Consider the following 72,089-nt stretch of genomic DNA (forward strand, 5'->3'; position numbering starts at 1 on the left):
AATGTGAGTGTGAATGTTTGTCTGTCTCTATGTGTCAGCCCTGTGATAGTCTGGTGACCTGTCCAGGGTGTATCCGCATCTCGCCCAATGTCAGCTGGGATAGGCTCCAGCCCCCCCACGACCCTCAAGAGGATAAGCAGTTAGAAAATGGATGGATGGATGAAATTTAGTGGGAAAATTCTCATGAGATTCACTCAGCACATTCAAGCTCCAAGGAGAATGATCTCTTTTGATTTTTAAAGACCCTGGGATCTTTATTCTAGAGCCACCTTTAGCAAAACACAATGTTTGTCCGGTCCGACTCTTCCATAACTGTTAGTGTACATACACACAAGAACAGACAGAGGCACACACATGCACACACAGATGGACACCTCCTGGACTTAATCTAGTGGTGGCTAAACTCCAGCCTCAATCAAACAGTCCATTTAAATCGCAGACCTTTCTCCACTCCATGGATAATTACCCCCATTATTCTATTGATGAAGTGGCACCTGAAAAATCCCTTTAATGTTTTACCCTCTTTGTATTTTGCAGCAGCAACACGCCTCCTGTGCTGCATAAAGCAAAAAGTTCTTTAAAAAAAAAGGTTGTAATGACTGTGTGGGCGCTGGTTCAACCTCCAGAAAAACCAAATGTCCACCTGTGTCAAGCTGTGCTAAAGGAACACTAAACTCCACCTGCTGCGGCTCTGTTGCATGTGTCTTTTGAAAGCACAAAGTCCTCATCCTCTCTTGTACCTTCTGTGACCATCGATATAAAGCACAGAAAGAAATATGAAGTTATTCCTCAAACATTAGAGAAGTATAGGTCTTGTTATTCATTCATGCCAGCTCCTCTTTCACTGCCCTTCCCCACAGAGGTTTCAGTGGCACGGCAGCCGTCCTCATTTGTTTTGCAAACTAATTCAGGGCTATCAGCAGCCAGACCGATTAATTAGGCAATCGGTCGGGAGCGGAGGGAGTTTGTCACAGCGAGGTCACTGCATGAGGTGTCCATTATTCCCATCTCCCACTGAGGTGTATGTAAACCTCCCACTGCTGGCCTTTATCAGGGAAAACAATACTAACTCACAGCAGAAATGTCTTAACATTACTGTGCATTTATGGACTTTAGTGCAGGTGTTATCCATAATGGTTCCAGGTTCTCACTTTTAAGCAGCTGGAACCAGAAATTGTGGCTTTTTTTTTTTTTTTTTTTTTTTGATACTGTAAGTTACTGAAACAATCCACTATCCACATTCACACTGTTAAAATAGCTGATTATTTTCTGTCCTGACTTGTTGGTCCGTAAACAAATGTTTCAGCACTTAGGAATACTTATTCACAGAATCCTCTGATGCACATGCAAAGCAAAAGGCAAACACAGTCAGTTTAACATGCAGATAGAAAACCTGTTTTAAGACATTTGTGACAGGTGGGGTTAAGGGGTTAACAACAGGAAGTTGCTTGTTGTGGTTTGGCCGCCTGATTCAGCCCTCTTACCAACATGGTCAGCAGTTGCAGCAGCAGCTGTGCAACACTTTTCATGGTGGAAATCCAGGTACTTTAAAAACGGTAGTGCCGATTGCTGCAATTTGCATTACAATCCTTCTTACAGTCTTAACCAGTGCTGGACGTTGCACATTGGTTGCGCACTGGACGTTGCACCCTAACAAGCTTCCCCTGGAAGTCAAGTCAATTTTTGCTTAGAAATGATTGAAAAAAGACACTCCTTATAACCCCTGAACTAGTCTGAGCATCATCACATCTTTAAGTTTTCTTTAGTATTAAAGTCATCTAGTGATAGTTGTCTTTACATCAATGGGTACATTGCAAACAGGAACTGCTAATGGACAATGTGGCATACTTTTAAAAGGTATACTCTGCAGGATCAGACTGTTCTTACACATTGCTCAAGCGTTTCCATCCAAAAAGTAATGCACCAAAATTCATACATATCTCAGTAATAAGTAATTTAATTCATGTCATGTAATTTCTGCATACTACTTTTTTTGGAGGGCCGCGATCATGTGACTAATGTGCTGATGGGACAAAAGAAGTAATACCGAGCAATCCAGCAGGGAGGCAGGTTGGGGTGGTGGATGCAGTGTTAATTTTGACAGCTATTTTAGATTCAGAATGCTTATTAGTTTTAGTCACATTCATAGTTTTAGTCAACGAAAATTCACGACATTTTAGCCAACTTTTAGTCATTATGTATTCTATGGGTTTTTTTTAATCTTTAAACTAATCCATTTAGGCTAATTCATGTATTAGAATCACGGTCACAGGTTGTATTAAAATATCATTTAGACAAATTTTTTTCTACAACTACAAATTATTTATGCGCACTTTCATTTCTCCAGCAGTTTTTGGCAGGTTTTGAACGGTGACTGAAGAGCACACACTTACTGTTCATCATTTTGAAAAGCTAAGCATCTTTATTTATGGTCTCAAAAACTTTGACACCACAAATAACTAATCTGAGACAACTATGATCTGTAACCAGGTTCATTGTAAACTCTGACTTATTGATCTCACTGTTAAGAAGCAGAAAAATATCCCAATCAAAGCTTAAATTCTTTCTTCATCTGCAACATGTTCATCTGGAGGTTTAAACTCATGTCCTCATACATAGACGGTCATTAAACTTTATCTCTGTCAGCAAAAACTCAGCTGAGTTCAGACTGTTTACACCACAGTTACACTCACAGATAACTGAGCTTTTTACCTGCCTGTCAGACAGCATCAACCCATAAACCTTCTTCAGTCCGGACTGAGTGGTACTACGGGGATCAGCTGTGAAGTCTGGCGGCCGGTGGCTGCTTGCTCCGCTGCCACCACAGCAACTAACAAACTCCACAAATCCATTCAACAGCTCCACCATCCACAGTCAGACACACATGGCTGATTATTTACTGCTGAATTACAGCTAATAACTCGCAACAACGGCTGATGCTGCTCCGGTGTGGGCTAACGAAACATCCTGGTGCAGACTATTTACTGGAGTTTCCCAGTCTGTTGCTCACGTGGCATTTAAAGGTAATTACAAGCATGACCGTTCTCAGCTTTCAATGCCCAATAGTCCACCTCGAACATTTTTATCAGGTCTCATCTTGTCAACAAATGAAGCATAGATTTCGTCTTTTTATTAAGATCTATTTTTAAGCTCGTCATTGTTTTGTTTTCATCATGGAAAAAAGACCATGGACAAAAAATATTGTCAGTTTTTGTTAGCGGAGTTAATACTGGGGGGTTGGGTCAGAAAAAACAGGACTCTCCCCAGGAGACCAGAGTCTGGAATTGTGTTAATTTGAGTGAACTTTGAGTCATTTGAGTTACAGTGTCACCATGACGTAACATCATTCGTGGGGCACAGATTCGTAGGACATCATACAAACCATTTACCAGCAAAAGTAAAATCCAACCCCAGATGATGATGTTGTTGTTGTTGTTGTTGTTGTTGTTGTTGTTGTTGTTGTTGTTGTTGTTTGGTGTTGTTGTTGTTTGGTGTTTTGCCTCTCTCTCTTTGCATTTTTTTTTGGTGCTGTGTCTCTTGGATACCTGCTGCTTATGGTCTGGCCACGACTTCACCTGCAGGGGTACTCGTCCATAAACATCCTGTACATAGACAAGAAGAAAATACAGATAAAGGGCAGAATATCTGCAGAAAAATACGCCGTCACACCCTTAGTGGGTCATACGTGATAACTGAGGGGGACTACTTCTGTATGAGTGTACACATTGTTTTGTTTTTTAAAGGAAAATTATGTTAAAAACACAATCTGTTAAAAAAAAGTTTGCTGTTTTAGATTAGTAGTATGTTAATGTATTGCTCAGGGGATTGACTTGTCAAGTGTTTTCTTCTATGATGATGGCAGGCCTCATCCATAAACACAGATAAATATTGAAATACACTTTGTTTCTGTAATTGGTCAGTGGTGATGTATGATTTTATGTGTTCCTGTGTGTACTTTTACTATAATAAAGCATTATTACAAAATGGTTTTTAATCAGTGGCATTCCTATGATATTCCTAGCATAAAATGTAGGCACCCAATACAGACAAAGAACAGTACAGAGGTGTTTTTAAGCTCCAGTGGTTGACTTCAATGGTTTTGAAATGACAGGCCACACTATAAATGAATCTGCTGCTCTCTTGTGGCTTAAAATATGAACTACAGATACTTTTGAAAGCAGCTAGATCATTTATTTAATCAGTACATGTAATATGAAAACAATTCAAGCATTTCAAACTGAGCATTAAATAAAAAACACAAATGGTGAATCCAGACCTCCAGCAGCAAAATCTGAAGTATGCCAGACTGATGAATCCTTTGCAGTCATTTCTCATGACCAAGTGACCACACTGAAATCAAAATGCAAAGGAAAAACGAGAAAATCAAAAAACATCCCTTACAACACATTTAAATGATGTAACATGTAGTAAAGGCATGGATCTATGCACATAGTAAATTTAAGAAGTCAAGCTGCTGAACAAGCTGCTGCCTCATAGCTCATCAAGCCTGGATTCCCCCAAAATCATATCATATAACTTGTAATATTGTCATGATCAAATAACTTGTAATGCTGCTGTTACACATGTGGGTGCAATAACTGGCCCATTTTTTTGTTTTTCAGTTAAAATCGACGTATCGTTCGTTGACTTTGAGGTGGTCTCTCATCTTCTCTTTACTTAAATCTGCGTTCACAGTGTTGCCTCTCCCTCTTTTGAGGTCTCAGCTATATGCAAGTTTCATTCAGAGGTTTAAAATCAAATTTAAAGTCTCACTTCCAACCTGTTGTTTTCAGGGCTAATTTTCAGGGTCAATTGACGCTCATTCGGAGGTAGTCGGTGGAGTGAAAAGCCCACTGTCATAAAAGTGGGGAGAGAAGTTCAAACCCTGATTCCCTTCTCACCTCTGGAGAGGGGTTTCAAAAGTAGGCCATCTGACAGATTTAAGCTTAAAGGCATCACGTAATCTTATCTTTACGTCAGACCTTTTAGTCACCTGAGCGTAAGTGTAACCTCAGCTGTCTAGAATTCCGCCTCCTGTTAGAGTCCTCCATAGAGACAGGGCTGTTAAAACCAGGGCCTTTGCACTTCAGCATGACCTGCCTGGTGAGCTAAAGACCAGTCATTTCGAGTCAAACTGGAAATAATGTCCCAACTAGTATTGATTGACGAGACGGTGAGACTAAACCCTGTCATTAGCCAGTGGAGGTGATTTTTGGGACATTGTCAGACCAAGTGTTTGGAGTCAGAAATATTCTCTCTGGTGCAAACGCTGGCACACTTTGAAAGAAAAGGAAACAGATGCATCTTTTTTTTTTCTTCTAGTGAGGGACAGGCATATTGGAAAAACCATCCAGGAAAAAATAAGATCCATGTTGGACCACAACAATGTGTTTGTCGATAAAAATGTTCTAACTGTGAGCTACAGATGACTTCAGATCCATTCTGATCTTTTGTCTGGGTGAAAGTCAGATTAAACAACCTTCAAGTTCTCTAACAGTATTGTGGGTTTTTACATTTTTCAGTTGAACTTTCAGCTCCCTAATAAAAGAAGGCATCTCTAATTCCATCTGAGGAAGGATAGAGCTGCATGATATTTGGGGAAATACACAGTGATGACTGTCAGCCAGCAAACTCCGCCATGCACCCTGAAGTCTCTGTCTGTGGTACTGTGAAAGTACCACAAAGCAACACATCAGTGGAATTTAAAGTCTATGACAACACATCTGAAGAGGTGATGGGGGAATCCTCAGCAGCATTACCAACTAAAACTGTCCAGTCCTCACATAGCCACCCTGCCTTGTCACCATGTGGCCGCTACAAATTCAGCTCAGTCCACCAATGCTGCTAGTAGCAGCATTCAAATGAGAAAATGAGCTCTACTGGCAGTAATCCACAGTTTTTTGGTCACCTTTACCTTATTGTTTAGACACAAGGAAAGTCCAGCTCATTCAACTTCAATCTTCAATGTTAATCCTTTCCCCAGTCGCCAGAAAATAAAATATTGGCATTGACATTTCAGCGAACCATGGATACATTACATAATTATGTGGCGGCTATGTTAAAATGTTTATTTTTCTTGGCGCTATCCCTGCTGGAAAAACAGTGAAAGGTTGCCAAAAAACAACCACCATTGGTAAGCCTAAAAAAACTCTGTAAAAACAGTGAAATATAACCAGGTTTGTTGTTTGTGGGTCTCAAACAGTGGTGTGCAGCTTTGCAGCAATTGGCAGGCATCTCGTGTAGGTGTCAAGCCATCCACTCTCCCCTCCACCTCCTGATGACAAAGACAGCTCACAGCCAGACCACATCTCAAAATTAAGTCAATTCCCTACGAATAAAACTAGGTAAAATTCTCATGTATTAAGCAAAACCTTTATTATAGAAAAAGCAAAAGCCATCATCATAAAAGTTGATACATTCAATTAATACAAAACTTCTTATAAAATAAGCAAAATCCTTAACTAAAAAAAGAATACACAAAATCCTTTTAATACAAATCAATTCAATTCCTCAAGCACAAAATAAAACAAAATTCTTATGGAATAAGCAAAATCCTTCATTACAAAATTAAACAAAATTCTTGAGACAGAAGAAAAATCCTTAATTACAAATGAAATGCTCATGACATTAAGAAATCCCTTAAGTACAGAAGTAAATGAAATTCTTATGAAATAGCAAACTCCTAAACAAGCATATTCCTCAAAAGGACAGTTCACCCCAAAACTACAATATTGCTAGTTCACCTAGCACCACTGAGCTAGCTAACGTTACAGCTCAGGCAAGGATGATGCAAATATTGTTTACATCTCTTGCTGTCATGATGCTCTCATTAATGGGTAGTTACGTGCTTCCTTCTGCACAGTGGTAAGGTTGGCGGGTGTTGTTCTTTAGAAAGAAAATAGTTCCTACATGAAACTGCTTACAAGGTCTGTGGATGATCTTGAGTACCTGGGTCATGATTTCTGAAAAGAGACATTGCTGTCCAGTTTGTCCAATTAATTTTTTATGGTGCTTTGAGCACCGCAAACCAAGAGCCATCTATTTCCATCATATTGGAGAGAGGACAGACATCTCTACGGCTGATATATCTCCAACACTCAGCAACTCACACCAAAATAATCTAGACTGATTAACAGCGGTACAGGTAAGAGGAAAATATTGATTTTTAGGGTAAAATGCCCCTTTAATTACAAAAATATGCAAATTCCTTAAGCACAAAAAATAAGCAACATTGTTATGGAGTAAGCAAAATCCTTAATTATAAAAATGAGCAAATCTGTTAATTACAAAATCAAGCAAGATTCTTATGAAATACATACAATTCTGAAAGACATGTATGCCACATTCAGATATTAAGAAATTACAGCTATAGCTATTTGCTATGTACAGATGGAGTGGAGTAATGGCATCCTGACCAGAGAATGAATTCAAGCCCTTCATCATTATGTGTGTTGTCTGAGCTTCTCTGTCTTTTGTTTTGGTGGCCGGGCTGGCCACGTGTGCATGAGTGTCCCTTTCTTCATGTCCCATTGGGTAGTTGGGGCTACTCTGCACTGTGCTCATACTGCGCTTACCGCTGATAATGTATGTTATAGAGAGAATATATGCCAATGTTACACATTCATTTTGATTTAATACATAACATTCAGCCAATATTGTTCTTGATCGGCCCGGGTTGGTTTATCTATATCTGCTTGGTGCAGGTATTTGGTTTCAAGTCTAGTTTCCAACAGTGTTTGTGAGGCGTTTGTCAAAGATTTACGTGTTCAATAGGAACCAATGGGCTTGGAGCTAAGAGTCAGACAGGAAGTCAGAAAGTATAAAGAGACTAACACCTTGACGGTTTGGTCTTTCCATGATAAGAGTAAGGGCTCATTTAGGCTTAACGTTAAATATATATAGACACAATTGGAGTCTTCTGTCTGTACTCTGTGCTCGTATCTTTCGTATTTCTGCATGTTTTCTAAGAGCTTACGAATACAGATGAAACTGAGCTGTATTATCACCTGAAATTTTGGGGGCAGTGTAGTCAAGTGAGACACAGCCATAGGATATACAAAGACATTTTAAATGGCAGTGTGGAATGAACTGCTAATACAGTGAAAATAATTCTCCGTCTGCATGTCACAATGTAATAAATGGTCTCACAGTAACGCTGCCTCCGTTGAAAGTTGCATTATTACAACTTCCTATGCCATCGTCATGTTGTTTGAAACTTTTGACCCTCTAGTGGATGTTCCTATACCAACATGAAGGAATGTAAAATGTGGGCAGTGATGGTTACGTTTGAAATGAACTTTCTATTTTTGTACCTAAAGACAGTATAAATGAGCCTTAAGAGAAATTCCAGCCTTTTTTAAGGGAACATGCACATACAACTGAGCTGATGGTGGGTTGTGTGTCAGCTGATAAATTCAACTGTGTATGAGATGAGCTCCCTGGAGGTGCAACTCAGCTCCCTGTGCACCTTTCTCTTAAATCAGCCCTCCTTCAGCTGCAGAACCACCCTGGTTACAATAATCCAGCTCAATGTTCTCTTGTGTGGCCGCCCTCTGCCTCCTGCTGGCCTGGAGAGACATGACAGCACACAGATTTGACTTTCTGCATCACTCGTCCCTTCGGTTCAGTAAACACAGACTGGGTGGTTCATTTCAGTCAGTCCTATAAACAATGGCCATGTGTCAGTACCTTACAATAGATACAAATGGCAGCGTTCACCAACACCATAGTCAGCAACAGGACGACCGCTCTGATGATAAAAGGTGTTGGATCTGATACTGAAACACAAGGACAGTCATCACATCACATTACAGATGAGAATAACAGCTTACACACAAACTGTGGTGACCTGAAATCTCAAATTTTACACTAAATATTTAGTTAATATTAAATGTATTTAATATCTTCATTGACTTTGTTCATACGTAACTATTATCCTGCTGGTCAAGATCCTCCTGATAGTTCTCCTTTTTATGCCTCCGCACAGGCATAATTTTTTCTGGTGGTCCATCTATACGTGTATATTCTCGTGAACACAGTATCTTAAGAACGCATGGAGGGAATTTGTTCAAATTTTGCACAAACGTCCACTTGAATGCCAGGAAACTTTATTAGATTTGGTGGTCAAAGATCAAGGTCACTATGGCCCTGTTTGTCTCATTCTTGTGAACATCTCACGAAGGCCTTGAGGGAATATCCTCAAATTTTGGCACAAACATCCACTTGGACTGATGGATGAATTGATAAGCATTTGGTAGTCAAAGATCTGTCTCACTCTTGTAAACGCTGTATCTCAAGACGATCTTTCCTCAAATGTGGCACAGACATCTACTTGGCCTCAAGGATGAACTGACTGTCACTCTCATGAATGCAATATATGAAGAATGCCTTTAAAGAAAGGAATCAAACATCCACTTGGACTCAAACAAAATTTCACACAAATATCCAATAGAATCATATAATGAAGTAATGACATTTCATATCAAAAAGGTCAAAAGTCAGTGTCACTGAGACATCATAATGTTATACAAAAACACTTTTCTGGCCATTATTCAACATAAGTTAGAAACAGAACAGGAGACATTTGGTCAGATGTTAAATTGGTCACACTAATCTTGGGTTTCCACCTTGAAACTGTGCTGAGTGTATAGATCTACTGTAATGTCAGATTAAATGTAGCTTCTTCGCAGCAACATCCGTTTCTGAAGCATTGTTAACTGTCTATGAGTCTGTAACTGCAACTTCACTGGTTAGCGGAGGCATACAACCCCAAGGCGGTAATTCTAGTTTCTTGTTAAAGTCATTTTTTGTGGAGTTTATATTCATCTGATAAAGGCACCGAGGATGAGATGAGTACTCTGTTGTACAGGTTGAAATGAAACCGCCATGACTTTTAGTGAGACTTCTATGTGTGGACCAAAATGTTGTGACAACAACTAGAATATCTGGATCTCTTTTGAACCTCACTCATTACCTCTCCATTGAAAGCACCTTTTAGTGTGACCAATCACAGAAACACCACCACGTCAATCAGGGACAGGGGTAATAGAGCATAGACCGGGCCCCTAGGAAGTGCGCCGGGTTTTCAAACCAATTTTCATAATGGCCAATTTGTCACATGATCCCCTGTGGAAAAAAAACCTTTTCCCATTGTACAAGGCAAAAGAGACATCTGTAAATCAGTGGATTAATTTCTTTGACCGCCACAACCGCCACAAAATAACTTGTTTCACTATCAGAATTTGATCAAACTGGTCCAATAACATTTGGAAGAGCCGCACCATTGAATCGTGTTATTCCTATTCAAGTTAGCAGAGCGCTAAACTGGTAATACCTGGCTTGACCAGCAGTTGACCTTTTTTGGCTTCATGTACAGCTGAGCAACATTTATTCACCTCAGTCACTGTATTCAGTTCTCTTTAAACATCCATGATGTAGACAATCTTCCATTCTCACTCTCTTCACCCTGAAGATCACCAGCTCCTCTGCTGTCCTGAACACTTCTACTTCAAACTGTTCACCAACATGGCTGTTGAGGTCTTACCCAAATGTCAATAATCACATAGGGTAAATATGTTTGTGAAGTTAGGTTGTTGGGGCTCAGGAGGTGGAGCTGTTTGTCCACTAATCACAGGGTTAGTGGTTTGAGCCTTCTGGTCACACGTTGACGTGTCATTGGGCAAGAAACTAAACCCCCAAACTGCCCCAGCAGCCTGCATGGTAGCACGCTGCCATCAGTGTGTGAATGCAAATGGAAGCCAAACTGTAAGGTGCTTTAAATAAAATTGCTATATGCAGTCCAATAACTAAGCAATAGCTAACAAACATCAAGTTAGCAGCATAACATGCATTGGACACTGTTGTCAGCTAATCATTTTCAGACAGTTTGGAAGGACTCACTTTTTCAAACCTGCATGTAAACAGTCAGTAACATTTCAGTTTCCCTGTAGCTTACCTGAGATGGTGAGAGAGAGCAACTGGCTTTCAAATAAGATGTCATGAGACAAAACATAGACACAGCTGTAGTTTCCTTGGTGGGCAGACTCTGCAGAAGGGAACAGGAAATGGCTAGAGTGATTGACAGCTGGCTGGGTGTAGTTGCGTGTTGAGTTGGAAGAAGTGAAAGTAAGCAGGAAGGAGCCTCCAGGGTACTCTGGCTGGATGGAGCAGCTGATGGTGAAATCTGAGCCCCTAAACACCTGAAACCCCTGCTGCTGGGCCTGGGAGATGCCATCCATGTTGGACGACACAGAGATGTTAGGCTGCAACAGCAGGTCTGTGAACACAGAGAGATGATGAGAGGTCACATTCAGCCTCTGTTCACCAAATGGCACCTGAAAAAGGAAGTGATTTCACAGATCTGACAAAAAGACAGGACACACTTGGAGGAACCTGTTTGTCTGTCTGTCTGGTAAAGCTTAGCAATCTTTAGTGGGTTTGAAGCTTCAAGAAACAAGCCGATTTCTCATTACTTTTAGGAAGTCATGGTCCTGGAGTAAAGCATTTTTACTATCGGAACTGTTATTTTGTTCATGTGATGGCTGATAAAACAGATTTATCAAAAAATGTGCTACTTCTGCTCTGATGCCACCACCTCTCGCGTAGCTTATCAGCACTGAAGGCTGCCCTGCCACAGAGATGAATGCAGCCTCGAGCAACATCAGAGCTAATCTGATGTTGCAAAAAACAGAGTCTTAGGTGTATAAGTATGAGAACTGCAAGGAGAGGACAACAGAGTGACACAGCGCCTGAATGCAGGTGACAGAAGTGACGAATTTATCATGAACTATTATATATAACTAACACAGTTGATTACTGACAATACAGACATTTCATACACCAGACGTGTGCAACACAGACTTGATAATGCACATTCAGTCCATGATGGACATTCATATGAGTCAGCATCACATTTATTATTGTTAGGAAAGGTTTGCCATCTGCTAGTCTAATTTATGCAATGTAAAATATCATAGCCTAATGCTAATAACATTAGCATGTTGTATCTGTGGGGAAAACATGTCAAGCAAAAGACAGTTGTTTTGTCTGTGAACCTTGTGAGTTTAAATAGAGCCAAATTAGTACCTTTTTTTTTATTTACGATATTGTTGCTATTAAGGCATGTTTTATGTGTGATTTAGGTGTGTTAGTTGAATCATCAAACTGTAGTGCACTTCAGAAAACTCAACACTGGCACAGAAACCCCATCACCGACTAACGTTTTGGAGGTGTAATTACAGAGCAACGCATATACACAAGTATAAATGCTCACAAAGGCATAGGCCACTTGTGTAGGCTACGGCGTCAACTCTGCATAGATGCTGCATGTGCTCCTCGGGTGGTCCCAAATTCTAAATTGTGAAATAACTCATCTGACATTGGTGTGTTCATGAGCTTTAAGTTGCAATATGTAAACAACAAGGACATTACAAAGAATATTTGTCGCATTTTATATAGTGTGCATGACCTGACATGACTCTGACCAAATTTGGGTAGGTGAGGAGAAGCAGTTGGTCCCAGAACTGGTTATCAGAATTATAGAAAACAGCAGCTTAAGTGACAGGAAACACTTTTTAATGTGAGTATTGTTTGTCAGACACTATAAATTGTCAAGATGTACCAATTCTTGGCTTTCTCATAAGTAAACCCTAATATGTCCAATCCTATGTGTTTTGAATCTCTTAATTCCACAACATTCATTGGTCAGAACATGGTGATACTCGATTGAAGCTTTAAATTACAAAGTAATATACCACTGTGCTGTACCAGCACATCCCCTAAAACTAGGCCTACTAAAATACCTGAATAATACTAATGTAAGTTTTAAACTAATCTAGGTTGCTCTGTGTGGTTGCTCCATGTTGGCATTGTGGAGTTTGTGCTGTGCTTAATTTTGACACATATTTTCATTTTTGCTGCAAATGTATGTCATTTCCAAAAATCAGTTTGTGGTCTCCTGGATTGTAATAATCAGTATCATGATCTGCCCTGAAAAAAACATATGGTCAGTCCCTATCCTGAATAACTTAACAGTTCAATACCAAAGCACTGACTGTCACTGTGACGGAGGAAAAAACACACTGGAAACAAGACTGTCATGAATAATGTTACAGATGATGTCACTGATGGGATTACCTGAGCAGGTGAGATTCAGGTTTAGGAGAGAGTAATTTATTGTTGTACAGTCTCTTCGAGGAGATCCAAACGAAACACAGTCAGCGTGTATTCTCGTCCCAGATGTGATGTGTAACCTCTCTCTATGTCCTACAGAAACAGCAGAACCACAGTACAGCGCTCTGCAGGCAAAGTCTGCTTCCTTCAGGGTCCAGCCAAGGTCACTCACTTGTTTCCAGTCTCCCTGTTTCACCTTCAGGTAACCTGCACAGCGACTGTCTCCTCCCACCAACCTGACAGGATCTGAACAGAATCAAGAGACTCATCAGTCACAAAATAAAGTGAGTTTCATTTGAATAGAAATTAACCACATCAAAAAGCCCTTTTACACTGCCTCATCAACGTGGAAATTTCATGTTGTTAGGCCGCCTCACCATTCTGTATAAAAGGTACAATCGAAGAATGGGGGGACAGAGTTGTCTGGCCTCTGAGCCGGGAACAGAGGTAGTAAAAGTGTCAAAATGATGTCTGTATAAACGGGACATCGTCAGGACAGGAGCATGGGCAGAAAGGGTGTGATGTTTTGAAGACGTATTTTGTGTGTGACCCACCGCGGGAGATTTAAAAAGTAGCTGTTAGCTGCTAGCTGTTAGCAATGAGCGGCAAACTAAAAGAAGGAGAACAACAGCCAAAAATGTCAGCAAATTAGGAAAACATGAGGTCTGGGGGCTCTTTACCCTCAGATCAGCCGCCATATAACAGAGATGGTAAATGGCTGTTATGATGCCAACGTTGTTTGCTCTGTGTAAAAATGCAAAGGCGTCATGAAGAAGGGACTTTGTAGCGTCCCTAAAGTGCGATCCCTGTGTAAAAGGGCTTCTACCTAAGCAGGTGAGTCCAACAGCGTTGCCAGGTGAGCAGGTGTTTCTAGCTGGGCCTGAGCTTCCACAGTCCAGAAGAACAGACTCATGACCCCCACACTGGAACTCTTTGGTCCACATTGGATCCTCCTCTTCTCCATAGAGCGCCCCCTGGAAGAATAAAGGAGACCCACAGCCAAGCTCCCTACAGACCACCTCTGCATCCTGCTGGTCAAAGTCAGCTTCACACACTGAGGACCACTGCTGGTTAGACTTCACCTCCAGTCTGCCTGAGCACAGACTAGGCCCATTCACCAGCCTGACAGAATCTGAAAAAGAAAAAGAAAAAAACACCAGACACAAAATAAAAAGATTGTGGCCAGAGCCTGCTGCCAGATAACTCTGCCTGACTGAGATAAGGACAGTTGATTGTTTTAACCCTTGTGCTGCTTCCCCAGACATTTTTAAAAAAAAGCTTTTATATTTTTTTTATGACTACTGCTTGTTTTTAGTAAATAGTATTTTAGTGGTTAAGCTTATTGTCTTTTAGAGTCTTATCTACAACACCAGTGAGTTTTTAGAACTGTAACTATTTTAATTTTTGTAATGAATTATTTTTCTAACTTGAACTAGACTCCTCAGTTATTTCAGTTTTGCTCGCCACCTGATTTAAAAATCTACTAGGCAGTTCATACAACTCTGTCAAGGCTGTCAGAGAAATCCTGCTACCATTCTAGCTAGTGCATGTGAGACATACTGTCATAAATTATGTCATGGATGATGTCTCTGATGGGCTTACCTGAGCAGGTGAGATGTACAAAGTGGTAAGTAGAATTTGAAATTGCACACTCCCTGAGAGGAGATCCTGACTGAACACAGTCAGGATCGATGACCCACACAGATCTTTCTGAGTACGCCTTTCCCCGTCCTACAGAAACAGCAGAGCCACAGTTCAGGTCTTTGCAGGCAAAATCTGCTTCCCTCAGGGTCAAGTCATCCACTCGTCTCCAGACTCCATCATGCTTCACCTTAAGGTCACCTTCACAGTGACTGTCTCCTCCATCCAACCTGACAGGATCTAAACAAAAACAAGAATCTCAACAGTAACAGAATATAGCAAGTTTCATTTCAACAGAAATGAACCAAATCAAAGCTCGCACTCTTCTTCTACCTAAGCAGGTGAGTCCAACAGCGTTGCCAGGTGAGCAGGTGTTTCTAGCTGGGCCTGAGCTTCCACAGTCCAGAAGAACAGACTCATGACCGCCACACTGGAACTCTTTGGTCCACACTGGAGCCTCTACCTCTCCATAGAGCGCCCCCTGGAAGAATAAAGGAGACCCACAGCCAAGTTCCCTACAGACCACCTCTGCATCCTGCTGGTCAAAGTCAGCTTCACACACTGAGGACCACCGCTGATTAGACTTCACCTCCACTCTGCCTGAGCACAGATGAGACCCATTCACCAGCCTGACAGAATCTGCAGAGATAATAGGAGATAAAATAGAGAGATAAAAAAACACCATACACAAAATAAAAAGATTTCATAAAACAACAATTCAGTGAATCAAACTTGACTCAGCACATGAGACTTGACATGAGATTATCATTAACATCAGAACACGTCTGAGCCTTGGCAGACCAAGCCATCGATCTGCCATGAGTGGCCATTAGTGAGCATCTAATCTTGGTGTGTCCCGCACCTTTTGGCACTAATCAGCCCTTGTCAACTTTTTTGGCCGATAATGCATGTTGAATCGGAGAAGGCAGAACCCATCACTCTGGTTGACATCTCAGTTCAGAGCATGAGAAGAATAACAGAGATCAAAACAAACCTGTTATATTAGGTAAGACTATGTTTTTATCCATTGAGCTCTTCAGCATCAGCAATGGTTTGTAACAGTTTATCGTTTGCTAGCACACAGTAAATATCCTTTGCTCTTTCAACATCAGGTTGTGTTGTCACTGTGCTAACTGGCTTATGAGCATCTTGAATCCATTCTGTCGGTCTAACGGTTTCCCTTCTTATGACTAATACAGATTACCGCTGCCTGCTGCTATTGAGAGTTATTTCCTCTCATGCAAGCAAGGAACACATGCACTAGTTGGCCATTGGCTTTAGTCTTTGCAGTGTTTTCATTTGCAACTTTTTGGCCACTAGTTCTTTGATGTCAGTTTGGTGTGTCTGGGCCTTAACACCACAGACTACAGCTATTTTACAATTAATGTGAAGATGGCACCAAAGATAGCTGTCATATCTCAAGCTCTGTTTTTTTTTTGCTCTATTTTCTTATTCATTTTTTACTTTTTCACAACATACACACAGCACAAGTGAGTCCTTTCATAATTTTGCACATCAGATGGTTGGTGGAAAGCACTTTATAACCATAACCAATGAACAATAGGGAACATCCCAGGCTTGGATTACCTGTTGCCTTACCTGGAACACGGAGGAGACAAAGGAACCAAGGGTCAGGGATCAGTCTGAGAAAACCACTCTTCTATTCTTCTACTAAATGTTCAATCACTGGATAATAAGCGTGGTGTGCTAAGGAGCAGGATGGCTTTTATATATATTTTGGTTCATCCTCCAGCAGTCATAACAGCCACGAGACAATGCACGTAATGATGTAGTGCGCTAGTATATAAAGTATCCTATGCTAGTGATGTAGGTGAGGTGTCATGTGACATTAATAATTTTTGGACTTTTTGTTTGTTTTTACCTACATTCTAAGTTTATTTTGAAAAGAGACTGTATACATTTAACGAGTGGAAACTGTGCACATCGTGTGAAACCAGAAAAGTGTGAAAAATGTATTTCAAAAAGACCCCATGCACATAACAAACATAAATTGATGCACAGTCTGAAAGAGACACTGGAGGGGTACTGGAGCGTCAGTATTTGATGAGTTGGGAGTCAGAATGTGTTGGCCCACCTGAGCAGTTGAGATCCAGGAAGGAGGAAGAGAGCAATGATGTTGCACAATCACTCAGAGCAAAACCAGAATGAACACAGGCAGAGCCGATCCCCCACACAATATCCGTTGAGGACTCTTCTCGCGATCTCACAGAAACAGCAGAGCCACAGTCCATCTCACTACACATAATATCTGCTTCCTTAAGGGTCCAGTAAAAGTGAACTTGAGTGTCACTCACTGGTCTCCATTCACCCTTATGTTTGACCTCCAGCATTCCTGCACAGTGACTCTTTCCTCCCACCAACCTGACAGACTCTAACCAAAAACAAGACAGTCATCAGTAAAAAAAAAAGTGGCTTTAATCAAGAAAATCTTAAACTTGTTTTACTTTTACTTTTCTGTTTACCTGTTGAGTTGTGATTTTCTTTAGCCTGGAGTCCTGAGGAGAAAATCAGATGATAAACATAAAGTAGCATTTTCTTTGGAGCACAGCCATGGACAGAACAAACACTCTCAGGTTGTTTTGAAAAGAATTTTCAAGCAGCTTTGAAACACCTCAGGAAATTTACTCTGGAGTCATTTTTACTGGTTTACTATAGGTGAGATGAACCTGTGACTATTCAGAGCACATCTCAGTTTATATACGTAGAGTTAAAGGAATAGTCAACACTTTGTTTATCATAAAACCAACTCATAAAGCATTAGTAAGTTAGCAGGCAAGCTGTGTTTGTTTACTTGAAAGTTCACGTTTTTGAGGTGACAAGAGGAGATATGGTAGTTAGTCTCTCAAGAAAACTTTGCCACTGTGACAACATTTTGGATTTGTAGCCAATGACAGCAGTGTCCAAACTGGATGCAAGCGCCATTTTGAGCTTAATTTTTGTTGGACACAGTGTTTCTTTTTATTTCTGTCACTCGCCTTTATAGCAATGCAGTTAATAAGGAACAGCTGTCTCATGAAGTTACAATGAGGAATTATCTATATGAAACTTCCTGATTTTACTACAGAAACTTAATAAGGTGGCAGCTGGCTAGAGGGAGATCGCCAGGGAGCAGAAAGTTTCTGGTAAGGTAAATGACTATTGCTAATACAAAGCTAGGCTACTTGATGTTAAATTGTATGTCCTTTGCAGTAAATATGAAAATATAAAACATTTATTTTTTTGTTCTAAAAGTAAGGTTACAAATGTAGGAAGATGGCAAGTAGGCTAGTAGACAAGCAGGTTGATCTGGAGTGCATAGCTAATAGCTATGTGTTTTTTTACAGACATAACAGAAGAAGATATTTATGAATTTAAAGTGGACAGGGATGCTATGAGATAGTCAGACCCTTGTTTTCTGTTGGAACACAATGTCATCATGTTCCACTCCAGGGCCACTGCTGAGTCAGGTGGAAGGTTAACTACTGCGAAATATTTATGTGAGTTACTAATGACTTACTTTGTCACTTTTTGACGTATCCACCCAACACCTGTGATATCTGCTAGTAAGCTTACCTGAACCCATCCGACCCAGGGTTGTAGGTTGACCCACACATCACTAGTTGACCAGGTTTTGGCCAGCCTATCACAGTTCCTGTGCCTCAGAACACCTCTGTCCAACTATCCCTTCCCTTGGGTGACCTCTCTGCACTTCCTACTACACAACACTCATAACCATATATATTAAACACATTAGCAGCAGCTCCTGGTTGTCTTGTATCTCTCTGTCATCCCCCTTTCCTTTGTTAAATTGATCCTTTAAAGATGCAGTTAAATTCTCTGAGCTGCATTTTGTGGAACACTCTAACTTTAATTTGATAAGAAGCTGCTAACTTATCATAGGTCAAAGGACTGTGGTGTCTGTCACCATGACAACCAGGGCAGGCCGAGCTATTACTATCAGATGAATGCTGTCATTGTCTAATTATTTCTGACAGATGTGTTAACATCAGCAGAGCATCATTCAGAGGAACCTGAATTACAGCTGCAACTAGCAATTACATTCACCCTTGATTTAGCTACCATTTATGTTTTTCAAGTAATAAATCACTGAGTCTATAAAACATCAGTAAAGAGTGAAATATTTGCAGTCCATGTTATCAGAGTCCAAGGTGACATCTTTGAAATGTCTTGTTCTATCGGACCAACAGTCCAAAGATAGAGATATTCAATTGATATGAATCTCTGCAGACAGCTCAGAGCTGTCGATTCCTTTTAAATTCCTTCTTACTTCTGAATTGCTGCGTGTGCGTGTGTGTGTGTGTCGTCCCATGGATTTCAATGCACTCTATTTTCTTGTACTGTTTCAGTCTGTCTTTTTATATGTCTCTTTGTAATATTTTAATTTTTCTTTTGTTATTTCTTCTTTTGCCTGCCTCAGGGACTGCAGATGGAAACTAGCTAAAAAGCTATAATCTGGTGCAGTGCATCTTTACTCTGTTGAGTTCAATGTTCTCTGTACATGGTCCCTGATTTAAAAAAAAAAAAAAAAAAAAAAAAAAAGAATCCAAACATCATCCCTAAAACTTGCACGAAAATGATCATCGGAAATGTGTTTCAGTATGTTGTCTCTTTGTGAGGTTTGTACTTGAACCCACTGGTCTATCTGAGATCATTTCTGAATGTAAATGCATCGACTGGATGTTTCAGGAACAATAAATGTGTAAAAATACAATCATATCTGAAAGATTACAACTCTAATGTTACCAAATTTTCAATGTCCATTCTTGCTTTTTGTCTTTTCTTCCTGCAAGGCTTTGATATGATGTACAGTATGTGCATGGGTGATGGTGCTGTGTGTGAGCAGTGTGGTCTCTGATTTACTCAAAGATCAATATTTGAATAATCACACATCATCTTTAAAGTCCTACCTGAGCTCCACAGCAACAGCAGCAGCATCAACACGTGATCCATGTCCAGATACAGTCTTTCTGCCCATCTGTCCGTCTGCCTGTTAGTCTGCTCTCTGCTCTCTCCTCTGACAATCACATGAGCTCATCCTCAGTGTCTATTTGAATACAGGAAAAGGTGGAGCCCATGACTATATTACACCAGTTTTAGCTTCACTAGCTCCGGATTTATGTCAGGTCAAATTTTAATGGGCTTCTGATGACTTACAAAACTGTAAATGGGAACACCCCCTCACACCTATCTGACCTCCTTAAACCTTCACTCCTTTGGACTTTCCTTTCCTTTGGACTAATCTCCCTGCGGACATCAGAAAGTCTTTAAATTGAAACTTAAAAACAAGTGTTAATATTGGCAGCTATTTTTGATTTAGTCTTAGACTTTAGACAAAAAAAATCCTTTTTAGTTTTAGTGTCATTTTTAGCCTTCATAGTTTTAGTATAGTTTCAGTCAACGAAAACTCAAATCTTTTTGAGTCTTTTTAAGGTGCCCATAACTGCAGCATGGATGTACTAAAGCAGCAAGATGATAACAGTAAATATTTGTTGTGCTGTGCTGTTGGTCAAATGATAGATATGAGCTGATAGATATCTTAACTGACAGCCACTGACGGTGACAGCAGGAAATGGTGGTCATCGTCATATGTGTGAGGAGTGTATGACAGATGGTATGATAAATAAATTACAGGCCTAAGCATGCAAAAGTATACTTGTTCTGGCTGAACATCACTTTTAGTCTTTTTTTTTTTCTCTTTAAATTAATTTTATTATGCTGATACAGGTATTAGAAATAGGAATAAAGGCAACAGGTTGTATTAAATCTTGAAATTTCATTTAGACTTATTTTTCCTACACATTTACAAAATTGCAATTCTCCAGCAGAGTTTTTGACAGGTTTAAAGGATGATTTATGAGCACACACTTACTGATCATCATTTCAAAAGCCCAAAATCCTAAACTTTGAGACCAGTAATAACTAACTTGAGACAACTAGACAGCTTACTTTGTACTTGAGTACACTGTAAACTCTGACTTATCAATCTCACTTTTAAGAAACGGAAAAATGACCCCTCACAGAGTCGGTGGTTAATACTGGATTTGTAGCTCTGTCAGAGAAAACTCCACCACCATTTTGTGTTATTTTCAGTTTTGTGCATCTGTTTGTGGGTTGTCATTTTGAGCCTTTTTCTGGTTGTGTTCATTTTAGTGACATCTGCAGGTAAAGGCCAGGGAGGCCCCTGATAGGCCCATTCCGTTATCCAGCCACAATTAAAGATGAAATTTACACTCTGTGCATTTCTGGGGAACACTTTCACATTTGTAAACTTTAATTTGATAAGACGTTGCTAACAAATAACAGGATATAAGACTGAGCTGTTTCTAAGTAATGCTATTAGTGTGTAAATATTTCTGATAGATGTATTAACATCAGCAGAGACAGAGAGTCATTCAGAGGAGGCTGAATTATTGCTGAAATCAACAACTGAGTCTATAAAACATCAGTAAACAGTAAAAAAAATTTGTGGTACAGTTTATCAGAGATGAAGGTGACATCCTTAAATGTTTTGCGCTGTCAGACCAAAAGTTCAAATCCCAAATATGTCCAGCTGATGTGAATGTCTGGAGGAAGCTCAGAGGTGTGGATCCTTTTGGATTTCTTCTCATTTCTGAATCCAAAAATTGTCCCCAAAACGTTTTGCAGAAAATGATCATCAGAATGTGCGTTAACATTTTAGTCTTTCAGTGTGTCCTCTCTTGGAGTGTGAGATGGATCGGCGGTTTGGCGCAGCATCTGCAGTGATGCCGGCAATGTGCCGGATTGTTGTGTAGAGAGAGCTGACCCGGAAGGCAAAACTTTTGATTTACTGGTCCAACTACGTCCCAACCCTCGCCAATGGTCATGAGCTCTGGGTAATGATGGAAAGCATGAGTTTGCAGATTCTAGCTGCCAAAATGAGTTTCCTCACCAGGGTGGTTGGGCTCAGCCTTAGAGATCTCGGACATCCAGAGGGAGCTCGGAGTAGAGCCGCTGCTCCTTTGCGTCAAATGGGGTCAGCTGAGGTGGTATGGGCATCTGATCAGGATGCTTCCTGGGCGCCTCCCATTGGAGTAGTTCCTGGCACGTCCCACTGGCAGGAGGCCCTGGGGCAGACCCAGAACACGCTGGAGGGATTATATATCTCATCTGGCCTGGGAACGCCTCAGGGTCCCCCAGGAGGAGCTGGAAAGTGTTGCTGGGGAGAGGGGGTATGGTTATTTTGCTTGGCCTGTTGCCCCCATGATCCGACTTCGGTTGAGCGGATGGATGGATGGATGGATGGATGGATGGATGGATGGATGGATGGATGGAGTGTGTCGTCTCCCTGTTAACTGCAGTCTGTTTGTAACTGCTAGTTGTTTGCACGTTTATTTACGAAACAAACAAGAGCTTCAACACAAAACAACTTCTAATGAACAATACTAAGAAATAAACAATAAAAAGATAAATGCAAACAACACCATTAGAGCATTCTTAAACTTTTATATTTGCATTCCTCCCACTTCGTATTGCAACTGCAGCTCCAACCAACACTGCCTGAAGTGACTCTGGCCAGAGCAGTATTGTGATCTATTTTGGTGTAAAACAGTTAAACAGATCATTAATTCATTCATACTTTTATCGATGTTTATTGCATTTCAAGGACTCGTTCTGTTCTCAACTGTGAGTTGTGATGCTTTTTATGTTTAAAATCTCATTCCTGGTTGGGAAGTCACATTTTCTGTGTATGTGCTGCACTCTGCTGGCGTGTAGTGCACATGACAGAAGTACAGTATTACTGATTTATAATTTAATCAATCACATGAAACAACATATTTAAAAAAGAACAGAATAAATATTGAAAATAGACCATATGTATGCATATAGAAAAGAGCTGTATTTGATTATACATTTTATTGCAATTATTTTACTTGTTGTATAGCACATTATAAGCACCTATAGAAATATTTGTGAAACCATACTAAACACTATTAATATGCTTCAATAAACTCACAGATACTTAACTTTAAAGCAAGACAAGATTGACATCACACTTTATATCATTCTATAAATATACTACTAATATAGTTTGCCACTTACAACTCAACTTCCTGTGGTCTTCAGTTTTCATCAGGCTACAACAGCTTCATACTATGACCAGACCGCTTTTTTTTTAAACATGACTCAGCATGTAGCCTCGCCCCCAGGCTCTTATAATCAGTCACCTCCAGTCACAAGCAGCCACACACACTACAGCCGTCCACGGGGAGCACAGAGCACAGAGCTGCAGCTACACAAGTGTTTGCGGAGATATACAGTGACAAGAGCACAATGATGAGGATCAGCCTGCAAACTCTGACAACATGTGAGTACATTCTGACATCAGTGCATGTTGTTTGATGTGGTAACTACCCTGAAAATCTAATGTATGTGTTCAGTGTCTTGAGCAAGTCGTGATATGAGGATGATCATATTTTACTATGTTAAAAGTTGACAAGCCACCTCTACTACCATGTGAACTCTGTTTAATATTCAGGCTCCAGTGTAAAAATGTCTGATCTGATATGGCTCTAAACCCGTGGAACAAAAAATATGTCCGTATTTTATTTAAGTGGATGTTTGGGTGAGATAATTTCCTGTTTACACTACGTCAGACTTATTTCAAGACATTTTCACAATTCAAGTCGCAGCATCTCTTGAGAACAGCCTGTTTCACTGGTTGTAAGATGCCATAACAAGTTATTTTTTAAGTGGAAAAAAGGCTGTCACTAATGGGGGTTCCCATATAATCTAACAGGTGAGAAAGTACATTAGATATTTCCACTCTTCATAACTAAACAACTTTGTGATGATTAAACAATTCTGTGTAGGAGGCACTTAAGCTCACATGAAGGAAATATTTTTTTATCCTCGACTCTGTGAGGAAACACTGCTGTTTTGAAATCTGTGGGTAGTAATGCAGGTCTTACATCACAAGATAATGTGTTATCAGTTAGAGTATTCCTGACTTTCTGTCACGGGATGACACTGACAAAACGTCACTTATTTCCAGTAGAGTTGTGATGTGACTGTCTCTTATCTTTCTATATAAAAACAAAGACTACATTTAAAACACCAGTGACTAACCAGAGTACTTAGCAGACGGGAAATCTTAAGTGCATCATACCTGGTCTCTGCCCGACTTCCTGTTTGTTAAAACACAGATGACAAAACTCAGGTCTCCTTCTAAAGAACTACACAGCCCTGTTCCAAAGAACAGTTCTGCCATGACTGTGATGTGAGCCTCTAAAGTTGTTAAGTTGAATGTTGGAGAAGCTGTGTTTCAAAATCCCAGCGGCTGAAATACCTAAACACAATGCACTGTTAAAGGACAAGGCTGGCATTGTGCTATATTTTTTATTATGGTCAGCAACTCCCCCATAAAAGATCTGTTAAAGAAATCTTTATAAAAACTCACAAATATATAATTTTATTTTCTTAAAGGTTCAGTAATTTTCTAAACAGCTGGTCACTGTAGTTTTTAACAAACAGAACTCAAAAAGGAAGAAATTCTACATTTGCTGGGGATTATTTTCAGCAGTGGATTAATACACATTTAGTGGTCTGGTGGGTGTTTACGGCAGCAGAATCAGCTCACTGGTGTTTTTGTCTTTTCCTGGGATTTGCTGACAATAAGAAAAAGATAGAAACATTAAATTTGTTTTACTGTATGCCATGTATACATGATTATACTAGGAATATTAATTCATTTTCCATAACAGCATATCCTGTTGGGGGTCTCAGAGGGGTTGGAGCCTATCCCAGCTGACACTGGGCGAGAGGCTCTAAATTGGCCATAGTAGTAAATATACGTGAAGGGTTGTCTGCATGTGTCAGCGCTGTGATCATCACCAGTTAACCTGCATGTCTTTGGATTGTGGGAGGAAGCCGGAGTACCTGGAGAAAACCCTCGCTGACATGGGAGGAACATGCAAACTCCACACAAAAAAAAAACACCCTGGGTTAGAATCAGGAACCCTCTTGCTGTGAGGCGACAATACTAACCACTGCACCACCATGCTGCCCACTGTTGGGACTGTTTTCAGCAGTGCATTAATACATATTTGGTAGTCTTATGAGTGTTTACATCGACATAATCATTTTTGTCTTTTCATGGGATTTGTTGACAATAAGAAAAATATAAAGAAAATTAAATATGGATGGATGGATGGATGGATGGATGGATGGATGGATGGATGGATGGATGGATGGATGGATGGATACAGCATTGTTTGTGTACCATAAGATTCTAAAGCTAAACCTTGTGCTTTTTTTCCCAAACCTAACCACTTGCTTTTGTTGCCTAAACCTAACCATGTGTGTTTGTTGTTGAAGGAAACCAATGTAGTGTGTTTATTTTGAAAGAGACTGTATGTAAACGGTAAATTTCCTGTGAAAACAGAAGTGTATCTTGAAAGAAGACAATGCATGTAACAGGCAGAACTTGTCAGAGTGTCCCAGAACGTCAACAGTCACGTCATACGTGGACGTGGAAAGTCCATGCACGTCAATATGTGACGAGGTCGGAGTGAGAATGTGTCGAGTTGGGGGACTCATATTGACGGCATCATCAGGATTAGAACTGAATGTGTAAAATACATTGATTTAGATAGTAATCATTCCACTGTGGTGTCCTCACAGACTGTGCGGCCATAACAACAACAAGAATAGCTGGTGTTTCTTATACATGTTGAAATATGTTGCTGCAGAGATGTCATTCATACAATCTTTTTCCTTAAATTGCAGGTCTACTGTTGTGCAGTGCAGTAACAGCACAGTCAGCAAATTCAACCGTCCCAACATTTTCTCCATCATCCTCCCCGACAAATAACCCCCCTCCCACCACTCCACCGAGCCTTGGGACCACACTGACCACCGTCATTTCCTCACCCACAACTGTGAATTCATCAACTACGCAACCTGCCGCAGCAACTGAAAATTCCACTAATACAACTTCTTCCATCAACGGTACAGCTTCCACTCCACCGACTGTCACCGCTGAGATAAACAACACTCCAAGCTCGACAACGCCATTAACAGTACAAACCTTGCCCACGTCCTCTTCATCTTCTTCCTCATCCCCATCACCTCCATCTACCACAAATAGCACCCAGGAGACTAGCACCAATAGCACCGGCCCTGGCACTGGCACCACCGGCCCTGGCACTGGCACCACCGGCCCTGGCACCGGCACCACCGGCCCTGGCACCGGCACCACCGGCCCTGGCACCGGCACCACCGGCCCTGGCACCGGCACCACCGGCCCTGGCACTGGCACCACCAGCACCAGCACCACCCGCCCTGGCACCACCGGCCGCACTACACAACTCACCAGCACCACCGCCAAACCCCAACCCCCCATCACAACTAGTAGTACCACCACCACCACCACCACCACCACCACCAAAACCACCACACTGGTAGACGAAGGACACAAGTCCGAGGCTCTGAGCTCAGGTACGCAGCAACGAAAAGTTCTTTGTTTTTATATTTGCTCTAACTGTGTAAAAACAATGTAAAATATGTTGTGCAACATATTCTCATTCAATATTTATTTCAAACTCTGTAATCGCCCTCTTTTAAGTTACATTTTTATACTAAAACAAATCTATAGAAAGAAGACAGCCATGCTAGCAGCTGTGTAGAGCTACACTGGCAGTGTGGTAGTTTGAGCTAAATGCTCACATCAACATTAACTTCTGGGGACCATGAGGGTCTGTACTAGATTTCGAGATAATTCATCCAATATTTAAGATATTTCAGTAACAGCAAAAGATGTCACTCACCCGGTGGCACGAGAGGAAAAGTCAAAGGATCATCAACATTGTCAGGATTCACTGTGTGGGGATCATGAATGTCTACATCAAATTTTGTGCCAAGCCATTAAGCACATATAGGCTACACCCTAAGTTGTGTTTCCATAAACATATTTTTATGCACATTTTGAAGTATCAGATTAGAAAAGCTGTATGGAAACAGCAAAATTCAATACAACTTCCTCAACTGCTCCAAAATTCTTTCAACAGCTGCTTAAGGTGGGTTTTGCCTTTGTTGAAAAGGAGTTGATGGAGTATGAAAACGCCTCTGCTAAGTTTTGATGGAGCGAAAATTGAAGTCACATGACTATTGACGCATTTCTGCTGTTGATGTCTTCCCGTATTAGAATCAGTGCATTTGTTTTTCTCCATCTCCGAACAACATAAAACATGGTCAGTACTAGCTTTCATTAAAGAACTTTTAAAACTTGCAAAATTGAAACAAATTTCTGAAGACCTCTCAGTATTTCTCCCATAGATGGGTTAGGTGGCCAAGGCGATTTGTTCTGTTTCTGGTTCGCAACTTCAGACAAAACTACACTTTGCAAAGCAGTTTATTTGCTCCAGACCAGTTGATGGAGATGTTTTGTATTTGCATTTCTTTTTTACGACTTGTCAAAGGTTCACTTGTAATTGACTTGACAATTTAATGGATACACAGCTACAAAGATATATTTCAGAGTAAGTGAAAACTTTGACCTGCTGTTGCCTCTAGAATTCATCCTCTAGGGACCGTGAATATATGTAGCAAATTTCATGGCAATCCATCCAAAAGGTGTAAAGATACTTTGCTCATAACTATAAATATTAATCTCATTATAGTGCTAGAGGAAAAGTCAGGGGTCAGAATAATCAGTTCAGAAATTCAAATTGGTAAATTATAGGAAATAATACATCAAATTACAGGTGAATAACTGTAATTTGAAGGAAGTGCAGTGAAAAACAGCTCATAAAATTGGCAAAATGCAGGAAAAAACAAAGCAGAATAGAGTGTCACCTATGTGAAAAGATTTTTGTGAAATGACTGACTCCAGAAAAGAAAACAAAAATCTTCTACACATCATTGTTCAGGATCAAAAATGTTTTTATTTCTTTACTGGTCACATGCTGGCATTATACTTGGACCAAAAAGAAGCGTTAGAAACTATGAATCAATATAAACTTTCCAACAAATCACTCATCACTCGTCCCATACTAAACTGGGCAGGCTTGTTATATATTATCGTATCATGACCTTTGGTTGTTATGGCTCCTTTCAGACCATACAAAGCATGCATTAAACACACAAGGGGCTGTATTTGTGTGGCAACAGGTACTATTGAGAAAATAAAACCCAATTGGAATAAATGTTGGCACTGTATGGGTCTGCAAACAGCAGATAAATTACATTTGTATAGTATTATGTAGTGGGAAAAGTTGAAAATTTATGTTTCTTAATGTTTTAACAACACTATGGTTAGGTTTAGGCATGAAAACCACTTGGTTATGGAAAGGAGGAGATTGCGTTTTGGGTTAAAATACCCAGTTTTAGTGAGAGACCAAGAGAGACCTGTTTTTGTGGCACTATCCCGGTAGCAAACGCAGAGATGGCTCTGTAAAAAACAACCATTTGTCGCGGCAATATCCGCAGTGGAAAAACACCCACGTTTAGTGACTAAAAAGCTGCTGATAGTGTAGTGATGAAAAACTTGTGTTGCTGTTTGTTGATTTCACACAGCGTCTGCGGCTTGGCAGGTGTTTCGCCCAGCTGTTACGCCATCCACCATCCCCTTCACCTTTCTTCTGCTGACTGGGCTGGAAAATTAATTAGATCAAGGATTTCCACTTTGTGTAATTTCTGTCTGAATGCAGGCTCGCTGTTTATCACTGGACTCAACTTTACAAACCAACTCCAGCTGTCCGTCATTGACAGCCTTTGTTGGGCCAGTCACTTAACATTTTTATGATGGCATAGTCAAAATATATTGCCAGTAAACTGCGTGTTATCTCCCAAAACCACCTGTTTCTGGTGTTAAAATGTCTCTGAATGTGTCAAACTCTTACATTGCCTAACACACAACTACACTTTACAGAAACCACAGGTGATCACACCTCTCTGATTACAGATGCACGCAGAGTCCATGCATCAGATTATCCGTTCCTCCTCCTTGACCTCCTTCAGTACTGTGTCAATTTGTGGTTAATATGTGAACACAACATTTTCCTCTTACACTTCCTTGTTTACTTTGCAGTTGAGGCTTTATAGTTGAATGAGTGAAAACGAACGGCAGCCCTTTGAAGAGAAAAGGCTGTCTGCCAATTCTTTCCCTACGCGTTTTATCATTCACACAACTGTTCAACCACTGACCTGATTTTTCATGACCTGCAGTCATTGCCACCATTTCGTTCATTGTGGCAGCACAAGTCACTCATTATAGATTTGTTAGTAAATGCTATGACTTATACAGGCAACCCTGGCATGGAAAATTTAAAAGCTTGACATACACAAATTCTGTGAGTTTTCTTTGTTTTTCAAGCTATATATTCAGCTATGTTCTATATTCTGGTCTGTTTTTTCATATTCCCTTCATCTTTGCAAAGACAGCTTATATACCCCTTACAGATCTATTGATTCTTACTACCTCTTACAGTATGTATTAACCCTGTGTACGTGCTCTTTAGCCAAGCACTGATGCCCCAGCAACTCCATATTTTAGGTGTTGTCCTGTAGTTTGAACTCTGTCCCTCAAAGGCAGAAATGAGGAAAGAACTTCTTTCCCGTCATTAGCAACCACTGAATCTGATAATGCATCTGACTCACAACTTTTATGGCGTCTCTTCAGGGCGGCGGTTTTTGAACTTGACTGTTTCTAGGCTAGGTGTCCCATTAAAGGTGTTAAGTACTATGAGTCACCCAGTGTCCAGGAAAAGCCCCAGAAACTTAAGTCAGAAAGTAAATCTGAATATTTCTCTGCAGGTGTACACTTTAGCAGAACCAAAGGGCCAAAACTAAAAGTTTCTGTTTGCGTTCCCATCACATCTGGAGAACCATGAAAATTAGGCAAATTAGACTGACCAAAATTTAAACAGCAATGGTTTCTGGTCCTGAATCAGTGCATACCCCTGGAGCAGAAACTTTAAGGGGAACAGAAAGTAACTTTATACCATGGTTCCTCCAACTAAATTTAAGGTAAAGTGCCTGAGCTCTTTGGATTTCTGGAAGCTTTCTAGAAGAGTAGACCAGTGGTGTAGGACTTTGATCCCCTGACTTGTCTTCGGGCACCACCATGAGATTGACATTTTGGTTTTTAATGAAGTATATCATCAACTATTGGGTGTGTTTTCATGAAATTTGGTACAGATATTTTTATAATGACGGGATTATGGGTCATACAGCTTGAGGATATTTCTAGACCTTAACAACTAGTCTCTCCTCATCCATTCTGACAGCATGACTCCTGAGGCTACAGGTCAGGCGCGGGTATGTACAAGCAAGTGGGGGAAAAAATGTGTTTAAGGAGTGGCGAGGCTGGCAATAGGACAGTGTCATAAACCCTGGCAAGATGATGCATTCTCAAGCATCTCCAAGTGTCTAGCCACCGCCAATGTGGGGTTGTAGTCGTGTTATGGCCTTGAAATCATGAACACTATAAACATTGTACCTGCTAAACATCAGCATGTAGGCATTGTCACTTAAAATTTTAGCTTGTGATGTTAGCATTTAGCTCAAAGCACCACTGTGCTCAATACCAGCCTCATAGAGCTGCATGGCTGTTGACTCTTATTTTATTATACATATTGAGAAAGATTTCTGATCTCTGGTCACATTTTGAAACATTATTATTGCCCGTTTTATGCCTTTATGACCTTTTTGACAGTGACAGTAGAGACATGATGATGATGGAGAAATAGCTGAGACATTGTGGTCCATGGTCGCGGCCTTGACCTAACACCTAGACCTCCAGGGTGTCACCTTTGACTGGTTTAACTGATTTAAATTTAGGCCCTCACAGCATCTTGCATTGTTTTGTATTGGCCTGTAAAAGCCTAAAATCCTGGCAAACTGGACTCAGAGACTGGAAAATGGGGTATGACAGTGCCTAAATCACCAAGGTCATGCCTTATGGGGGACCAAACAGAATTATAGAATGAACAAAACATGACCTTATTGTGATAAATACAGAGGTTGTCACAGCTGCTTGAGTGATCCTCAGATTCTGGAAGAATACATCACCTCCACATTTTGAAAAATAGAAGGAATCTTTGTGAGAAATTGTGCCATAAGAACACATGCTAGCTATTTGTTCAGATGCAAAAGTTTATCATCAAATATTTCTTTTCTGATGTCGCTTGTAAGCAGTTGGTTTCGGTGTCATTTGGAATAGGAATGAATTTTCAGTTTCCATCTCCTTGATTGTGTAGCCGAAACCTTACACTCCACCCACCCAACACCAAGTGTGTTCAAAGATCAGACAGCTTTGTTCCATGAGTTGAGGACTGACTGTCTACAGTAAACAGACAAAAATCAAACAGAGCCCCCAGATCTTTAAAATGTCCTCCCAGCTCATTGTTGAAACTCATTATTGGTGGTCTATCAGCTGAGTGACGTAAACTTTGACCTTAGAGGGAGATGTTGGGATTTCCCCAAGATAGTGTTTAATGATTGAATTTTGCTCCTGGATAAAACAGTGATTTGGGGTGTGGCAGCTGTCTGAATATTTGTCTGGCCCTCAGTACCATCTCACACAAACAAACAGATCTTCAGCAATGTGCTTGATACAGTTTACCTCAATGAGATTACTCATTATTGCTCAAGCTCAAAGGTCAGAGTTGCCTGCTGGAAAAGAATTATCTTAAGGTCATGGTACATTGTGAGACAAAATAGCCATCATGTCTTACCTGATACAGAGTTAGAGATTTACCACGTGATGACTGAAATCAGTTACAAAGTATAATCAGTTGAGGCCAGCGAAATACCAATCAGGGAACTATGAGTGCTTAGATGATGGCATAACCTCATGAAACCTCTGGATTGCATAAACATGGTTTTAAGTCTCAAATTCATTTTGAAACCAGATTTTTCTAATGTCATGGCTCCATGGATGGCAACGTCAGTCTTTCTATTGGTCAGTCGATCAATCCATTTCAGTTCAGAGTGAAATATGTCAAAAAACATTCAATGGATTGCCATGAGCCAGACATGCTTGGTTCCCAGAGGATCGATCATAATGATTTTGGTGATCACCTCACTTTTCATTGAGCACCACTGTGAACAAACTGTAGCTTCAACTACTTTCTAACATTAAGGTTTGTCATGAAGTAATTGACTAGATGTTAGCTAGCATCCCTGTACCCTGTGTTGTTGGAGGAATGCAAATGGAAGAGGAAGTATCTTTCAGCAATGCAATAGCAGCCTTGTCCGATCAGGGCCAGCCTCAACAAAAGAGGCAGTGCAGTGTGCAGTCTGGTGAGCCCAGTCTCACTCCAAAGCCATCGAAATTCGGCGCTTGGGCAGTGACTTGCGGCGCCAGTAACCAAAGAAAAAGTTATCCTTTAACACTGGCATGATACGCGGCTGGTTCCTGTTATAAAAAGACAATGCGTATAACAGGAAGAACTTGACACATCATCCCAGAAGGTCAGCAACCAACACACCCAGGGTACCTTTCACGCCATGTGCCCTCACGCCCCTAATCTTTAATACGACTTACAATATGCTACCTACCCATGTAGCTGCAGGGGAATTTGCACAACACTGGTGATAAGAAAGCTGAAGATGTAGGGTTTAAATTATGAAGTACAGAAGGTGGAAAGGAAGAAAAAAAAGTTAGGATGGATCATTACTTTATTACAGGACTAAAAGTTTGTTATCAACAATGTATATTATATTGTCTCTCTCTTTCTCCCTCTTTCCAGGAAGTATTGCAGCCATTATATGTGCGTTCATCATCATCGTCACCTTAGTGTTAGTTGGGCTGTACCACTACAAGATCCGGTGAGTCCAGAGCTCAAACAAATCTCTTACGAAGTGCTTTAACATGTTACTGTTCATTCAGTTTGTGGGAAGTGTCACTTTGTGTAGATTTAATTCATACTGAGCGAACTGCAAATTATTATTATTATTCTTATCATTTCAATGTTCTGAGCCTCACAGAGTACAGTCAGTGAGTTTTGGCTCAATCCTTTAAAGGCAGAGTTCACCCAAATCACAAAAACATAGTTTGCAGATAGGTTTTAGACATCTGTCTCTGAGATTTCTGCCTCTATAATAAAGGTGAACCAAATTTGTTTGGGGTTTTTTAAGAAATCGAACACACTGTGAACAGAATTCACATGGACTATTCTTACAGAAGATAAAAGAAGCCTGTTCACAACCAAATTTTATTAGAATAATGAGCCAAAAGAGCAGTTTTATGTGTCTTTATTTCCCATTATCCTTTGTAAATAAGACTACTGTTATTTGATCTCTGTAAATACAGTTAATGTTATATTTATTTCCCTTTTCTCCCCTCTATTTTCCTCACTTCCTCTACATTCCAGACGTACATCCTACGGCCCTCTTCTGGAAAACAATGAACGCAGCACTTTGGGAAACTTCAGCAACCCCATGTATGACCCTTGAATCTTACCTTTTGACCTCCGACTCCAGAAGTGACCCCCTAAACCGAAAGTCCTCAGTTTGCATAAGCAGACATTCTGATCAGAGTGTTTGTAGTGTGACAAATGTCGCACATTTCATAACTGTGACATGCAGCCTGATCACTTGATTGCAAAATGCAAAACAAATGTGATGTTTCTATTGATCTTTGTTCAGGTAGCCTTGTTTTTTATTGCAATAGGTACAGTTAACTTGGCAATAAGTTGCAGTTTTTGCTCAGGTAGCTTTGCAAACAGCTCTGGCTGCATAGACACAGTTCGTAATCATATTGGAAATAATGTGAAGAAATCAATTGAAAGTCTAAATCGCAGTGAAAACAAGCTTCATCTGGGGCATCATGAATCCCAAAGGGTTCTTTAAAGAAAAAGTTTTCAGTCAACAGGAACTGATTATTTGAACTCAATCAGGATGTTTTTCACATTAAATAGGGATACAAAATTTTACTCTACGAATCTGTAAAAAGAGTGTCAATAAATGAGGAAGATATGACAGTGACAATTTTCCGCTGTCCGGAAGTAGCAGTGGAAACTGTGTGACATACAAAGTTACGAAAGGCCTGAATTTAAGCATGAAGTTAAAACAATATAAATGAACATCATGGCACAAAATATTTTTACTTATCATGGACTCTTCCTTTAAGTACCCGCTGAGATACTTTTTCCTTAGTTAAACTGGGAAATGATGAAATATCTGTCACAAAAGTCGATAAATGTTCAGATTTTCATGTAGCTGGATAGACTAAGTTCAAAGCTTAGACAGCACTGATCTACAAGTGACTTGCTTTTACATGTATGTTTAGATTCTGTAGATAAGGAGGAGGTGTACCATTTGGAGGAAATGGAAATTCTGAGAAAGCACTGAAAAGGACTGTGATGACACATAACTTTTAGCAAATGGTTTGACAACGAGTGGAGGTATGGAAATAACCTTTGAAAGACAAACAGGAATAAAAAAAAAGGAAAAAATGCATCAAAGCGACTTAAATGATCCTGAATCTTTTCTATTACTTTTATCAGTACCAATAATTAGGACCATTTCTACTCCGAGCAGAAAAGTAGGTGCTAATGCTTTCAAGACTTTTGAGGATTTGTCCTAAAAGCTGTGTAGTACAGACATGTTTAGGCAACACAGAGGGGCAACGTCAGCGTTAGTAGCAGAAACAACAATCTAGAAAGGAGACTATAACTTGAGGAAAGTGATTGAGGTTTTGTATATCATTTGTATATCAAATGCTCATCCGGCATTACGTTGAATTTGTGAGGAAAACTTTGCTTTACCTCCACGGTGAACGATGAATCCAAAAAATGGAGAAAATTCTTGATGAATTGAAGTCACGAGCAAAACAGACACAACTTTCACACAACTTTCAGGAGCTGTTGGTCTACCACTGCCGTGATTAGTTAATTTATTTGTACATTTGTGAGACTTTTTAAATGGGTAGTTTGGATTCACCAGAGTCACACAATAACACAAACAAACTACTGATCGAGGCGGTAGCAGAGCAGCACCTCCTGTGTTCAGTGAGGTAAAATTACTGTTTTTGTTAATGGAGTCTGGCTTTGAAAAAGAGCATAAATACATTTCACTTTTAGTTCAGTTCTTTGCCGGAAAGGGCTGTCTGTTTGGGAAGTACTGAACATATGCCTGAATAAATGAGACATGGCTTATGCACGAGTTGTGTGAGAGTCTTTAAACAGGTGTTTTTTTATATAGTTTTGCTGCTGTGAAACATGGTCGCCTATGTCTTTAATTAATCCGGATTTTTTTTCCATTTTTGGATTCTTCGTTCACCAGAGGCACGCAAGGAACACAACATTTTGTCCACAAATTCAACGGTCATTTGGAGGAGAGTATTCCTTTAAAATGAATATGAATGGTTTTCATGTCATATCATATCACAAACCCAATGGTGCAGAGGCAGAGAGAGACTGTCCTTTAAAAGGACAATCCCTGGGTTAAGCCCCTTGCATTCATCCTGCTGAAGTGTCCTTGAGCACAGCACTGAATCCCCTTCTTCTTCTGTCCTTCAACCTCTCTGTGGAGAACCCAAAACACCAATCATTTTAAAATGGAGACCAGGAGTTCTTAGAAAAACAGAAAATGTTATTTACATTAAATGTGGCCTTAATAAAACAGAGTAGGGAATTGCGTCCCTCTCGTACCTGATCAACTTCAACCACTATTTATGAGTGAATTTTTCTATTATTGAATGTTATTAGTGTAAGGTTTTTACATGTTTAAGTGTGATTTTGCTTTGCTCAGCAGCTCACCCAGGCTGCATTTCTGATTGTAATTTTATCTCTTTCAGTATTTGATATAGTATTATTTGTTTGCGTTCAGATGAAGAATAATGTGACAATATTTTATTGTGTGATACGATTGTGTTAAATTGTTTGTGCAATAAAAGTGTTAAAGGAATACTGAGTCCCTGTGATGGTCGTGTAAAGGAAACAAGTAGTGCTGAAAATATTAGTCTGTAAGTTGATTTATCAAATTACAAATTCTGGAGTTACAAAACCAAAGTAACAATGACGTCAGAGGACAGAAAAGGTTCGGATCTTCAGAGCCTCTGTTGCAATCTCAACACAAAAACATGATAGCTGTTTCAAAAACACACGAAACGACTGAAGTGATATGACAACACACAGATGCAAAGGTTCAGCACAATGTCTTGGTCTCTGATCCTCAATGGGCTGCAGAGCATTTATTAGTGGAAGCTTTAATAGGGGTCCTGTCATCACTGCCCTCCCATCGTAACTGCTTCCATTCTTCCTCTTTCTCAAGCCCTTTCACATGAAATCCTCCTCTCCTGCCCACACTCGGCTTCTCTCTCCCTACTTCTCCCCACGCCAGCTTCCTCGCGTTGTTTTTCTAACCTCCCATCTTCAGTCCTTCTTTCCTCATCTCCATCAAGATTCTAAAATTGTCTTTGGAATTGGTTGATACATTGCGAGGAGCTAAACAATTTATTGTTGTTTTTTTGTAACAACCTTCATGGTTCCATATCGCTAAGATAGTGTAGTGTAACCAGTATTGCCTGGTTGACATCAGCAGTGTGCGGGAAAAACCTGACTGTCACCAGATATGTTCATCTCTTTCCTAATCTGCCTTTAAGGTTAACACTCTCGCTAAAGTCTCAGGTTAACCTCCTGCTGTTTTCTCAAGATCCAAATAAAAGTCTTATAATTCACATCTTAAACACATGTTCACATCCTTTACTTTAGATAAAAGTACAGACAGCATAATGTAAAAATGCTTCATTTCAAGAAGTCTAGCATTCAGAACTTTACTTACACAGAAGCATTGAAAACAATTGTGTAAAATAAGTGTCATCAGAGGGAGGTAAACTGCCTGCTGTTACTTGTTTTGCCCACTCACCCACCTCTGTACTCCTATTTAATGCACATTTGTATGTGTGTGCTTGTGAGTTTGTGTCTGTGTCAGCATGTGTTTGCCTGTTTTATGTATAACAACCTTTTTGTGTGTGTGTGTGTGTGTGTGTGTGTGTGTATTGTATATGGTACTTGTTTGGGGGAATTGGTGAACATGCTAATGGCATGTCTGAATTGGCGGCCAAAGGGAGGCCTTGCCATGACTATGTGACCCCCAGATATGTATATGTGTACTGTCCTGTGTGCTGCTATATGTTTGTATGTTATTTGTTTTAATAATACAAAGAAAAGAAAAGAAAAAGTAGTGTGTTTAACAGACCTCTGCAGCCCACTGCTCATCTCCCCTTGAGATTAGGCTACATTAGCCGAGGATACATTAGCTGCTACCAGCATAACACACTAAAAACTTTGATCTTCAGCAACTGAGTTGCTTTGTTAAACAGCTTTAATGGTCTAGGGTGTAGGATTTAGAGGCATCTAGCAGTGAGGTTACAGATTGCAACCAACTGAACCTTCTCCCATGTTCCAAGCATGTAGGAGACTGCGGCTGACAAGAAAATGCAGAAACAGGAATGGCCTTATCAAGAGCCAGTGTTTGGTTTGTCCATTCTGGGCCATTGTAGAACAACATGGCAGACTCAGCGGCACACACTCCATGTGTAGATGAGCTCATGCTAAGGTAACAAACACAATTCTTATTTTAAGGTGATTAAGGTGAGGTGCAACAGGCATTAAGCCACAGGGTCGTCAGCTGGGAGCCAGCCTTCACAGATGTTTCACCCCTTGAATCCCGGAACATCTCAAGGTGGTGGGGCAGCAGCAGGGAAATCTCCCTAGAGCTCCCTGCGGCTCACCCTAGGATCCTTGGTTCCCCAACTTTTGGTCTTTTCCTCTGAGCCACAGCCAGAAGCTCTTTATATGAATTATGAACTATTGAGTCAAGTCAATTTTACTTACATAGCACATTTCATATGAAAAGCATAAACTCAATGTGCTTAACATACATCACACATGACAAACAAAAAATATCATATAAGATGATAAAGTGTTACATATATAAAGCAGGACATGATAACATCAAACAAAATAAGAAGGTATTATTATCATTAAAACCTAACTTAAAACTTGTGAAAACAAAGATATGTGTTTAGTTTGCTTTTAAAAGAGAACACTGTTGTAGCAGCCCATAGTTCATGTGGAAGAGAATTCCAGAGAGTAGAACCATAATGACTAAAAGCACCATGAGCTGATTGAGAGTTGAGGACATATTTATGAATATTATGTACCATGTCTGTCAATAGATGACCCTAAATCTGACACACTGGACAAAAATGACTTGGTACAATGAGAATTTAACGCAAGGCTGTATCACGTTGGGCGGCACGGTGGTTTGGTGGTTAGCCTCACAGCAAGGGCGTGGGAGCCCTTCTGTGTGGAGTTTGCATGTTCTCCCCGTGTCAGCGTGGGTTCTCTCCGGGCACTCCTGCTTCCTCCCACAGTCCAAGGACATGCAGGTTAATTGATAACTCTAAATTGTCCGTAGGTGTGCATGTGAGTGTGAATGGTTGTCTGTCTCTATGTGTCAGCCTGTGATAGTCTGGCGACCTGTCCAGGGTGTACCCTGCCTCTCGCCCAATGTCGGCTGGGATAGGCTCCAGACCCCCCCGCGACCCTCAAGAGGATGAAGCGGTTAGAAGATGAATGAATGAATGAATGTATCACGTCTGCTGAACAGTGACCCCTGTGGCCACAAGTAGCAATTACAGGATATGACACTGAACTTTATTTCATTTCCCAAGAAAACTTGAGGCACTTTCTTCTTTTGCTTTAACAATAATTGAAACATTTATCTCTTGCATGTTATAAACATAAGTTAATACTAACACAAGCAGATAAGAGTCAAAAACCTCAACAAGTGAGCCTACAGCAGGGAATCCCCTCAGTGTACTGAAACGAGTGAGGGTGCATTTTATTGCTTCTGAATTCAGCTTGATATGTGCAGTTTGTGCAAGTTCAAGTACCTCAAAAATGTGCAAAGCCATAGTAGCGTAAATGTACGTAGTTACTTTCCACCACTGGTACATCGCCTCTCTATTTGTCGTCATACTGGGCAGCAGCAGTAATAATAGAGAGAGCAGCTCTCTGTGATGCACTGTTATTATCAGGCCTTAAATACCCTGAAGAGTGTGTCTGTGCGTGTGTGTGTGTTTCTTTATAATTACACTGAGGGAAGGGCGGGACCATGTTTTACATTACAAGCATCTGGACGGCAGAATTGGGCAGAAAATGATACATCACATAAGGACTTACTTTCAAATTTACTATCTGAATATAGATGTGTAACAAATACAGTCCCTAGAATAAGCCACTGTCTGTCACTGTCACCTTTATTGACAGATATGACTGTACAGTGCAGTAACTGAAAATATATAAAGAGTCAAATTCAGTCCAACTGTACTTTCTGTTTGTCATCATCATCATGATTGGATAACAGGTGAAATAGCACAGAAAAAAATGATAAGAGAAGTCTGACAGAGATTCTCAGAGAAAAATACTAGACGTAAGTGTGAAGTATGGTGAATAATCAGGTGGTTTTTCTTCAGCTCATCCGCTGCCCTCATTATACAGAGATGGTGTCAGACTTTGAGAAACAGGAAGAGGCCTTTTCCTCTCTCAATCTTCACTTGCTCAGAGCTGCTGGAAACCGCAGTCTTACATCATGCAGAATAACCACAGCAGCAGAGAGGTGGCTTACATGCTGCAGACATTCAACATATTTTACTAAGACACTTACTCCTTAAATGAGTTGCTTTTACAAGGTCTGAGAATAAACCATTTAAACGGACAAACTGATATATTAAATAATAATCACATGATCTCAATGTGCTGCTGTGGTCAGACATACAGCCTGCCCTAGTTCTCTGTGTGTGTGACACTTGCTTCACAGTAGCAGACAAAAGCAGAGCTGTGTTTTAAAATAACTCCCTGATCAGGGTCATTACTGCATCAGACCTGCTGTACATAATAAATGAATTGTGTTTTACTTTCAGTGCTAAAAGAAGGCATGCAGAAGCTGCTTTTCTGTCTGTGGATCAAAACGTTGACATATTGTACATGCATGCAACCTGCTCCACTTTACATACCCTTGTTTGCATGTACCATCTCTGTTTTATTACAAATGCAAAGTCCCGTACTCATCACTGCAGTCTTTATGATTTGGTGGGTTGGACATCAGTGACCACTAGCAGACAACATCTCTGATATATTTCTGTCTGTAAAGCAGTACTGGGGAAACTTCCAGCCTACCTCTGCACCCTTCTGTGTGTCAGCTCTGGTAGTTACCAGCTACGCTCCTCCAAGTGGATGCTTTTTAATGTACCCCTTGAATATACTGGAACTAGATGTCACTCGGCTTGTGGTGCTCAAAGTGCCAAAAAATACATTTGAAACACTCAACAGCAATGTTTCTTTCCAGAAATCATGACCCAGTTACTTTAGATAACCCACAGACCTTGTTGTGAGCAGTTTCATGTAGGAACTACTTTCTTTCTACCGAACTACACCTGCCAACTGTATCACTGCACAGAAGGAAGCATGCATCTACTGTTAGCGCTCATAGCACCATTAAGCAAGCTAATGTAACAGCTCAGCAGAGTGGGACGCCATACATTTCATGCTATCAGTTCAAGATCACTAGCAGGTATAATGTTTACTGTGTTCACCTTCTTAATTAAGCATGTAAGCATGCTAACATTTGCTAATTAGCATCAGCAGGGGCTGATGTCATTAGTTTTGTAGGTGTTAAGTCATAAATCAAGTTATTCATCCATTCACTTTCAACCGCTTATCTGAAACGGGGTTGCTGGGGCAACAGGCTGAGCAAAGCACCCCAGACGTCTCTCTCCCCAGCAACGCTTTCCAGCTCCTCCTGGGGGACCCCGAGGCGTTCCCAGGCCAGACGAGATATGTAATCCCTCCAGCGTGTTCTGGGTCTGCCCCGGGGCCCCCTATGTGTAGGAGCAGTGGCTCTACTCCAAGCTCCCTCCAGATGTCCGAGCTCCTTACCCTATCTCTGAGGATGAGCCCGACACCCTTCTGAGAGGACTAATTTCAGTCACTTGTATCTGTGATCTCATTCTTTCGGTCACTACCCAGAGCTCATGACCATAGGTGAGAGTTGGGATGTAGATGGACCAGTAAATCAAAAGCTTTGCCTTGCTTTTCATAAACCAAGTTGTTGCTGGTGGTGCTACAGGAGGAGTTAAGTGTCCCACACAGGGGCGTCGCACCCGTGGGGGATGGAGGTGTTTTGACACTCCCACTTTTACAGCAAGATGATTTCATCCCCCCCACATTTTCACCCCCCACACATTTTCCAAAGGTAAAGCCGTTTGCCCACCCTGGCAGTGCACTTGCATACAAAAATGGAGCGCACCTCACCCCCCCTTATGCTGCATGAAAAGGCATTGGTCAAATTGAATGGACATTCACCCAATCACAGACTGTTGTCCGCGGCCGGCCGCCGGCCGCCGGCCCGCGAAATTTAAAGTTACGTCAGTCGGGGTTTTTGTCACTCACCGATGGCTGACATTGAACAACATTGACACACAACAGAGAGAAGAAGGAGGCAGAGATGCCAAAAAGGAAGAGGCAGCAGCAGAAAATTGACTTCTTTTTCAAGTCAAGTTGTCATGTAAGTGAATGCAGAGGAAACCGGCTCTCCGCCGCCCCCTCAAATCAACATCATCTCTCTGTCGGCGGAGACCCTGCTCTCCCCCGCAGCCCGCACCACACCACACAAAGGAACTTAATGGGGAAAATTGTGATCAGAAGCTTACTCTTTTGGCGATCTACGGTGGGCTCAGGACAATCTTTTCGAGAAAGTTTTCAATCCAGCCGTTAAGTGCAGAGGTTTTTTTTTCTCTCCCAAGAACCTCGTAGCCTAGGCTACAGTAAATCCACCGTGATAACTCCGCGATAGTAATTAAATATTACATTTTGTGATTAAAAACGTGTAAATTATGATACCGGACCTCCATTGTGAGGCTTGACCTTTTTTATAAACAGTCTATGGGCTTGACGTAAACAATGACGACTTCTGGTCAGTCTCTCGACCAATCAGATGCTACTATTTCTTCTTCTTTTGTTTTTTGACGGTAGCATCCAATCAGGAGCAGCCAAAGATCAACTTGAGGCAAGATAGTTTTCTGCCAGAATTGAAAAGAAAGGAATAGCCTAACTATCCTCCATGATAAAATAAAGATAAATTGATAACTGTTGATATGTGTGTTTTTTAAAAATAAAATTCTGTGAAATTCAATTCCCGGTTAATTTTTTAAAATTTTTTCTTTTGTTTATGTAGTCATATAACCTTTAATCCATTCATGTGACATCATTAAATGATGTCACATGAATGAATATGTATGCTGAAATTTTCAGCATACATATTCTGATTTTCCAGGTTGTCCTGAAAAAGAAAGATATTCATTACTTGACTGTACTTTATGTGTGGATGTCTTGTCTCAGTTCTCAGGTAGCCTACAATGATATGGTTTGGTATATGTTAATAATAAATATGCATTTTCATAATGAATGACCCTCAGTTCATAATGACCGACTCTGTGTTGGAAGAACCTCTGAATACTGTCTGAGAGCATTAATTTTGGAGAGGGAAACAGCCAAAGGCAGGCAGGATGTGGTGCTCATGTGCCACCCCTGGAACACCCCCACATTTAAAATCACTGCTCCACCCCTGGTCCCACAAGTTATTATTGTTCATACCTGTGGCACCGGACATGTGTACCAAATTTCATGGTAATCCATATGATAACAGTGAAGATATTTCAGACTGGATGTGGTGGAAACACAGACTGACACTGCTGTCAAATCCCAAACTTTAAAATATTTGTGACACATTTATAAATTTAAAGAAGGGATTTTTGAAACATATTTGAATATAGTTATCATTCATACTGGTAACCTGTTTGTGTCACTGTGCATATTGGTTTGCACCTATTTTCACCTTACTGTTAGCTATAGTTCTTATATTGTGCACCTCACTATTATCTAGTTTTATATTTGGTTTATACTGCGTTTGATATTTTCTGTTTTATTTTTATTTTGTTACTGTAGTCCTTGTATATTGCACTCTTTGTATCTGCGCTCCTCTAACTTTGTATTGCAACTGCTGCACAGCAATTTGCCTCAGGGTAAATATAGTTCTATCTATGTTATCTTCTGGTATCTCACCTCGTAAAATGTTGCACAAACAGAAGTGTATCTGTTGCAATTGGAAACCTAAGCCATGAGGGCGGCAGTTGTAAAGGGCAATAAATCTTGGTCTGAAACACAGTACATTTGCCCACACATAGAGACCAGGTCTACTAACAGAACGGAAACCATTAGTGTTTCATTTACTTGGAAAAAACGGTTGCAGGTTTCACTTTCTGCCTTACAGACACTGAGGCTTCACAGCACTTTCTTCTAATTTTTACATGTTTTAATTTTAGGATTACTTCCTGTTGTAGAGTCTGAAAACACTTGGGTGTATACAACATTTATAACCTGTTTGATAAACTCCAACCTGCACGTGGTAACGCTGAAAAAGAAAATAAGAGCGGGAGATTTTAAAACACCTGCATGAATCTTGGTTGCGGTTTTCCAACATGAAGTGTTAACTTCTTTTAGCGAGCAAACCACTGTATTCTCACTTCTGTCCAACTATTCAAAAATCAACCAAATATCAGTGGTGATGCTGTGGCAACTGAAGAGGGAAAACTGCAAAATACTCCAGGGGATTTTTTTTTATGAAGTGAAACTTTGCTGGTGTTCTTTTGATGTGATGTGTTCACTGCATTATCCAAGAGCAGTGCAGAGCTGTTTGATGTGCCGTAAATATCTAGAAATCACCTACAAAAGCCTCATAAACACAGTTCCTCTTTTGTAAAACCCTGTTCCTGTATTTGAGACTTAATTTTCTTGCCACATCAATAATGATGCTCTTGTGAGGATGTGAGGACATAGGAAATAATATTTTTGTACCATTTTGCCAAAAAGATGTATAGGGGCACATAACCAAATTAAATAGTCATCTATAGTGTTACTAGTGCTTTGTGACCACATTATATATGTAGTATATGGTGAGTATGAGTAGAGAGGTCTAGTAAAAGTCAAGTAGTTAAATGCATCCTGTAATGCAAGCTTGGGGAGCATAGGTCATTCACGAACTTCCTCCAGCTGGTTCAGTATTAGGCGATCTTCCTGCCTCGACAGACCTTCTCCAGGTGTTCTTTGGTCTTCCCGGCTTTCTTTTCCCCTGTGGGTTCCAGGATAAGGACTGTCTGGTTGTGTTGGAGGGAGGTTTCCTCAAGGTGTGCCCAGTCCAGCCCCATTTCCTGCGTTTGACTTGTGCTTCAAGTGGTTCATGTTGTGTGGTTTGACAGAGCTCTTCGTTTGTTACTGTATTTGGCAGGATGTGTCTTAAGCATCTGTTTAGAAAGGCTTGCAGTTTGTTGGTGGTGACTTTTGTGGCTCTCCATGTTTCTGCCCCATAAAACAAGACGGACTCGACGTTTGAATTGAAAATGCAGAGTTTGTTTTTTGTGGAAACGCACTTTGAGTTTCAAATTGGTCTTGATTTAAGAAAGGATGATCTTGCTTTTCCTATTCTTGTTTGGATGTCTTTGTCACTGCCTCCGTCTTTCTCAACAATCTACTCCATCAATCCACCAGCAAAGCACCTGCTCCCAGGTCGTCCATCCTCAGTAGCACAGCAGCTGGGTTATCGAGGTAACTGCGATGTTCCTGCAGCATTCCTACAATGTCTGTTTGTTTGCAGGAATCAGTTGGTTTTTCATGAGATCAAATTAGGCTGTATGTGACCCATGGACTAAAATGAGTTTGACCCCCCTGCTGTAATGGGTAAGTTCAAAATGAGTATTGCCCCTCATGCCAGACGTGTTACATTAAGATCCAGAAACTGGCATTTTAGGCACTAAGGTCCTCTTTTCGTTCTGTTGTTAGCAGTGTGAGGTGTTTCTGTTAATTTGTCAACCCTCTGAAGCTGTAGTTACTGCAGGATGCACATGTTTGATTTCACCAGTAGATGTCACTAATCACCAGGGTTTGTCACATACAAGCTGCAACAAAGGAGCAGACTGTAACACAAGTGGGATCAAGTCATTGTTTTGCAAGACACGAGTATCAAGTCCTTGCACTCAAGTTGCAATACAATTCAAGTTCAAAGTCAAGACTGACAAGTCTAAAGTCAAGTGCCGAGTCCTTAACGTTGGGTTTCAACAAGTCATAATGCTCTTTTTAACAAATATAATACCATTTTAATAATGGAGTTATAATATATTGAATTAACAGATCATGAATGCTTTTAAAAATGTGCTTATTGTTAAAACAAATAAACAAAAGTGCGACTGAATTTATTTAATAAAATGTATAGAGCTGACATTGCCGTTCCATAACCACAACAGAATGAATTTTGAATGTTTCTGTCCTGTCTTGTTGTATTGAACTCATGTCATGTCATATTAGAAAAATGTCTATACATTTATCTCACCAAATTGGTATTGGAGAAGGTATCAAGTAATTTTAAATCAAAAGGTGCAAGTCCAAGTGAAGTCACGAGGTTGGTGTGAAAGTCCAAGTTGAGGTGCAAGTCTTTTTATTTTGCTGAGTCCAAAATCATCAAATCTGTGACTTGAATGTGACTCGAACCCAAGTCACGTGACTCTCTGCAGCCCAGCGTAAATACAGCACAATCCAAAAAGAATCCCCTGTAATGCTTTTGACCCTCCAACATTTCAAGGCTTAAGCACTATTCGGACGGGATTAGTTTTACATGGGCACGTGGGCTAATGTCACTTTATCACAGGATGTCGGTAATATTAATGGCCAATTCGCACGGGATAAGAAATATCAGTAAAACTACCACAAGTGGGAGGGGTAAATCCATTCACGCACCGCCGTCCCCTCCTGTCGTCATGCGCGTATGACATTGCTTCCTGTGCGTACCATACTCGAACACACTTGAATCGTGTTCGTCGTAGGCCCACAGTACCTGAGGTTTCACACGGACTTGTCCGACTGTGAAGTGCAAAACTGAGTGCTTCTTCAAGAGTCTCCATGCTTGAAAATCCACGAAAAACCACTTGTAAACAGGATATGACGAAATATCTACACACACACTTATTTACTGCTGGTCTGTTCGCACGGGATTAGTATTACCTGAGGTAATTTTCCGGGACCCTTTTACAGAAGGTAAAAGTCGCTGTAATCTTTACTGACATCGTGCGGTAATGATTACTGACATGGCACATTCGGACGGGACTAAAATCTCTGGTAATTATTACTTTACCCCACGTACCTATGTAAAACTAATCCCGTCCGAATAGGACTTAACTCTCACACCCTTCTTGTGTTCCTAAATGAGATGTATAACAGTAATCAACAGCTGATGCACTGAGACCAAAACTTCATCCATCACAATAAAGTTCATGACAATGTTGGGACTGATGCCATCTCATGTGCACCATGGAATGGCACCGGTATGGTTGCCATCTTAAGGGAGAGGATGTTACATGTCATTCTGTGTGCTGTTAGTGCTGTGTGTGTGTGTGTGTGTGTGTGTGTGTGATCTGTTTGTGTTCTAGGTGCAGCTGCACTGATTGACTTGCTGATGTAAGATGACTGATTGAGGGCACCTGTGTGAAGGTGTGGGCTGGGTCTGTATGAGTGGCTCCTCATGCTGCCCACACTCTTCCAGACTCCCTGATATAAGACCCAACTCTTTCGTTTGTTCTCTTATTTGCTCTTTTTTTTGACTATTTTTTTTTTTTTGCATTTTACTCAGTGTGGTGTCCCTCTTAACATTGTAGCTTTTGAGCCGGTCAGTGGTGTCCCTCTTAACATTGTAGCTTTTGAGCCGGTCAGAACTGTATGTGTGACCTCTACTCTACTTCTAGCATTATAAGGAACCATTACAGTTTTAGACCTTCAAAGTGAGGATATTTTTGGAAAGTGGGGACATTTTATTACGTCCTCAGTACAAAGACTTAATCACTAACTGATTAAAATAAAGCTATCGTGTTTCTGGCTTTTGTTTTAAGATTTTTCAAGTATTTAAAGCTTGAAAATTAAGCCTAGTTGTAGGCCAATAAACTTGATTTGATGTTTGTGGTGCTTCTCTTGCATTAAATAATTCTAGTTGCTTATTCTTTTATGTCTCTCTGAGGTATTTTTATTTTAATTAATACATGTGTGAACACCCAACAGTAGGTTAAACTATGAGTTCAGACAATTAACCTTCTCAAGTAAAAATAGATAAATAAAAAAATAGTAGTGGCCTAATTGTTACTACTGTGGTTAAAACTGCTTTAATTCAAAATTTAAATTCATGTAACAATGAATAATAAAAAAAAAGGAGAGATGTGACACAATTTGGCAATAGTGGCCAGTAGGAGTCATGCTGGCTCTTTACAGAAGAGATGACTCTTTACAAAGATCTGAAACATGTCTCAATGTCTAATGTGGGTGACAAAAAGAACTCTCAAATCTGAATTAAAAATGATCCATGTATTGAAGAGTTTAACATTTTCACCAGTGCACTGAGCCTTTGTCTGCTGATTTTGTATTAATTCATATGATCTTGTGCTCTGTTCAGTAAAGCCATTCCCTTGTTTGGGCTATTGAAAGGTGTTGTAAAATGTAAAATGTAACGACAAGTAGAAACAAACATCATTAAATCACACACACACACATTCAGACCACTAATTACACTTAATTAAAACATTCCATTGAGCCACTTTTCACTTGCACTTCCCTCAGTTTTGGTTTTTATCTGCAGGTCCTGACAGCAGAGTCTCTTCATTCCAAAACAGAGGAATTTGGGGTTTCTTAACTCCCCCAGGGAGGTTATCTTTTCTGTTTGGTTGCTTTGTTTACATTAGCAGGATTATGAAAAAACTACTGGCCTAATTTTCATGAAAGGTGTTGCAAGGGTGTAGCGTGGGCTGAGACAGAACCCATTACATTTTTAAGCGGATTCAAATCCGGTGGCGAATATACACATTATTTTTCACTTTTGTTCACATTGTGACACAGGGCATTTGGTTTTGGTTCATGTCCCCACTGAGTGCCTCTCTTAATTTGTTTTGGGAAAATTAAGCTTTCGCAAATGTGCATCCGTCCGTCCATCCATTTTTATCTGCTTATTCAGGGCCGGGTTGCGGGGACAGCAGGCTAAACGCAGCAACCTAGACGTCAGTACCAGTTGAGCACCTCTGGAGCACGTACCAGTATCAGTTGAACACCTCTAGAGGAGTTACCAGTATCAGTTGGACACCTCTGGAACAGGTACCAGTATCAGTTGGACACCTCTGGAACAGGTACCAGTATCAGTTTGACACCTCTAAGAAACCATCAACTGACCCCTTTTAACACAAAGGATCAGTGGTTCTACTCCGAGCCTGTGCTCCTCACCCTATNCCGGGTTGCGGGGACAGCAGGCTAAACACAGCAACCTAGACGTCAGTAACAGTTGAGCACCTCTGGAGCACGTACCAGTATCAGTTGGACACCTCTGGAACAGGTACCAGTATCAGTTTGACACCTCTGGAACAGGTACCAGTATCAGTTTGACACCTCTAAGAAACCATCAACTGACCCCTTTTAACACAAAGGATCAGTGGTTCTACTCCGAGCCTGTGCTCCTCACCCTATCTTTAAGGCTGAGCTTAGACCCCCTTCAGCGGAAACTAATTTCGGCCATTTCCGTGACCTCACTCTTTCAGTCATTACCCATATCTCATAACCATAGGTAAGGGTTGGGACGTAGATGGACCAGTACATCAAAAGCTGTGCCTTCTTGCTCAGCTCCCTCTTCACCATAACGGCAGGGCACAGTGCCCACAGCCCTGCCTACGCAGCACCAAACCGGAAATCCATGTCACGCTCCGTTCTACCCTCACACGTGAACCCCCAGATACTTGAACTCCTTCACTTGAGGCAGTAATTCTCTCCCAGCCCAAATGTTCAGTTCTCCCTTAATCTCAGTTTGAAGGTTTCTCAGTCTCTTTCCTCCTCTGAGACAACAGATATTTGTAATTCTATTAGGTAAATGGATGTTGACATTAATTGTAATAAAATTCAAACTGTTCTATCTTGTATCACTGTCACATCTATTACAAATTGAACATTATCTCTCCAGCGTGTTTTACTCATTGGTAGAGTTGTGCTACGAGATGGAAAAAAACAGAGATATGATGCAAGCATATTGCAGAGAGAAAGCTGCCCTAGATGACGTCAAAAGATGACGCTGACTTTTATTTTGACATGTTCAAAAAGGGGTGCTGCAAGTCAAGGGGAGGGACCATTGAAAATATCAATAATAGCTTTTTTAATAACTGAAATATATGGTTCAACCCTTCTCTCCACCCCAATTATTCCCTTTACATTTGATGTTTCTCTACATAGGGATCAGTGTGTCATGGAAGAATAAGATACGGTTCAAGTTTTGTCATTTAAACCAAAATAACTTTCTTGTCATGATGACATGAGTGCTGTAACCTCTTTCAGGAAATGTTGTCAAGCTGTCTGCAAGCAAGATACTTACTGGAAATGCTCTGTAGTCAACAATCAGCCATGGCCTCCTTATATTTACTTTACATACTTTAATGAAGAGCGCAAGATGTCTTAAAATAATAGGCTCTATTCATGAAAACAAACAGAGGAAGTAGTCTGACATTAAACTATCACAGGGGAACACTGGCAGAGGAAGAGACTTTGACTGTCAACTCCTACGACCTTGGTTCAACTCTCAAATCATCAAGGTTTCTATTGTGATGAGCTTGTTCTTTTATTGTTTAACCATTAACAAAAGTTTAACTTTACTGTGTCAGTTGTCCGACTTCCACAGTATAGTTTACTTACAAACTTAATTGAGCACTTCCTGTGTGTGACGATACCCAACAAGACTGTGTTTGGATGATGGTAATAATTGACCCAAGTTGGATTTTCCCCTACATGGCTCTGGATGAAGTGTAATCAATGTGGTTAAAACTATTTCCAAAGCTGCGTCTGACTCAGAGCAAAATTACCGAACTGCTACAAAGACTTTTTCATGTGTTTACAGTGGGAAGTGGGTTCATGTCTCATAATGTTGGAGACATGCAATATGTTGTGATGATGGAAACATTTTGGTGTGTGTGTCTGTGTTTTGCCACCAGTTTAGGAAGTTACGGTAGATATCATGTGTTCAGATGAAAATGTTTTTCATGTCTTGTACTGTTCAACTGATGTCACACAACAGGAGGCTTTTTCATGATATGATGTGTTGATTTGCGCATGATTGTGTTATGGGCTAAACGTCATGTCAGCATAATACCACGCTCACAGTGACAATACAAGCTAGTGCTGGGTATAATCCAGGACCAAGTAGTATTGAAACTTCTCCAGTCAAACAATATCTGCATTTGATCGTCCCTGCTCCGGGGGTCTGATCACAGGCAATCACAACTCTACACTGGATCTGCAAACTTTCTATTGCTGCCATCTCCAGCGGACGGTTAATGAACATCTACCCAGTTAGCACGAGCTATCACTGCAGTAGCAATTAACATCCAACACTAAGCCCATAAACGATAGTATTGCTAGTACTGGTACCTGTATTAGGGCTGCCCTGTCTAAGAAATTTCCCGGTTGACCAATAGTCGTCATTAAGGGCCATTAGTCAACTAGTCGCCCACATGTTTGCGGCATTAAATGATATATTTTGGGCGGGGCAACACAATGGTTTGAGTTGAAGGTGTGGGAAAGAATAGTATCAGTAACATTGTTAACACTGTGCTACATTACAGAGAAATACAAAACCGTACTAATGAACCTTCATTAATATAGGCCTATATTTTATCTACAAGTGCACGTCACACACTGAGCGAGCCGCCTGTTAATGACGCTGTGGGCTAATGGGCATGTAGCTACTTCCATGTTTCAGATGATACGTCATGTTTGTAGTCGACCAATGAAGATGAGTTTACATATGACCTTGGGTTCGTCCTTCACCTTCTCAAAATGATCCCACACTTTGGATTTCCTGCCCGACATGTTATTAACTAGCCTGTGGAATAACCACAGGTACCAGCCCTGGAAATTAACGTGACTCCTGCTTTCTGGTCGACTAACATTTGGTCAATCATTTGGGAGCAGCCCTAACTGGTATCATTGTTTTTAAAATCCAGCCCTAATATTAACGTATGATATGATGATGTCTAGCAGGTATAATGTTTGAGATGGTCACCATCTTACACAAACATTTGCTAATTAGCATTGAACACAAATAACAGCTGACTTCAGTCAGTCAGTCAGTCGCAGTGACTCATGATCCCCCCCACATCCTACTACTCACGTCACTGGACTCCAGCCAGTTAGTTAACAAACAGTCACTTCGGGACTCAGGCACTTTTTTTTTTTATTTTAAAGATTTTTTGGGGGGGGCTTTTTGCCTTTAATGAACAGGACAGAGTGAAATAGGGTGAGAGAGAGAGTGGGGGTTGACATGCAGCAAATGGTTGCAAGCCGGAGTCGAGCCTGCAACCGCTGCAGCGGGGCATCGCCTCTGTATATGGGGCGCAGGCACTTTCCACTACGCTACCAATGCCCCGGGACTCAGGGACTTTTTACTTTATTTATTTCTATTGGCACCTTATATATTGTTGTTGTGATTTTTAAGTGATTTTATGTGCTTATGTGTTCTTTACGTGATTGTATGTAAGTTACTGGATACCAGAATTTCAGGACAACCAGATAGACAGGAAAGGTGGGAGACAGTGAGGGGATGACATTTAGTACAGGGACACGGGTGGGAATTAAACATAGGCCACTGTAAATAATTCAGCCAATAAGGGGCATGCACTCTACTAGGTGAGCTACAGGTGGCCCCTATATTACATAATTAAGTCACATTACACTACATTTGACCGTTACCCTCTCACTCCTTTTCGAATATCTCATTTACTTTCTGTTTTTCTATGTTTTATTATTATTTAGCTTTCTCAATTTTCATTTCTATATTATGTTGTGCAAAGCAATCGGGAAGCCTTGTATTATTTCCATATTCAGAATAAACAGTACAAACAAAAACAAACAAAACCCTGTAACAAACTTACTCATTTTAACCTAAAACATTTTTTTTCTAAACGTAACTAAGTAGTTGTGTTGCCTAAACCTAATCACGACCTTCCACAAAGTTAAGCACGTGTTACAACGTGTTTTATGAGATGCTGAGGGGTATGTTGAAGCATTTGTGTTCGTGGGAACGAATATGAGTTGACAGTACAGATGGTCAGAGGCATAGAAACACCACAAAAAGGAGAAGTTATAGCACTTCTTACATCACTGGTTAAAGAGAAAATGCAAGAATGTCTTTACTTTGCACTGCATGAGTGAATAGGGTTGTTTTGTTTTTTGAAACAGACATTTATTGTGCTGATTAATTACAATTAAATCCATAGTGGGTTTGATGCAACAAGGCATATCTCATTCGTTGTTCGTTGTTAATGGTTCGTTGTTCGTTTGTGCTGGTTGGCAGGTTCCTCTGTCAGGTTTACATATTGTTCTGAGACAATGTTTTCTCTTAATTGTTTGTTGTGCTGATCAGTGTCCCTACACATCTAATCCGAAACCTTTTCGTGATTCATCTTACTCATGATTCATCCTGAGGTGTGTTTGCAGGGAGAAGGGAGACGACGACAGGAGGGGAAAGTTTCAGAGCGATGAAGTAACACAGTGGTGTCACACACACATGCCTGATAAAAGTGTGGCTCTGCTCAGATTTTACTGTAACATTCCACTGACTGCTCAATGCTCAGACTCAGTCAGTGTGTTGGATCATTTTTCCTTTATCTTGTTTAAACTCCTGTTTCCATTTGTCATTTCTCAGCTGCCTACAGTCATCATGTCACATTGTTGTTCAGTCGTTGACAAATTTTCATCAAGGAGTGCCAAACATATCAGACAGCTCTGCAAAAACCCAGATAATATCTATACCTAACGTTATAAAGTTTTTTCCCTCTACAATATGTGGACATGGCAACTATGGTACAAATTTGTTAAAGATTGTGGTTACACTTTTAAAACAAATGCAAACATAAGGCTATTACATTAAATAAGATGTGCTATATGTACGTCTATATAAAAAGTAGTCTTCCTGCATTGGCACTGAAATTTGGGATTGGACATGAATCCTGAGTAGCTGAAATATACATTATGGACATAAGTAACTCTTTTGTAAAAGTTCATGTTGCTAAAAAACATTGTTGTACCTAAATTGTGGCAGTATTTGTCTACATGCAGTAAACTCTCAGAGCAAATCCTCCTCTCCTCTCTTTTACATATATGCAGATGACACACTCATGATCATCATCATCAGGTAGGAATACTTTATTGCGTTGTACTTCAGTTGCTGTGTTAATTTTGACAAGAATTTTAAATTTAGTTAGTCTTAGGTCCCCAGAGCCAGTCCACGACGCCAGAGATCAGCACGCCCGGGGCCCCACCCCTGTCTGCCGCCCGGCACACAATGCACCAGACCCTGATTTCTGTCCCTGCCGGTGGTGGGCCCACAGGGCAACAGCTCCATTTTGTTTCCTGGATTGAGCCCGACCGGGCCCCGTGGCCTAAGGCCCGGCCACCAGATGCTCGCTGGTGAGCTTTCCCCCAGGTCTGGCTTCAGGGGACGCCACGGTGTCCCCATACCAGGTGAGGTGCTCAAGGTCCGAAAAAGTGAATCGCTCTTAGTCTGGTCCCTCCCCTGGGACCACTTTACCTTGAGAGACCCTATCAGAGGCTATTAGCCTCAGGTTCACAGGGCCACGCAAACCCCTCTACCACAATAAGGTGTCGATTCTCAGAGGAGACCTGGACACCTCCCGCCGGACGTGTTTCAGGCACGTCCCACTGGTAGGAGGCCCCAAGCAGACCCAAAACACACTGGAGGAATTACATATCTCATCTGGCCTGGGAACGCCTTGGGGTCCCCCAGGAGGAGCTGGAAAGCTTTGCTGGGGAGAGGGACGTCTGGAGTGCTTTGCTCAGCCTGCTTTTGTTTTGTTTTTGTGTTCGTTGAGATTTATTCAGTGGAGCTTTCGTAATTGTATTTTCATAGTCAGTGTTTAGTCATAATATCCTCAGGCAGTTTCATGACACTGTATTGGATTTTATCGAAGGATATTTCTCCTGGCTGTAGAAACTTCAGTAAGAAGTAAGCATACCTTGAATTACGTCATCTAAGCTGAGTGTTACTAACCATCCATTGTTTTCATATCATATAAAAATTAATGCATAAAGGTATTTTAATGCTACGACTTTATATCGCTGAGGTCTTCTGCTAAATTTGGCATCGTGTTTCACTCAGAACTTCCTAAATCAGCAATTATAAAAATGTGTAAACTGCATCATTAAGGCAGACAGCTTACCAAAGAAAATGCATGACTCATGAGACACAATTACTTACTTTCCACTGATTCATGATGCATTTAGGTGATCTGTAAGTGTGTGGTAAACTTCCTCCCCTGCCCCTCCCCTCCATTCCAGCTCTCTGCAACCCAGCCTTGCCCAAACTTCCCCTCAGGTTCCCACACAGCCCGGCCCAGCTCAGCCTCTCTGTCCACAGAGTATATATGAGCAGCAGCCAGTCCTGCATGGAGATCAGACATCTTTCTGCACTGAGACAGAGAGTGATCACAGCCGCACAGAATCCTATTGATTATATTCAGGATTTAAGAGAAACAAGAAGGAACGAGAGAGCAGATTTGGTGCTACAGAAAACTGGTAGGATTTTTATCCTATTTTATTTTATTTCATTTTACATGTTTGCTTTAATTTATATCTTGTATGTGGTGTTGTTGTCCTGTGGGTTTAAGATTTATTTATTTGTTTATTTATTTATTTGTTTAGATAGAGGTTTTAGATTCTAAAGTGTAAATCTGATTCTTATGCCCAGCTTCTGACAGTGCCTGTTTCTGTTGTTTTTAAGTTGATGTGTTTTTGTTTGTGGCTTCCCCCCTTCGCAGACAAGAACCAATCAGAGATGGAGCTTCTGACAACCGCCCTCGTCATCGTTATTCTGTCTACAACAGCCTCCGCTAATCCAGTAAGCTAACCACTCTTCCCTCATCCTCCCCACCTCACTGCTCTTCCTCTTTTTTTCTAAATAAAAATTCTTATTTTAGATATTCTGTTTTAATTCCTTTGAATGTATTGTGTGGTGTAGTCAGTTCCCTGTCAACGCTGAATTTCCTCTTTTTGGCAACTGCTCCAGTGTTGTACCTCTTCTGATGACAAACCTACTTTACTCTTTTGTTGTTAATGATCACAAGACCTTGACTCTCATGCCACCCGGGTGATATGATTTTTTTTTGTCCCATTATTCATAAGGCTCAGAATGTGGCTGCATTATTAGTATCTGTATGTTTCAACCAGTGGTGGAAGAAGTTCTCAGATTCTTTACTTATGTAAAAGTAGGAATAGGCCTACCACTATATAAAAATACTCCGTTACAAGTTTTTAATATTACCTCAGTGAGAGAAAATTAAGTATTATCACTAACATGCACTTGCAGTATCAAAAGTAAAAGTACTCATTATGCAGAATGGCTCATTTCAAAGTGTTACTATTATAGAATATTGCATTATTTTGTTTTTATCCTCAATGAATAAGAGCCTTTTAATGTTGTACTTTGTCAGTGTGGAGCCAACTTAAGATGTTTTGCGTACTACTAGATATATTTGAAGTATAGTACTAAATTATATCATAAGCATATAAACTTTTGTGTTTTGTTTTGTTTAATGTAAAAAGTAACTTAGTGTCAAATAACTGTAGTGTAATACTTACTGATGAAAAGAAGTGGAGCAGAAGACATAGCAGAGAATGGAAATACTCAAGTACAAGTATGTCAAAATTGTATTTAAGCACAGTACTTTAGTAGATGTACTTAGTTACATTCTTCCTCTGATTACAAACAACTCATTCCCGTCATGGGATGGAACACTGTAATCTCTAGGAGGGCACCGTGTGTCATACCTGTCATGTATTCTCTTCCACTGTTCTCCCATTTAAATAGTTTCCTGTAAATCTTCCTTTTTTAAATCTGCTCATAAACAAATACAATGTGCTCTGAGAGAGATGCTGGCTTCTTCACAAAACTGACTGTAGCTTACTTAAATCTGAACCAATTTTCATGATTTTGGTTGCTCTTAATGTGAAAAATTAAACTAAGTGCTGATTATTTATTGGAATTAAATTCAGTTACTGAGGGCAGATCTAATTAGCTCTATGCCAAAATATTAACCTTCTCAAATATCACAACTCTCTCTGGGACATACTTACATTTTGAGACTAAGATTTTCACTTTTACGTCACTCAAGACACAATAATTGTGTTCTTTTTGCCATCTCTTTTTTTGAAAAACCATCTGCTTTACTAAAGGGAAATGCAGCAAACACATCAATCAAGTCTTTGTCTTCCTTCATGCAGCTCTTTGACTGGCTGTTAAACACTACAGTAATGTCACAGCTAAAATAAGAAATCAACAACAACAACAACAAAAAAGTTTAAGTTAAATTATTCCTTTGCCATGATAGCAGCCTTTAACTAACCATGTTCCAAAAGTGCAATATCTATGGGAGTTTGTATTATCATTAATTCCAACAGCCACACAGGAAGTTAACAAGGTGAGAGACGAATGGGGTTAGGCACAGATATTTTTATTTGCTGAAGGCAGCCTTTGAAAAAGGGTAAAAAAAACATCACTATTCATAGACGACAATGCCTGCACACTGCAGTATGGTTCAGTTGACAATCTCCTGCACTGGCACTGAACATAAATGATGTTGTTGAATCTTACAATGTAAATCTAATATCTTTCATCTGACGTTCTCCACAGACTGGTTCACGTCGGCATCATGATGCAGACATTGCTGACCATGACTTGAAACAGGGATGGCTGAATGGGAACAACAGCTGGTCTTGGTCTTCTGAATCTACTGAATCTTCGAGCTACGAAGACTCGTCTGCAGAGTCGGATGAGTCAGAGTCGTCAGAATCCAGCGAATCTTCAGAAAGTGAATCTTCGGAGGAATCCTCTGAGGAAGTTCTGATCACTGATCAGACCACTACAGTCGTGACCACCACTGACATGACCACCACAGACATGACCACCACGGACATGACCACCACGGACATGACCACCACGGACATGACCACCACTGACATGACCACCACGGACATGACCACCACGGACATGACCACCACGGACATGACCACCACGGACATGACAACTACCGATATGGAAGACGGGAGTACGCCCACTCCTGAGCCAGACACAATGACCACAGATGAGCCAACTGTGACAAAAACATCGCCCCCGCCTGCCACACCGACCACACCACCCTGCGATGTGACTCAGTGTGTTACCCTGGATATTCCAACAGGAGCTCCCATCACAGAAAACAGAGGAGACAACTAAACAACTGTACTTCCTTTAACCAACTGTAAACAGCAACTCACCATAGTCTTATAAAAAAAAAAAGTGTCATTTTAAGGGCACATTTTTGAGTCTAGTTGTGAGAGGTAAACCTCAGTGGGCTTAACAGATGAGTATAGATGGGCTCAGCCATTCCCTTAGCACGTGTTAATTTTTTTCCCATCTGAATCAGGCCCTAAATTTACTTAGTCCTACTGTATGTTACCTTAGCCTTATGTTTCCTCAGCATCCAAGCCGGCCCTTAGGATGGGGTTAGGGTTAAGGTTAGGGTTGCCCATGTTAAAATCTGTCCATAACTTTTTGAAAAGTCATGCTCACAATATCGGTGACACAGACAATGAACAAACGGACAAAACAAGGGCAAAAACATTACCTCATTGGCGGAGGGGCTGATCTGATGGAGCATATGGCTAAGGAAACATAGACACGCTCACGTACAGATACTCACAGATATAAAACGGTCATCTAACTACCTAACAGTATCACTACAACCCAATCACCAGAAAAAAATGCTGCTGTTGTATGTTTCTGCAAACCATGTGTATATCATATTTGTGCGTGATTATGTAGCGGATACATTGAAACTTTAACATTTCAAAACACTGTTCGTGCATTTAGGCACAAAAAACACTTGGTTATGGTAAGGCACAATTCTTACTGGAAAAGCAGTGATATCTCTGCAAAAAACAACCTGTTTTCTTGCCACTACCCCCACTGGAAAAAAGATGACAGGTCGCTTCTAAACACCCACGTTTGGTGTCTACAAAGCAGCTGGGAAAACAGCAATGCCTCATTTAATTACAGCCATTTCAGTTGTTTGTTGGTCTCAACCTGACTGGAACTATGTGCTACCAAAGAAAAAGTTCCTATGAAAACAGGTGGAGAGACAAATATCTCAAAGCCTGGCACAAAAAAACAAAGCTCTCTTCCAGGGTAACTGAGAAGAGTGATAATGAAAAGTGGGGGAAGTGGCTCTTTACCATTAACTGGTTGTGCTGATTGTTGGTCTCCAGCAGTGGTCTGGAGCCTGGGTGGCATCTCACCTTGGTGACACACCATCCACCTCCAGATGACAAAGTCAGCTCATATACTACTGTGTGTCACATTAGAAACGTTAATAATATACTTTTGAAACTGCAAATGTAACATTCTTTGCAGAATCATATAATGCCAACATTTTCTCCTGGTGACTGGGCTGATCACTAGCTGCCTTAAGATGCAAGTCCTGCAATGACCACTAGATAAATTCTATATTATCTATTGTTGTGAATACATTGTCTTTTTTTCTTTACCGATATAACATGTTGACCTGCAGTGTTTTAGCCATCAGATAGTGATGCTTACACAGCAACTTTAATAGCGAGACCAATATGTTTATATGGTAAGATGACATAAACAGATTAATGGCTTACTCATGTTTACCTTTAAGTATTTTTAGGAAAGTACAGGAAGAACATTTAGGTGGATTTCTTTCAGTGTGCCAAAAATATCCAGTCTCAGTGTTTCTGCATAGATCTGCTCTTGAAGCATTGTTGAAAGTATTTTTATTGTTCAGTATTTCCTTGTGTGGCACCTGCAGCACAAGGTTGTTAGAAATACAAGTACATAATCTGTATATTGCACTGGAACTTTACCAAAGAAGTCCCGCTCTGCATGAAGCATCCAGAGTATGTATCCCACAGCAGTGTGTTTATAGACTGTGGAGGGTGTGTCCTGTTTATCTTATTCACATTGTAAAGACAAGAGCTAGCAAGACGAACTGAGTTATTGCCACAGTGGGTTGCTTTAATTATGGGCTGTGAATTCGTCTTTTCCCAAATTAAATATGGCCCAGAGGGCTGAGGACAAAACCTTAATGCTGTCGGTTTGTTTGTTTTAACATGTGGTGTTCTTCATTTTTCTGAATTGGATCTAATGTGTGTGATTGTTTGTGTTGTATATAAAGTACTGAGTTTTCTTCTTAAGGAAAATAAAGGATCTAAACCACCATGAAACTGACATATTTGGTGATTAGTAGTATATCATTAGGTGAGAATGAAGTTCAAACAGGGAATGATCAGGGCGTGAAGTGTCCATTATAATGCTCTGGGCTTTTCTGAAACAACAGCAACTGTGCAATTCTTCCACAGAGAGGAGAGGGCAGCAGACGATCTTCTGTGCCATGTTTATGATCCTCAGGAGCGTTTTCCTCTGAGCCACTGTGCACATATACAGTATGTAAGGATGCTCTCAATAGATCATCGATAAAAGGACGGGGGAGCAGTCGTTGGTGTAGAGGGTGTAGAGCAAGAGGCTCAGCACACAGCCCTGTGGGGAGCCGGTGCTGAGCCTGAGGGCCGTAGATGTATGATGACCCATTCTGACCCTCTGGCTGCGACTGGACAGGAAGCTGCTTATCCACATGCAGGTGGAATGTGGAAGTCCCAGGTACCCCAGTTTGTCGACCAGTTTGTGGGGGAGGATGGTGTTAAACGCAGAGCTGTAGTCCACAAAGAGCAGCCACGCAAACGGTATAGATCAATGAAAACAAGGACAAACAGATTCAGAAACAGCTTCTACTCAACTACAATAACCATACTTAACAAAGCAAGAATGCAATAACAGGTTTTTAGTGCAATAAGGGACTGTGGTCCCCGCTCCTGTGGTCTCAACCCAGTGGTTGAGAGAATGAGGACTGGAGGATGTTGTTTGAAAGGTGTTTCTACTGCACAGTATTCAGGTGAAGTTTAGTTTATTTTTAGTGTTTATAGATTGTAGTATTTATAAGGTCATTTTACTGTCCTCAAGTGGTATCCAGCCAGGCATGTTATTGTGGTTTTATGTGTTTATGTCTAGGGATAGCGTCTGTGTTTTCTGCCGCTGCTCCAATACAGTGAAGGCAAATGGAATTTTTGTGGTGCTCACAGCATTGAAAAATTAGATTTTCCCCAGAAACAATGCCCCATTACTATGGATAATCTGCAGACCTCACTGTTTTTATTCGACCAACATTATACCAAAGAAAAAGTCCCTCTGAAAACAGGTGGAGAGACAAATATACCAAAGCCTGGGAACATAAATCCAAACCTCTCAGCCTGGGTAAGTAAGAACCTGTGGTAATGAAATGTGGGTCAACCGAGCCTTTAAGGTCACAGCTGAACTTCCTCTGCACCTCATAGGAGTGAGTGGGTATATCATGCACTGCTCTGTAAAAGGCACCACTCAACATTTAAACCAAGCAGGGCTGACCAGAAGTACTTAGAAGTACTAAAAGTATTTAAATGAGTTGGCACCATCTAGTGGGGAAAACAATGTATTACAGTCTGTCAACCTTGGGATTTCAGGTTTCTGGCTGTGTGGACCTGTCAAGCCCTTTGACAATGCCCCTGTGTACAAAACCAAGTCCCAAGAAACACTCTTTCCAGTTTGTTGCGAAGGGACTTCACCAGCCTGCAAAGACCTCAACCCCATCCATCAAATTTGGGCTTAAATGGAACACTGATTCCAGGCGTCATCATCTACCAACATCAGTGTTGGACCTCTTTATTCCTCAATGGCTCTGCAGCCAGATTCCAAAATCTTGTGGAAACCCTGACCCCAGACAAATGGAGGCTGTTATAGCAGCACATCAGTGGTCATGGTTTTGTAATGCCATATTCAACAACATATTGGGGTCTAAAGTAGTAACAGGTTTATGAATTTCTCATGGCGTGCATAATTAGCGAGAGAAAATACGGCAAACCTACTTGAATACAAAAGGAAGAATGGGGTTGCCGCATTCAAAGCAAAGAAACGTCCACAAAAGTCGTCTAATTTATGCCAGACTATTGTGTTAATTACACTCTTTGACCCCGTGGAACATGGACAGACCTCTGACATTCGGTCAGTGACCATGGTTCAGTTTTACAAACCCGAGTACTTCAAATTAGAGATCTCGTATCCCTGAGGGCAGCGCTACACAACTGCGGTAGGTCCATTAAAATCCTAAATGTTGTTTTTCTTTTCTCTTTCTTGATGGTTTGGACTCTGAACACACACTGTTCCGCTCAAAAGAGTTTTTAACGACTTGATTTATTATCGCTTCTTCATGTCTCAAATCCCATTGCAGAATTACGCAGCTCTCACAGTGACTCATGGATAAATATAGTCATCACAATTAGCCTATTATCCTGTTGTTATTACTTTAAAGCTAAGTTCAGGCGTATTTCCAGTGCTGGATGAGCTGTCAGTTGCCCTCCCTGATGGAGTGGCATGATGCCGAGGTGAGGAGGGCAAGGGGGCTTGACACTAACCTTTTGTAAGACTAGAACATCATTTAATAACCCAAAACACTTTTTTTTATAAGAAGAGCTACAAAGCTGTTAAAGTCTTGAACCAACAAGAGAGGGTAAAACCAAACCAAGCTATGTAACTACACTTAAAGGAACAGTGTGTACGATTTAGGGATATAGGGAGATTTAGTGGCGTCTAGCAGTGAGGTTTGCAAACTGCAATCAGCTGAAACTTCCCCTGATTAGATTGATGATTCAATGTGTGTTACTTATTTCTGATCCAGACATACAGGAGGTTTTAACCGTGAGCCGAATTATCCACAGAGGTTCCCCCCTCTCTTCACACCTCCGAACCCAGTGATTTAAACTGGTAAAACACCAAGTAAAGCAGTTAAACAATACAAATCAGTTTTTTTCTGAAGCTGTTGCTGCGTGTCAGATATAGACCATTAGCCTAGCACCTGCTAATGTGTGCTCACCGTTTTTGTCTGATAACTTAAGATTCAGATGTTCAGGAGGTTTTTAAAGGAAGAAGAATTATCAATCAAGGTCTCTTCCTCTCCAAAACAAATTAATCAGGTGATTTAAACTGGTAAAAACACTGAAAAAAGCATTTTTACGTTAAAAGATCAGTGTTTTTTCGATGCTGCTCATTGCAGAGGGGTTTTACAGTGGCCAACACAAAAACACAAATGGCCCAATCTAGGGCCGGTGTTTACAAGGTGATTATACACTAAGAAAACATCCTTATTATTGCCAATATATCCCTCCAAATCCTGGATGCTAATGCTAGCTAACATTAGCCATTACATCTTTTCAGCTAGTGGGTATTACGAGATAGCTACGCTGCCTGAAAACAATAAATTTGGAAGTTAGCAGTTTTCCTCAAGCTGAATCTCTAAGGTATCTGTGACCATTAAGTTACTCTGATGGAGGAACTGATGAAGCAGACGTTTTTCATCACAGATGCAGCAGGGGAGTTCTTCACCTACACAAGCAAACCAAGACACGAAAGCTAGCACCACTCCTTTTGAACCATGTGTAGTTGCGCCTGTATATAGACATCACTGTCAGTTTATTAAGATATACCTCTTCAGACCCTTAGATTGGTGGTTGAAAAAGCAATCTTAGCACACATTTACTCGTCTCGTCTTTCCACCTGAGGGGCTTCACTGCTGCACTTTGGGGGCACAGACGATATGGAGCCTGTAATCAGTCTGCACTCTGTGTTTATGTGTCTATATAGCGTTTGACAGGGGAGACCATTAGCAGATGAGAAGATGAAGCCTAGACAAAAACGAATTTTGGGAGAAATCACTCAAATCTGTACTATAACTTTGACACATACAGGACATTTTAACATGCACAGTGCAGGTTTAGGTCAAGTTTGGACCTGAAATAGAAGCACTTAACTTAACATTGCTTTTAATTTGAAAATTACAATTATACACTGATTAGACAGACTGTTCTCATGCAATTATGTTCTCATGTGTTTTCCTACGAAAAGTCATGCATCAAAATTTGTACATATCCCATGTAATCAAGAGCCAGTAATTTGTGTATAACCCACATATTTCTGAAGGGCTATCGTGTGACCAATGCGCCATCTCCCCTTCAAGTGGATTTTAAGGTATGTCATCACTGTTTCTTTTCCTAAACCTAACCACATTAACTTTACTTGCCTAAACTTAACCACGGTAACTCAGTATTAGGTACATAACCTCATTCATGGGGTGCATATAAGAGTATATCACACAAACCGTTGTGTGTGCATTTTCATTGGATATCATAAAGCCTGTTATATGAGGATATGTTGGATTGGATTATTATTTGGACTATTTTTGCAATTTTGTCCCCGCAATTTCATTGCAAAAAACTATAGCCCTAAACATTGCAACATGCATGGCAATTTTTTAGAAAATTCAGGCCGCAACAATCCCAAAAAAAAGCCCACAAAATCCTGGAAGGAATGGCATAAAAATCACTACTGTATTTTGTGCTACCAATTTGTAAGACACACCAAATTATTAACATTTTTACCCCCAGTGCTGCATGTGCATGCCATGCAGGAATAGATAAACAATTTGGGAAATGAGCATATTTGCTTTCTTGCACGGATCAAGATGAGGAGATCGATCAGTCTCATGTCTGTGTGTAAAGTATGGACCTGGGATCTCATTTACAAATATTGCATACGCACAAAACAAAGCCTGAAAGTGGCGAATGGCATTTCCCACGCAAAAGTGGTGATCTATAAAAGCAGACTTGATGGGAGAAACTTTGACCAATGCCCATAAAAATGGAGATACAGATGGTGAGATGGAGGCCTGATTGTAGAAATTGTCAAATATTTTTTGGCGCACGCCATTTTTGGCTTTTGTCTGTATGTACAAGATCCTGCGCACTGTTTTATAAATGAGAACCCTGGTGTCAGGATGCAATTAGCCTAGCTTAGCACAAAGACTGGAAGCAGGGCTAAACAGCTAGCATGGCTCTGTCCACGATGACAATTGTGGTTTTACAGGGAGTTACATTCAGTAACTACTGTATGTCTTGGGGTACAATAGTTGAAAGATTGAGATGCTGCCGATTGAGATGCTGCACTAAATGCATGGCGGATGGATAAACACCATCAAACTAAAACCTAATATGTAATTTTTACATCTGTTAATATCTGTAATTAAACACATTCTAGCACTGTTTAAAGTTTTCTTGCCAGGCTGTTTCCCCTTAATCTCAGACTTTATATTGAGCTAAGCACCTCCTGTTCTTATCTCCTCATCCCAGTCAAATAGGCATATTACCCAAAATGTCAGTCCTGCTTTGCTTATTCTTTATTATCTATTATCTTCTCAGCCTCACCACTCTTCTTGTCTTAACTTCTAAAACAAATGTAAACAACCAGCTTCTCTTTTTATGAAAAAGATCTTTATTAATATTTTAGAAAAGGTACAATATGATACATTACAGTAAACAACATGGGACAAACAACATGTAGTGTAAGTAGGTAACTGTGCAAATGAACAGGTGTGTGTGTGTGTGTGTGTGTGTGTGTGTGTGTGTGTGTGTGTGTGTGTGTGTGTGTGCGTGCGTGCGTGCGTGTGTGTACTGCATCTACACCTGACTGGACCCTGTGATAGATGGTGAGCTCTCTGGGTTTACATCCTTTTATCTACACCAGCAGGTTTGATACTAGCGAGCAACAAAGCTAAGCCACACAGGCAGCAAATGTGTGGCTTAATGTCAAGTTTAAATTTTATTACGCTTGAAATGATTACAAGTATTTAAATAAACCGTGCACTTTTCTCTCGAAGCACAAAAACAATGTAGGTTTGCATATTGCAGTTATGATTAAATGCAGTGTGGTGCTGGTGTAGATATCAGGACTCTCTTTCCAGTTCTGACCTTTTACCCTGCAGTAACAGAGGGGAGAGGGGAGGGGGCAAAGGTCATGAGGTCAGACTTCCTGATGCAGGTAGCAGTCGTCAGTTTCGACATCCTACCACTTTTCCCCTGCAGGGTCAAACGTGGGATTTACCAGGGCAACCAGACCACAGGATGAAGGAGTTATTGGTTTATTTAAATACAATCCTGAAGGAAAAGCATTTCTGCTTCCCAAAAGATGCACAAATAATCACATAAACATTGTCTGAACACATTGAAATCAATAATAACGAAGCCTTGGCCGTCCCTGTTTGGCCCTACAGTGGAAGGTGGCTCTGGAGGGGGCTCTTTGCACCTGGATGCAGCGTGTGCTTTTTATGTGACTCTATCTGACACCACCGTCCACTTCCTGGATGGGCAGTGCTTATTTGGCAGTGATGACCACTGGCATGTCAGTGGTGGCGTCGGGTCCCGCCCCCTGCTCATCTGAGTCACTCTCATCGCTCTCATCTGAGTCGCTGTCAGCGGCTCCGGGTGTGGCTGTGGCCTCCTCGCTGCTCTGGCTGTCCTCGTCCTCTGACTCCTGGCTGGTGCTGGCGCTGTCGCTGGTGGTGCTGGCGCTCTCCTCCTCCTCTTCCTCTGGGGTGCTGGAGCTCTCGCTGGTGCTCTCCTCCTCTGGGACCTCAGCCTGGCGGGGGCTGCCGTCCTGGTCCTGAGAGGTGCCGGAGGAAGCGTCGAGACCCTGGCTCTCCACCTCAGGGGTGCTGGTGTCCTCCTCCAGGATATCATTGTGGACCTGAACAGCCTGGAGGTGAGGCAGAGGAGGGATGGAAGGATTATTTCATTTGTCTGTCCACAGAACAAACTACACAAAGAAACTAGGAGAGCAGAATAATTCATTCATGCCATGAAGTTTTGTGGGGTCATGCTACATTTTTAAGCCCCAGCTCTGATTCTGCATATTGGAAACGCTCACATATTGCCAAGGGTAATGTAGTACCATGTAGAAGATAGCATTTATGATTACTGGAGTAGTAATTCTATGCGGCACCACATGCTACATTAGCTTAATTGGATTCAGACTCCATGGACAAGCCAACACTGTTACGAAGCTCAAACTAGCCTGTACCTTGTACACCTTCATTGACTTCTCCACCTCGTTGCCCTCTGTCATATCGTACGCCACCTTCTTGCCGATGAACTCGTAGGACTTGTAGGGAACAGGAACCTTGTGGTAGGATTTGTCCTCGACGTAGACAATGGACTTGTAGTCGCTGGGGTAGCCTCCCAAGCTGTCACCGCGGCCTGAATCTTGGTCAGTAACAATGGTGGGCTCAATGGGCTCGGCAGTGGTTTCAGCTGCAGGTTCCTCTGTGACAATCACAGGGGTGTCGGTGCCGGGAGCAGGGGTGGAGGCCTCGCCTGACTCTGAGCTGTCGCTAGATTCATCCTCGTCAGTTTCCTGGAGACACAGAGGGGGGAGTTGAGTCATCAGAGAGTTGGTTGGTGAAAATGTGGTTTGGTGTTTGGAGCATTCAGGCAGATAGCCAGGTTGGATGTTCCCTCCTCGGACTTTACTATGCATGTTTTGTTGCTCAATGTCGTCTTTGTCAATCATTTTAACTGACTTGGCCTTTACTTTTCTAATATTCTACCACATTTTATTTGGCACAAAGATCCGGCAAAACTACTAGCCTGTTGCTGTTAGCTTAAATAGCATTAGCGAGTGTTTCTGTCTGAAGTGAAACCGAAGTTTAACTCTCAAAAAAGGGTTTTTACTCACAGTCTCCTCTGCTTCGTCGTCATCATCATCGTCGTCGCTGTCTTCACTGTCCTGGCTGTTGTCAGAGGTCGTGTCAGGGGCTGAAGTTGTGTCTGCGCTGACAGATTTGAGTTCTACTAGAGCCTCTGCTGGTGCTTGCTGCTGAAATCATTCAAACACAAAGTCATAAATGTCAGCACACCTCTGGAAACCAGACATACGAGTTATCTGATTGTTAAACAAGATGTTTCCCTGACAAATTATGATTGCTCTGATCTTAAATATTGATTTGACGTCTCTCACCTCTTCCTCTGAGTTCTCTGTGCTCTCATCTGACTGGGCAGCACCTGCTGCTGCTGCTGCGGCTGCTACAACATTCTGCAACACGAGAGAGACACAAGATATGTGAATAATCTTCTTTTTACCTTTTACTATTTTTATTGCTTTTTCAATCATGTCACTTGTTTCATAGATACACTGTTGGGCCCCTGCTGAGTGCTCTCTAGGTATTAACAAGGCCAGCCCTCAAGTAGCATTGATGCAAGACTTAAAGGAGCACTCCACTGATTTTGTGTTGCACTACCATAAAGTTGCAGGACTCACAAGAGACATGTTGAAAAGGGAATGGTCAAAATCGAAAAAGCAGAGGCCGAAATATCCTGACTTTTAAAAGTCAAGCTCCAAAAACACTGGATCCTACATTTCCCATAATGCATCTCATTACACCCTCCCTGATTCCTAAATGCTCACATTTCTCAAACTCCACACCACCAGTTTGTAACCCAGCTTTTCTTTTAAAAAATGTCCAATCTGAGATAACCTCAAGGACAAATCGAACGTGATGGTATGACAAAAAGAGTATTTTACTTGTACAGGTGGTGCACGGTACTGAGGAACCTCTGCCGCCTTCCTCCTGAGAGGGGGAGCTGCTGGTCGTCTCACCTGTGGGCACGACCGACACCAGTCAGAAGTCGTGTTGCCATTTAATCGTCCATTCTAAGCACTTAACTTGTAAATGAAATGTTGCAATTAGGGGCATTTCCATCAACTGCTTTGGAGCAACTGAACTAGGCTTTGCAACAGCTAGTTTCGTCAGAAGTTGGTGATATAAGAAGTTGAGGTTGCAAACTGGTTAGATGGCCAAGACGACTTATTTTGTGTCCAATCTATAAGAGGAAAATGGAGTGTGTTCTTTAGGAATTTGTTTTAATTAGGCAAGTCTGAATTGTTCTTTCAGGTCAGCTAGTGCTAGGCATGTTTCATGCTGCTTGCTTATGTTGTCATGGGAATAACTGGAAAATAAAGCTGATCAGTCATGTAAGTCAGATGTCGCTACATCTTATTCGCCAAAAGTGTTTCCGTAACCCATTTATCGCATTAGCTCTTTTTTGACAAAGGCAAAACCCATCTCAAGCAAGCGTAAATCATTTTTGCACAGTTGAGGAAGTTCAACTTTTGCTGTTTCTGTACAGCTTTCCTAATGCGATAGCTTCAAAATGTGGAAGTCTGTCTCTCTGCAAATACTCACCACTTCCTCAGAGCTCTCTGAACTGCTCACGGAAACTTTTCTCGCCTAAAAACAAACACAAATATACATAAGATGAATTGAAAGTAGTCAGTAAACAAAAACTAATGTCAAAAAGGATTGAAACAAATGTGAAACAATGACAAACGCTGTTCTTAGACAGAGTGAATGACTCACCGGCCGGCAGAGGACTGTGGCGAAGAGCAGAACGAAAACAATGGCCACTTTCATTGTGTCACAGTTGTGGTGTCTGCGTGAGGAGAAACCCAAAAACACGCAGGTTGAAGTCACACAATAAAACATCATTGTACAGCACAATAAAACAATAACACATAATCATGACTGTGCGACACCAAAATATCGTCCGGATGCAATAACTTCACAGGAAACACAATGACATGTCAAACTTCAAATGAGCTGCTAGTCTGGCCTCAGTAAACTTTTCCTAAAAACGGAGGCTGCGTGGTCACGACTGTTAACTAGCAGTGGCACTCCTGAGACCTTGGTAGTTTACAGGAAGTCATTAAGTCTTTAATTACAGCCCTGAATGAGTGGTTATGAGTCCCTGACAACTCTGTTTCAATATAGTAAAACATTGTCTCTGTCATCAGAGCGAGAAAATCACATCGTTTTGGTGCGTGGTTTATTTAACTATGAGACAGGATGTTTCTGGGTGATCCTGGTCCGAAAGATGTGAGAAAATAGACGAATGTGGGATTTAAGGGAGAAAACCAGTGACATTTAGAGCTGCTACTGTCAGAGTCTAGTTTACATTTCCATCAATCACCCTGCAAAGCACCCTCTGAGGAAGTATTAAACTTTATGGTAGATTAAAAAGAGCTGTTTCCTGCAAACAAATGTCCTTAAATAAGAGACCTCAGTGTACTAGACACTACAAACTCATTGCTACTTCTGTTCTTCAACATGCTAAACTATAGCATCAAGAAAACAGGACGAAACTGTGCATCTGTTGGGGACAGAAGAGTAATGCTCATTTGGTGAACTAGTGAGTATCAGGCCTTAGGTGCAGAGAAAATACTTGTTAATGGAATCATTTCATTATTGGTTTAGGTCTTGGGATTTGACAGTTACTGAAGCAGACATTTAAAGTACTTCTAGGTATCTCTACCTAGTTGAATCTTGTTAACAGCAGCTTTGAAAACACTTCTCTTTTCCTCTCTTCCCCTCCCTTATTGTAACAAGTTCTCCTTTCCGTGTACGCTGTGGGAGTGTCTGCGTCTATCTTTAATGATGGACTCTTCCTATACTGTGTAATTCAGCAGGTTAAAACTGGAAAGCCACAGTTCAGCAGAAACATGACAGACGCCCATATGACTGTATGCGTGTGTGTATTTCTGTACGTCTATCTTCGAGAGGCCCAATTTAAGTTTCAGACCTCAAGAGTATGGGCTTTTTTTTCTGGTCCTCACTTCGTCCAAGGACTGTGAGAAGACTAAGTCTTAGTTACAGGGTTAAAGGGACAGTCCACCCCAAAATCGAAATACTGTAGTGCTATTTATCAATCTTTATTGTTTTGGTGTGGGTTGCTGAGTGCTGGAGTTGTTTGCCTGTTCTCTAATATAATGGAACGAGATGGCACTTGGCTTGAGGGGTTCAAAGCGCCAAAAAAATACATCTGAAAAAGTCAACAGCAAAGTCTCTTTCCAGAAATTATGACCCAGGTACTCAAGATAACCTACAGACGGTGTTGTGAGCGGTTTCATGTAGGAACTATTTTCTTTCTACCAAACTACACCCGCCAACCGTATTACTGCTCAGAAGGAAGTGTGCATCTACTCATGGATGAAAGCCTCCTGCTTGTGACAGTGCAAGGTCCAAACTTTAATCTCCATGACACTGCTCACAACAAGGTCTGGGGATTATCTTGTGTAAAACGCACTAGAGGTAAGAGGTAAAATGTGTGTTTTTGATTTAAGGGTGAACTGTCCCTTTAAGGCTGGAATTGGGTTTAAGGTAAGGGTAAAGGTTGGGAGTTAGACAGGAAGCTCTGGTGGTTAAAGGAATAGTTTGACATTTTGGAAATATGCTTATTTGCTTTCTTTGATATTGTTATATGAGCAGATCAATACCAGTCTCATATGTGTAGACTAAATATGAAGCTAAAGCTAGCACAGAACTAGCTTAGCTTAGCATAAAGACTGGAAGCAAGGGGACAACGGTTTGCCTGGCTTTATCTAAAAGTAGCCAACCTGCCCCTTGAAAGCTTAAACTGTCATATCTCTTTTGTTAAATGTGTACAAAAACCAAAGTGTGAAAACAAGAAGTTGAGGTTTTTCGAAGGGTAGACCTAATGGTCAGTATATTTCTTAGACAAGAGCCTTGACTTCCTGGAGTCATCACTGTGAGGTTACCAGAGCATCAAGACACCCCAAATCATCCCAGCTCTTGTTTTGAGAGTGGACTAAGGGGTGTAACAGGATGATGCCTCTCATCTCTCTCTTCAGTTCTTCAGTTCCAAACACTGCTGACTGAGCTGGTGGATAATCAGTATGCACGAGTTGTCAGTGTGTTTATCCAGTGTGGTTACTCAGGGCTGGACCTGGTCATGTGACACATAATCCCCAAATTAGTTTCCTGCTGCCCACAGCTTCCCCTTCCTGCCTCGGTGTCACTGTGATACTAATCAGCCAATCAAAGCCGTACAGCCGCCCCCGGCTTCACCTCCAACCAATCACAGATGGACTTCCACCATCGTTAAGTCTTTAAAAAGAACTCATAATTAACTGCAATAAAGTGCAGAGCTTTTATGGCGGATAACCAAACCCTCTTGTGGCTCTGCGAGTTTAATGTGAGTTTGCTCAATGCTGACTTTTGATTCCTGTTAATGTTGAACAAATGTGTTTGAGAATCAAATTTAAGATGCAGGTTGTTAGAAAACTCTGGGATCTGCAGCTGGACTGTGTATGCTCCAAAGCAATGACCCTTTACATTAAGAACACCCCAAAACAATCTTTAAAAGATTATTGTCTAGTAAAAATTGTTATTTTTTCTATTTTTTTTACAAAAAAAAGAAAAAAAAATGTAATCTGCACTGACCTTTAATTTAAATGAGCTTGTTTTAAGAATATCAGTGACTATAAGTAACTGTTTGAGGCAGATTACAGTGCTATTTTTTTAAGCACTGAAAACTAGTTATTTTTTTTTATTTGTTTGATATGAGTTGAACTAGTTGCACCAAACTTTTTCATGTCTTTTCAATAAACTGTTTTAGAGAAATTTTTTTAACTTGCTTGGACAGTGCTTTTTTTTCTAAAGAAAGGGTATTTTTTTCCTATTTCATTTTCATTTATTTTTTCTTGGGGGTGGCTATATAGATAAAATAAAACTGAACTGAATTAAGAATATAACATTTTTAAAAATTATATTTCTGTAAAATTATTTTTTTGCAGTGAAATGTTTGCAAAATCAGCCTTTTCCTTGTTGTTCAAGGTGCTGGAAGAAGAAATCCATACAGAAAATACACTACATGGCCAAAAGTATGTGGACACCTAACATGGTCATTTTCAAAACCAAGGGCCTTAATCTGCTGCTATATCAGCCTCCACTCTTCCAGGAAGGCTTTCTGTAAGATTTTAGAACCTGGCTGCAGAGATTTGTTCCCATTCAGCCACAGGAGCATTGGTGAGGTCCAACACTGCTGGGTGATGAGGCCTGGCTCACAGTCAGTGTTCCAGTTCATCCCAGAGGTGTTGGATAGGGCTCAGGTCTCTGTGCAGGACAGTCAAGTTCTTTCACACCAAATTGGGAAAACCATTTAGAGAACTGGCTTCGTGCATGAGGTTAAACAGCCCTTTCTAAGTTGTTGCAATGTCTAAAATGTCATTGCATGATGTAGCATTAAGATTTCTTTTAATTGGAACTAAGAGGCCCACAAACATTTGTACACATACTTATGGCCAGTGTATTTCTAATGCAGGGAAGA

At 40.8% G+C, this 72,089-nt stretch overlaps 4 protein-coding genes across 4 annotated transcripts in view; 2 read left to right on the forward strand and 2 right to left on the reverse strand.

The window, feature by feature from the left end:
• Positions 1-6,409: 6,409 nt before the first annotated feature.
• Positions 6,410-22,917, reverse strand: LOC126395105 (soluble scavenger receptor cysteine-rich domain-containing protein SSC5D-like). The gene is made up of 11 exons (XM_050052284.1): positions 22,894-22,917; positions 19,740-19,876; positions 17,295-17,327; positions 16,907-17,203; positions 15,145-15,450; positions 14,773-15,051; positions 13,997-14,302; positions 13,135-13,416; positions 10,955-11,275; positions 8,689-8,777; positions 6,410-8,567 (listed from the first exon to the last, which is right to left on the reverse strand). Exons 2-11 carry the CDS (start codon positions 19,780-19,782, stop codon positions 8,475-8,477), a joined length of 2,049 nt encoding a protein of 682 aa, XP_049908241.1. The 5' UTR covers positions 19,783-19,876; positions 22,894-22,917; the 3' UTR covers positions 6,410-8,474.
• A 108-nt stretch (positions 22,918-23,025) lies between these two features.
• parm1 (prostate androgen-regulated mucin-like protein 1) lies at positions 23,026-35,703 on the forward strand. The gene is made up of 4 exons (XM_050052317.1): positions 23,026-23,158; positions 25,579-26,289; positions 32,544-32,622; positions 33,168-35,703. Exons 1-4 carry the CDS (start codon positions 23,125-23,127, stop codon positions 33,247-33,249), a joined length of 906 nt encoding a protein of 301 aa, XP_049908274.1. The 5' UTR covers positions 23,026-23,124; the 3' UTR covers positions 33,250-35,703.
• Positions 35,704-54,366: 18,663 nt separating this feature from the next.
• Positions 54,367-59,223, forward strand: scpp8 (secretory calcium-binding phosphoprotein 8). The gene is made up of 3 exons (XM_050052318.1): positions 54,367-54,512; positions 54,755-54,834; positions 56,626-59,223. The coding sequence occupies exons 1-3, from the start codon at positions 54,383-54,385 to the stop codon at positions 57,205-57,207; spliced, it is 792 nt and encodes a 263-aa protein (XP_049908275.1). The 5' UTR covers positions 54,367-54,382; the 3' UTR covers positions 57,208-59,223.
• A 5,285-nt stretch (positions 59,224-64,508) lies between these two features.
• The window catches only part of spp1 (secreted phosphoprotein 1), a 7,868-nt gene continuing 287 nt past the window's right edge, over positions 64,509-72,089 (reverse strand). The window contains exons 2-8 of the mRNA XM_050052313.1: positions 68,324-68,396; positions 68,150-68,194; positions 67,489-67,563; positions 66,925-66,999; positions 66,643-66,783; positions 65,989-66,321; positions 64,509-65,664 (exon numbers count right to left, since the gene is read on the reverse strand). Of these exons, the coding sequence (XP_049908270.1) occupies positions 65,284-65,664; positions 65,989-66,321; positions 66,643-66,783; positions 66,925-66,999; positions 67,489-67,563; positions 68,150-68,194; positions 68,324-68,377 (1,104 nt within the window). The 5' untranslated portion in view covers positions 68,378-68,396 and the 3' untranslated portion in view covers positions 64,509-65,283. The remainder of the gene's footprint in view (positions 65,665-65,988; positions 66,322-66,642; positions 66,784-66,924; positions 67,000-67,488; positions 67,564-68,149; positions 68,195-68,323; positions 68,397-72,089) is intronic.

This window comes from Epinephelus moara, chromosome 9 (genome assembly GCF_006386435.1).
Source record: "Epinephelus moara isolate mb chromosome 9, YSFRI_EMoa_1.0, whole genome shotgun sequence".
In the NCBI taxonomy this organism is placed as follows: Eukaryota; Metazoa; Chordata; class Actinopteri; order Perciformes; family Serranidae; genus Epinephelus; species Epinephelus moara.

Excerpts from the sequence above, each read along its gene's own strand:
- scpp8 (XM_050052318.1), top strand. The coding sequence starts at position 54,383 with ATGGAGATCAGACATCTTTCTGCACTGAGACAGAGAGTGATCACAGCC. Across the intron at positions 54,513-54,754 it reads TTTGGTGCTACAGAAAACTG|ACAAGAACCAATCAGAGATG; the intron begins GTAGGATTTTTA and ends CCCCCTTCGCAG. Across the intron at positions 54,835-56,625 it reads CAACAGCCTCCGCTAATCCA|ACTGGTTCACGTCGGCATCA; the intron begins GTAAGCTAACCA and ends CGTTCTCCACAG.
- parm1 (XM_050052317.1), top strand. The coding sequence starts at position 23,125 with ATGATGAGGATCAGCCTGCAAACTCTGACAACAT. Across the intron at positions 26,290-32,543 it reads GTCCGAGGCTCTGAGCTCAG|GAAGTATTGCAGCCATTATA; the intron begins GTACGCAGCAAC and ends CCCTCTTTCCAG. Across the intron at positions 32,623-33,167 it reads CTGTACCACTACAAGATCCG|ACGTACATCCTACGGCCCTC; the intron begins GTGAGTCCAGAG and ends TCTACATTCCAG.
- LOC126395105 (XM_050052284.1), bottom strand. The coding sequence starts at position 19,782 with ATGGATCACGTGTTGATGCTGCTGCTGTTGCTGTGGAGCTCAG. Across the intron at positions 11,276-13,134 it reads CCTGAATCTCACCTGCTCAG|ACCTGCTGTTGCAGCCTAAC; the intron begins GTAATCCCATCA and ends CTGTGTTCACAG. Across the intron at positions 8,778-10,954 it reads GCTCTCTCTCACCATCTCAG|TATCAGATCCAACACCTTTT; the intron begins GTAAGCTACAGG and ends CTTGTGTTTCAG.